Source organism: Euprymna scolopes, chromosome 39, assembly GCF_053919585.1.
Source record: "Euprymna scolopes isolate OS-2025 chromosome 39, ASM5391958v1, whole genome shotgun sequence".
In the NCBI taxonomy this organism is placed as follows: Eukaryota; Metazoa; Mollusca; class Cephalopoda; order Sepiida; family Sepiolidae; genus Euprymna; species Euprymna scolopes.
Genome location: NC_136520.1, coordinates 64,896,685 through 64,968,773, shown reverse-complemented (window position 1 = coordinate 64,968,773; position 72,089 = coordinate 64,896,685).

Below are 72,089 nucleotides of genomic sequence, written 5' to 3'. Positions count from 1 at the left end.
TTTTAATAAAATATATTTTTTTTTTTCAAGTCGGTTTCTATTTAACTCATAGTTGGGACCCTCACAGGTACTACCACCCCGGGTCAGAGTGGACCTGATGGTGAAGCACCTTATGTACTCGATACTTCGTTGTTTTTTTTTTTGTTTTTTTTTTTGTTCACGCACCGGTCACATCTACCAGATCTGACTTGGAAAGACAAACATGTCGTTGAACGGTTGAAATTCACCACCATATACAACGACAAATTAATTGTAACAATTGGCAACGATTTCCCCTCTTTCTTCATTTGTGACAATGGGCATCGGATCTGCTTTCTAGCTAAATAGAATATTCTCATTTTCGAGTCTGACGTAAACAAGTTCTTGTCGAGCCGTCCTCTTAAATAATCAAATTCTATTCAATTTCAACCCTTACCTATCCCTACGCCGCTGTCCCACTGATTATCTCACACTAATTAACTCATATCCTCGAGTGGCTTTTATGCCTTAATAATTAGGTTAATGCAATGTAAAACAAAAAAAACTAGTAGTCTACAGTAAATATTCTTTAATAAAGATAGTGCTTTGTTATCTATTATATAAATCTCACCTGTCTGTTTAAATGTATGTATGTATGTATGTAAGGATTAAATACAAGACCTTCCAAAGGACGAATGAACCCTTTTTCGGGGTCAACGGTCAACAAGAACAATGTGTGTTTGTGTGTATGTATGTGTGTGTTGGGGTGGAAATGGGGCTCCCGTAAGCCGTGGTGAAGGCAACCTTTCTAGGAGAAGCAAATCTCTGATTTAAAAAACCTTAAAGCGGGAGACCAGTACCCGCATTAAGCTGGTCTGCAGTTTAATTTGTTGCTGGCTATCTTGCTCTTGCTTGTTGCTGGATCTCAACATTTTGAACCGAGAGAGAGAGAGAGAGACTTAGCTGTCGTACAAAGTTAAGACTTTGTAACATCATCTGTGTATAGATACTCCCTAAGGCATTTGTCTGATTGTGCTGATGAAAAAGTTGTGACGCGTGGAGGCTTGAAATGTTGGAAGCATGTAATAATTGATTTCAATGACCGTCTTCAGTGTCATGTCTGCTTGAGCGTGTGAATTCGTCGGTAGGACTAAAAAAGAAAAAAATGTCATTTTTGGGCTCATGGACTTTAAGTGCTTGAGGGAATGGCACTCGTCTGACAAGATGTTGCAATCATCATGTATGTATGTATTACGTTTGCCTAAAACTTTCGACAGAGATGACGGATTTTCACAAGATCGGTAGCGTTTTGAAGCTCAACAATTCCGACGACAAATATACGAAAAATTGGCTAAGAACATTAATTCCTTCACCTTAAACTGGGCACGTTTCTACAGGAAATGGTCGTTTTTCGAAAGTCATCCCCTTCTTTTCGATTTTTTGGATTAATTTAAACCTTCGTCACTTCCAGTTTGGCGATGGACGCAACAGCAAAGACGCCACGTTTTTTTCACGTTATTTTCTTCCTCCTATGGGTTCGAGCCTGCCTGCCTACTAACACTTTTTTTTTCTTTTTTTTTTTTTTTTTGCTCAACACATACCTCTAAACACCCGAGTAACGCCGGGTACCCAGGCTAGTTTGATATATAAAAGAAGGTTGATATGCCGCAAAACCGCAAAGAATCTTCGAACATAAAGTAAACCAAGAGCAGTTTTAAAGAAAGGTTAAAATAATAAATAAGTTGTAATCAATTATCTTGAAAATTGAAATCTAATTTTCGCTGGTTTCGCTCAGAAAAAAAAACATGTCAAGTTTAGTTAAAATGGCACTGATTTGCAGTTAAAGCGGATATATAATTAAAAAAGAACAAAGTAAATTGATAAATTAAATAATTAAAAAAAGAACAAATAAAAAAAACAAATATGGTGAAAGAAAACTGAATAAATTCAACTCGTTAATTGAATGTGTAGATTAGTTTACTAAGTCAATCAATTCGTGTTCTGTTCGCAAACAAGAACAATTAGTTAGAATGCGTGTTGAGAATTAAAATGTTATGTACTAGCAGGACCCGTGGAAATTCCATGAATAAGAAATATATAAGATGCCTTCAATAAGTTTCCAGACATTTTTCGTATAAGTAGTTTTATTGATAGTACACACATGAAATGCTAGTCCCCTTCAAAGTCATTGTTGTATTTTCTATTTATAAAGGACTGAGTGTTTAATTATCTTACCAGAGTTAATGTCGTTGTGTGTGTGACATGCATTTTCACGTACCTCTGCTTCTTGGTGCATCTGGAACATCTCGTCTGGGAGGGAAACTGGTACCTGTTTTGGGGGACGAAGATTTATTTCACTCCAAAACAAGAAATTGGTTCTATAGTTTTTTATTCACCTTCCAGATCGATCGCAGAAGATTGGATAGTGAATTTGGACTGTGTTGTTTCTTCTTCTAGGTCTTATTTTTACCACGTCAGCGTTCGTTCCCACCCCCCAGCGAAAGAGAGGAGACAACGGCGAAGCCGTCCGCTCTCTTCCAAGTCCCAAATAAATCTCCTCGATTCAGCTAACCTGATCACATGACTCACACGCAATCCAATCAGCTTATCTTGACTTCCGGTCAACGTGTCTACACTCTTCTACCCTCTCTCTCTCCTCTCTCTCTCTCTCTCTCTCTCTCCATTCTCTAACATTATCTCCTCCGGCTGCTATGCTCTTGTTGTACCGTTCCAACACCTTCTAGGTAGCCCTATAGAAGTCCTCTTATGTAAGCGTGTCAATGACCCTCATCGCTGCTTCCTTTATTTCTTCAATTCTGTTAAACAGCATCCCCTAAAGTTTTCCTTGAGCTTAGGAAATAGCCAAATTACACAAGGAGCAATGTCTGGACGAAGGTGAGGTCTTGATGCCAATCTTAGTCAAAGTCTGTGACAAGGATGGAGTTGTGAACTGCTGCATTGTCCTGGTGGAAACGCTACTTACCCGATTTTAAGAGCCTCTCCCGACGCAATCTATTTCTGAATCCTTTTAAAACCTTAATATAGTATTATTCCCTGTTGACTGTCTGTCCAGTAGAAAGCAAGTACATGTAGATTATGTTCGTGCTGTCAAAAATTGAAATCATCATGAGTTTCTAACAGATATTCCAACCGAGAGATATTTTTAAGATTCTTTAAGTGCAATTGCTTGTATCTCTCTTTCGCTTAGTTCAGCGGTCCTGGATATGACCTTAAACTATATCCGATGTTGATGCCCCAGTTTGTGGGCTTTGGGGAGTATGGAGCCACCCCTTAATTGGCATTGCTCCCAGGTCATTTACTGCCGAATCCAATGATTTTGAAAAAAAAAAAAATTTTTAATAGAATATATATTTTTTTTTTCAAGTCGGTTTCTATTTAACTCATAGTTGGGACCCTAACAGATACTACAATTCCGGGTCAGAGGGGACCTGATGGTGAAACGCCTTATGTATTCGATACTTCGTTTTTTTTTTTTTTTTTTTTTTTTTTTTTGTTTTTTCGCTGGTGGAGCCAGCATGCTTTTCCTGGTCTCTGGGTCATAGAATTAGATCCAGCTTTTATTGCAGATCATCAGAGCATCAAGAACTGCGAGATCTGAATTGATCAGTCAATCATCTCCCTGCTGTCATGACAACGTTATTCTTTTTGATCTTCTTTAAGCACCCTTGGTACAAACATCGTGTAAACCTCCCGCATTTTCAGTTACTCTCGAATAATTTTGTGTACAGTTTCCACACTGAAATCCAACAGTTCACTTATAGCCTCTACAAACATATGACCGTCCTTATCCATGAAATTTTTTATTCGGCCAATCAACTCACGTGTCCTGACTTTTTTACTCCTCCCACGCCTCTCAGCATCCCTCACATACCCCCTGTTTATTTCGAATGTTATCTTTTTTTTACATAACATTTCGCTGACTTTATTCTTAGGCAAAAAAAAATGTTGAATGTCGAAATTACTAAGAGCTCCTTTCTCACAATTACAGCAATGATTATATATTAATATAATGAGATTCAAAACGAGACTGCATGAAAATGAGATCACCTTTATATTATTGTCCTGGTTTAGATGCTTGGCCCTTTTTAAAGCAAAATTTCGCGCATTTGGCAAATTTTGAAGCAATTTAGCTTTCAAAAATTGTATTTGACGTTTTCAAAACGTAACGTACGGACTAATTCATGGAAAGAAAAGCAGATTATATTCCATGATACAACGTCTCTTCAAAATATATAGACATGTAAAAGTTTACTGTGCTTACAGATTAGGCTGTCTGAAGACACTCTTTACCTAAACTTAAAATTCACCAAACAGTAATGTTTGTTTATTCCACCTTTTTTTTCAATATATAATAATGTCTAGACACAGAAACAACAAAAAAACAAAAACACAAAATCGATTTTCCTCTACAAAACAAGCCCATATTGTAGCCAATGAAGTCCCGCAGATGATATGCACAAGCCTGACCTTGACGTTTGTACTTTGACAGTGAAAAGTTTGGTTATGATAGAAGCTTTTAGGAATTCGAATTGTTTTTTCCCCCAAATGTGATAAAATAAAAGAGATGTTTCCTACAAAAAAAAAAAATAATAATAATAATAGTAATAAAATGAATTCCAATTAAGGAATAATATATATATATATATATATGTTTTCTACATTTCTTTAATTGCCTTCTTCATAAAAATATTTTTAAATTGTAAAGGGGTTTAATGGCCATCCTGCACAATAATATGATACAGTCAATTTGAAAACTGTAAACAGACAGTCAATTTGAAAACCGTAAACAGACCGTCATGTTTTCTTTTTTTTTTTTAATCTTTTGGAGAGAAAATGGCTTTAATGATTTTTAACTGATAAAGAGTGACTATGAAGGGGATAATTCATTTCCCATTAATTAATCTTTGTGATGATGATGATGGTTTTATACGCTGTTTATTTAAGTCGTCTTACTCTCCGCTGTTTTTCTCTATTATTTTATTTGTCCCATAAGGATATGTACGCTTTTTTTCTCCCTGCCATACCCGAGTTTTCAATATACCGACGCATTGTAAAATGTAGTGTAAGAACATATACTGCACTTTGATCCTACCAAAAACGGCAGGTGTCATATATAAATATTAATGAATTCCATGAAACGTCCAATAGACACTTAATGGACGAAAAACTAATTGTTTACACAAAATTAGGCATGAAGATCCCTTAGGCTGGCAGATGTAATATATAAAATTTTTAAATAAGTAACATTTAAAAATAAGTAATTTTTTAAAATTCTAATTAATTAATATAATTAATTTTACTAATATAAAAAAATAAGTAAAAATTTGACATAAGTAAAAATTTATCTGACATTTAGCGTGTTCCCTGGTTAAGCAATCTATACATTAAAAAAGCCAAATGCAATTTTTGAATGCCAAACTGCTTCAAAACAAGCCAAATTCACAAAATTTCTCTTAAAAAAAAATCAATCAGACAACCCTGAATAAGAATATGAGAGTCGCCTCCCTTTGACGTAGCTTCGTTTTTGAATATGTTAATAATAATAATAATAATAATAATAATAATAATAATAATAATAATAATAATAATAATAATAATGATAAACGAGAAGGACCAGTGGAAACTACACAAGGGACTCATTCATATGTAATATATTGATGTTGAAATTCTGTAGATGGACAGTGTAAATGGAAACGCTCTGATGTTATTGTAGCTTTTTTGTTCAAAAAAGTATTTATCCAAGCTAGCACAAATGACCGGCAAAGTCCGGTCGTAAAGTACACTTAAATATGATATATAAAATTCTTGCGATTACATATATATTATTATAAAGTTAATTTTCTATCGATTTTTGTATGTTATAAAGTTGCGATTTAAAAAATTAAAAAAAATAATATCCATATGACTTGGTTGCATTAGTTTGAATCGAAACCGAAATAAAAACTTATGATATATATATATATATATATATATATATATATATATATATATATATATATATATGTATATATATATATATGTATGTATATATGTGTATATATATATATATATATATATATATATATATGTATAAATAAATATTTATGATAGTAAGGGACCCGAACCTTGGATTAACCACTAAGGAGGCTGTCCTATCAGCAGGCGCAAAGTACTGGGACTGCTGTATTGCCATTTGGTGAATGGATCTATGTACTTGCAATAACCCTTATCCCTGAGTAGCTTCCGGGCCTTGATAAGTGGTGATCACTGTGTAAAAAAAATGTATATATATGTATGTATGTATATATATATTTATATATATATATGTGTGTGTATATATATATATATATATATATATATATATATATATTATTACCGATTTTTCTGCTTTGTTACACATGTTTCTGTTACCGAATCATATCAACGATCAGCAACTTCGTCAAATTTTAACAGAAGTTATTATTATATTTTGGAAAAACGATATTAGAAGAAGAAGGAAGGGGGGGGGGAGAATCTCAATTTTGATTTCATCACATTTAAGTTTTAAGATTTTATAATTAAATAAACATCGAAAAGGAGTAAAGTGCAGTTTAATAACTTCAGCCTGACAGGGATCGGAATATAGGAAGCGGGGGAGAGAGAGAGATAGAGAGAGAGAGAGAGATGGAGAGGGAGAGAGAGGGGGAGGAAAAAAGAAAGTATGGAGGAGTCTAAAGCGCGTAAAACTTTGGAGGTGGGGATAGGGAAAAGAAAGAGATAAGGGCTGAATGGAGAAAATGAAGTACAAGCGAACAATCACTAGTGGACTGTCGGACTGTCGCGGTGTCATATGAAATTTGACATGTTAAAGATTTATGCGGATGGGGGGGGGCGTTGTTTGCAGTAACTAAGATGCGTCCTTTTAGAGTAAGCTAAGTTACATCCAATTTAAGTGATTTACCTATTCAAATACATTTGCTATAAAAAGTCTCTAAGAAATAAAGTTAATTAAGTTAAGAATTGCACTGCATGAATTGAACAGGTAGAAAATCGTAAAAATATGCATGTAGGGAGATATAAATAATAATAATAATAATAATAATAATAATAATAATAATAATAATAATAATGATAATGATAATAATAATGATAATAATAATAATAATGATAATAATAATAATAATAATAATGATAATAATAATAATAATGATAATAATAATGATAATAATAATAATAATAAATAAAAATAATTATAATGATAATAATAATAATAATAATAATAATAATAATAATAATAATAATAATAATAATAAACTCTAACTGACCGACAGCGATCTGACATTTAATTTAACACAAGAAAGCTTAACACATGCTGGACAAACTGTTTAAAAGAAATCAACGAACTGTGAGTTTAAGTCTTTTTTTTTTAAGTTAAATGTTACTTAGAATTTATAACAGGAAGCAGTTTTTGATGCGATATTAGCGTAGAATTTTGCCCCGTCTTAGAACGAGGGAATTAAATACTAACTCCTACTGCGGCGGGGGAAATTGTCTACCCCCGCTTCTCCTTTTTTCTATCCAACATCTCTTGCGGCCAAGCAGTACGATCTAAGGTAGACCTATCATCAAAAGCCTTCTTTCAGAGCATTACTACCGACTTTTACTAAATAAAATACTTGGTTGAAAATGTTTTTATGTTCATGTCTTTTATGTATGTGTGATAGTGCACAATTCCTCCTGTAGCTATGGGATCTATACACTATCCCTACGTCAGAACCACAGGTAAAACAATTCTGGGCTCGGTGTTGCCACAAACACCAAAATATGAAAAATGTCAATTACAAATAATCCAAACCATAGAACCCAGAAGAAAGATCTGGGTGTCATGATTGGCAGGTACTTCTTCGAAACCCAGCATGGGGGACCCGGTCGTCATCCTGCGAATGTTGGCCAACTTTCTAATTTCAGAAACTCAAATAACATGGACGCTGAACAGGTAAATATAACCTCTAATTTCAGGGAACAAAATGATATCGAACAAACACATCACAGCCATGATAACCATCAAAATAGAAAAAAACGAAGAAAGAAATGGATAACAAAAGAGAATAGATTTGTAATGGAAGGCTATTATAGAAGTAATCCTAAATATAGATATGGAGGTTATCGAAAACGAATGAAAGAACTATGGGGCCTGAACAGTGACTACCAAGCGACAGAACAAAGGATTGCAGACCAGACAAGACTGATACCCAAAACTAGAACTAACGGAAATACAGCGAAAAATAAACGATGAAATTGAACAAGAAGCACCCCCAACGGAACTGCCCGTAGAGAACCCCCACAAATAACAGCCTTACAAGTAAAAACACCATGGCCGAGGACCTAGGAAGACCTAAATCTACAAACGTGGAAACCGAGAACAATGAAACAGAACTAAGAATGAAACAAATGAAACAAATAAAATAATAAAATTCATGAACGAGGAAAAAACAAAGCTCCCATCGTTATGGAACCAAGAGCAGAAGAAATTAAAAACAGAAACAGAGAAGGTTAACCAGCTCTTTCCACGCATCCCAACAAATACAATCACAGACTTAAACAACCTAATTAACGCAGGCGCCCAAATCGTAAGTATGGATTTCAAATCAGAAAAACAACCGGAGACAAGTGGACCGACAAAACATGGATGGGAAATTAGACTAGAAACTCAAATACACAAACAAAAAAATAAATCAAAATGATCAACAGGAAGAAATCAATGTGGAGAAATGTAACTGGCAGGGAGAGGCTAAACAAGAAATATGAAGAACTGGACCACAAAATCAAAGCAAAAGACGCGAGATTGAGACGATATAGATATAAATCTGAACAATGCAAACAAAACAGAACATTTGAAACTAATGAAAGCCAATTCTATCAAAATGTGAACGAAGGAAAAACAAAAACAGAACAACCAAATCTGACAGAAACAAAACTCTACTGGAGTAAAATATGGGAAGAGCGACGAGATCACAATAGAAATGCCGAATAGCTGAAAGGCATGAAAGAAGAGTTACAACAAATAGAAGACGGAACAGTTAATGAAATCACCAAGGAAACCCTAAAGAAAACCATAGGTAAAATGGACAACTGAAGAGCACCAGGGCACGACGGGATGCACGCATAATGGTTCAAAAATTCACAACCTTACACGAAAGCCTAGCCCAAAACCTGAGAAGATGTACACAGGAAGCAAGCGCACCAGACTGGATGACAAAAGGTAGATAAACACAACTACAGAAGGACACGGAGAAAGGAATCGTCCCTAGCAACTTAGGTCTATCAGGTGCTTGCCCACTATGTGGAAGATACTGACAGCACAACTGAGGGAGCAAATCTACCACCCCCTGAATAATCGTTGACTCATCCACGAGGAGTAGAAAGTACGCCAAAAAGGAGAAAGAGAACACATTACCTTTTATATAAAGATCAAAAGATCATAAAGGAGGTAAAAGGGAAGAGAAAGAATTGAGCCATGGCCTGGATCGACTACAAAAAAGCGTATGACAGGATCCCCCAAGCATGGATAATTGAATGCATAAAAATGTATAAAATACCAATGCAATGAAAACATGGACACTGGAATTGACAGCTGATGGACAACACATAACAGAAATTAACATACAAAGAGGCATCTTCCAAGGAGACTCACTATCACCATTACGGTTCATCATAGCCATGATGTCCTTGAACAGTATTCTGAGAAAGTGCCAAGCTGAATACAAGTTCCCCAATACAAAGGAAAAAATGAACCACCTGATGTACATGGACGAACTGAAACTTTTTGCAAGGTCCGAAAAGGAGCTAGAGACACTAATTAACACTACCAGGATCTTCAGCCAAAATATCCAAATGGAATTTGAAATGGAAAAGTGCGCACAACTAGTTATAAGAAAGGGAAAACTGGAAACGACAGAAGGCATGCAACTACCCAACCAAACAGAAATGACGGCACTAGGGGAACAAGACGGCTATAAATACTTGTGAATTCTGGAAGCGGACACCTTCACAGCAACAGAAATGAAAGACAAAATTGGAAAGGAATAACTCAGGAGAACAAGAAAACTCATAGAAACGAAATTATATAGCAGAAACCTTATAAAAGGTATAGATACATGAACAATATCACTAGTAAGGTACTCTGGACCGTTTATAGGGTGGACAAAAGAAGAACTGAGACAGCTCGATCAGAAAACTAGGAGACTCATGACCATGCATAATGCACTACACCCAAAGGACGATATTGACAGACTCTACCTGAAAAGGAAAGGCGGGGACAGAGGACTGATCCGTATAGAAGACTGTGTGAAGGGCAGAACAAAAAAAAAAGAACTGGAAAAATACATAATGCAAAACACTGAAAGGATAATTATGGCAACGAGAGACACTGAAAAAAAAAACAACAAAACAGAAAACAGAGAGACAAACGACGAAACAAGAAAAGAGAAGTGGGAAGAGAAACAACTACACGAAATATTCATAAGAATGACAAAAGATGAGAATAATGAAAACACCTGAACATGGATGCGAAAAGGACATTTAAACCGAGAAACTGAATCTCTAATAACTGCAGCACAAATTAACTCGATAAGAACCGACCATATCAAAGCAAAGATCGATAAAACACAAGAAAACAGCAAATGCAGACTCTGTGGACAAAGAGACGAAACAATAAACCATATAGTAAGTGAATGGCCGAAAAGGAACACAAAAACAGGCATGACCAAGTGGGGAGGTCAGTGCACTGGGAATTGTGCAAATGGCTCCATTCTGAACGTACAGACAAATAGTACACAAATAAACCCGTAACAGCGCTCGAAAACAAGAACCACAAAATCCTATGCAAGAAGACCAGATGTAATAATAATTAACACGAAATAAAAATCCTGTCTAATCGTAGACTTTGCTGTCCCAGCCGACCACAGGATAAGTATGAAAGAAAAGGAGAAACGAAGCAAATACACAGAGCTAGCCAGAGAGTTAAAAGGGATTTGGATGATGAAGAAAATCAAAATAGTACCGATAATAGTCGGAGCACTAGGAACAATTCCGAAAAACTTAAAAAAAAAAAAAATGGCAGAAATTGGAATTACAGGAATAGCTACAAAAATACAACGACTAACGATAATGAAAACGGCTGAAATATTAAGGAAACCCTTTGAATGTGGAGAATAATACAAGAAGACAATATAACGAATAAGCGTTACAGGGAATGAAGAACACCAAAGCTGCATATCTACAAGTTCTACACCCCCACCATGCATCACCTCCTATTGTCTCGTCACCGTTCCCCCCAATAGAAAAGTGATACCAAAGAGCCAAGCAGGGTCAAGGAGGATGGAAATACCAAGGAGAGAGCGCAGACCAGGCCTCGACTGGACAAGTGCGAAGAGAACTGGGACCTTGGGAACTCTTAGTTCCAGTATAGACCAATGGTCACTGCCAGCGAGAAATCAATGGTAAGAGGCTGTTGCGATGACGCAAATTCATTTGCAAATGCTATCGAAGGAGGTGGAGAGACCTGGACGTCTGGAGAGACTTGTTGTCATTCAGCTTCCAGAGAACACCACAGAGATCTTTTGTTGACTTGTGTGAAAGCTCCATGTGAGCCAATAATAATAATAATAATAATAATAATAATAATAATAATGATGATGATGATGATGATGATGATGATGATGATGACGACGACAACAACAACAACAGTAACAACATGCGGTCGCAGCCAAGACTGAACTCACTACATGAGTTTGTAGTGTAATTCAAATCTTGCCCGTAGCTGAATACTTGATACTCCGCTAGGGCTATCAAGGGTATTTTTTTTTATCGTGCGCCATCACTAGATGGGTGTCTACCGCGGCTTAAGAAAGACCCATCTACCCTCGAGAAAATCGCACTCAAGATGAGAACAGTAGTCCGATGAATCCAAATAATACGAATAACCAAACCTCATCTACAAAAATCCAGAAACATCCAATTATTTATAATTCCGTGGAATTTCCACAGGTCCTGCTAGTATTTATTATCTTACATAAAGAACCGCCTTTACCAACATGATCGTGAATTATATATATATATATATATATATATATATATATATATATATATATATATATATATATATGTATATATATATATATATTCTCGTCTAGTTAATTTAATCTCAGCGCAGGCTTTTAAACGACTAACTCACGCAGCTGTTTATGTTTGAAAGGGGCGTTGTAACAGACGGTATAATATTACACATTAATTCTGAACATATTTTTTTTTACTTATTTTTACTTTGGTTCGTGGGTAGGACAAATTTATTAACTTATAAAGCGAATGTCAACGCGTGTAAATAAATTTACGATCATTTTTGTTGTTGTTGTTGTTTTTGTTGTTGTTGTTGTTGTTTATGATATGTTTTTTTTTTCATTTGATAAATTTAAATTACTTAATTTCATCAAAATAATTTATATTAATTTATTTTTTGGCACATTCACTAAATCACAGCGCGAATAGCTGGTGAGAAATAAAAACATGAGTAGGCATTAAAAACGTTTTTTTTTCTTTGTTATTTTCATATGAGGAATCGTTTCGAGTTAAAATCTATTGAGAAATACACATTTTGTATTAAGAAAAAAACACTTTAAATATCTATACATTATGTAATGGATAGGGCTGTAACAACAGCAATTTATTTTCATTCTTTTGACTCTTAAGTATATATCCGACACATTAAGACACAGTCAATCAACTGAGAACCAAATTAGTCTTTTTTTCTTCTTTTTTTTTTTTACATTTTCACCCCAAACAAGGCATATTGCCACTTTATTGTAGGGGGCTACTATCAGGGACATAGGCATCAGGGGTACTGTGTCGGTTCACGTTACACTTGAACCTCTGCATGTCAGTACAGTTGGGGAAGCAGGGACCCGGAAGGGAATTCCAAAGTCTAGCTGTCCTGGGGAAGAAACTATTGGAGTAGAAGGCTCTCTTACATCTAGGTATCTCTACTGTGTAGGGGTGGGATTTAGCTGCTTTTCGGGTTTGTCGGGGGTGTTTACGTCGAGGGGTCTATATAAAAACAGAAGATATTAACGGATATATACTCAAGAGTCAAAACAATAAAAAAATATATGCTGCTATCTAGTATGGCTGTCTCGTTTGGGTTGGATACCTGTAGCTAATGTTTACATATTTAAAACGTATATTTCCCAATACAATATGTGTATTTCTGAATAGATTTTAACTCGAAATGTGTTTTTAATAATAAATTTGTCGTCCTAAAGAAAACACCAGTACAGATTTATTTTAAAACTTTTATTGAAAAAAATCAATTTAGGTAAATTTATAATAAAGTAGAATTGGCATTTACTCTGTGTAGCCGCCTTCAGCCTCAATCACTGCCTCGATACGGATCCGAAACTGGGGTCATGCTTTTTTTTCTCAAGCGCTGGCGGGATCTTGGCGATGCTAGGCGGATGGCGGCAATCAGGCTAGCTTTGGCGTTGTAAGTGGCCATGTTGATGATGTTTTCGACATATGAATAAACGAAGTAGCCCAGCGGATTCAAATCAGTGGAGAAGGTGGGCAGTGATATAAGGGCCCAACATCGTAGCATTCCTTCTAAAGCCAAGCCTTGGTCTTTTTTGGACATGTAGGCCGGCGCCGGGCCCTGCTGCCACACCCAGAGTCTACCAGCGGCCACCTGATTGCACCAGGGGATCACCACACTCTTCAGCACATTCAGGTACACTTTGGTGTTGACTTTCAAGCTGACTTCGAAGATGTGAGGTGATATGATGTGGCTCTCACTTGAAACCACACTAAAGACCATAACCGTGGCCGGAAACTTCGTTGACTTATTCCTTCAAGCGTTGGACCGTCTGGATTTGCATTTTAAGGGTTCTGGCAATAATCGTGTTGTCATAATTTGGACCGGTAGAGAGCATGAGTCGTACAGTGGAGCATCTCCGATCTCACTCGATGAAGATTACGTCACTTTGAAGGATAATTTGCTTTCTGGTTAGAAACAAGCAACCTCCTTGCGCCTAGTACGTTTTAATTTTCAAGAAAGCTGCTTAATTAAAATCAAGGATGCATTTCTCTTGAATTTACTTCTACTGCCTATCTTATATTTCTTTTAATCTGTTTGTCTGTCTGACTATCTGTTCCACTTTCTCTCGAAAAGTGCTGTACTGAAATTTTGTATTGACCTTTGTTACGATGAACTGCAGCTAACATTATGGTATCTGTTCGATTCACATTAAAAGATTAAAAAGGGATTAATAGAATTAAAAAGGATTAGACACCACAATACCACATTTACTCTAAAAGTTTTTTTTCCAGAAACTACTCAGCCGATCCGATGAAATTTTATATGAGGCTTTGTTATGATGAAGTGCACTAAACTAAGTATTATGGTATCTGTTCGATGCACCCTTACGGATTAAGGAGGATTAATTACCACAATAAAACATTTACTGTAGAAGTTTTCTCTGAAACTATTGGGCGATCTGACCAAAATTTTGTATTGATCTTTGTTATAGTAACGTGCAACGAACTAACTATTATATTATTTATTTGATGCATACTTATAGATTAATAAGGGTTATTCACCAAAATACCATATTTACTCCAGTTTTATGGGAAATTACTGGACTGATCAGTGTAAATTTGTGACCCTTTTGGCTGTGATCATAGCGTAGTATCTGTGTTAACTGTGGCGGGCATGGCCAAGGAATAAAACATTATTATTATTATTATTATTATTATTATTATTATTATTATTATTATTATTATTAATTTATTTGAGCGACGGCGAGGCTCTGGATCAATTATCATAATTCGAAAAATAAACAATTATATCGGAAAAATTGATTGACAATTAAATAATAAACAACTACAAAAAATGTGATTTAAAAAAAAATAAAGGAAAACATAATTTTGGTTTGCATAAACAAATAATCAGATTTATGTTACGTCAGCGGTTGGGATCTTAGATACGTGATGAGATGTAGATTTGGGGAGATTCTAGTCAGCCGTTAGCTGAGCATCAGAGAGAACGGACGACCCAAGGGGGAGTTTGTCTCTCCATGACGCAGGGAGCGGCGTTTGTTTTTTTTTTTTTTTTCATGCAGCCAAGATGTAAAGACGTTTTAATCTTCGAAGATGTCAGCTGAAATCATGAAAATAAATGTTCGTAAATAATTCAGGTGTGTGTTGTGTTTATTTACATCTGTTAAAAAGAACTGTTTGTCTACAACTGTTTCGATACGTCCACGTCAATCTTTTCCTGTTAGAACTGTTGCATAAATGTTAAAATATACACACTAGACAATCAACTAAATGATACAACGTATATACATACACGCATTTACACGTAACAATATACAGATAAAATGTAAACCCCACTATTCAACATGTGCGTCGTTATGGAACATATTCATATACACAACGTAACCCCAGACCGAAATTTTGTATGGACGTTTGTTACGAGGATATGCAGCGAATTAAGTATTATGGTAATCTTTCGATGCATAGTTATGGATTAATACGGATTAGTCATAACACTACAGCATTTACACTAGAAGTTTTGGTTAAACCTACTGGGCTGATCTGTCTGAAATTTTGTACGAACCTATTTTTACTTATCTTCTACAACTTTATATTTAGTAAGCCGAAAAAATATTTGCTGACAGCTAATGTACTCAATTGATATGGCCTTTAGTGTAATACGAGCCGATACTGTTACACAGGAAAAATTGTTGTTAAATAATCAAGGTACGTTTGTGATACTATCGACGCCTCCCCACAGTGTTCAGGAGCAGAAGAGAAAGAAAACATGAAATATGAGCCCCCCCCCCAAAAAAAAAGAAAATACGTTTATCAGCGAAACAATCGATCAGCAGTTGTTCACAAAGAAACGCAAAAGAAAGCTGATGTAGGAATTTTTTAATCAAGGTTTCGCTGTGTGCCGAAACAAAAAGATCACTCTATATATTTTAGTGTTGCTTTTAGACGTGGCGGTGGGTCTTACGGTTGGAGGCAATTTGCAGACAGTCTTGAGTTTGCGACGATTGACGTCAGTTAGAGTTGAAGACATCTGTGAGTTGTATTCAGTCGAAGGCAGTTTGTGGCTCAGAGGAATAAATTGGTCAACTGACTGTTGAACGCAGACTCGGCCGTAGATGTAGATGCGGAGCATGTAGAGGGTCGATGATATCACATACACACACACACACACACACACACACACACACACACACACACACCAAGAGTTCAACTAACATTTGTAGAATCTGTCGGAGTGTGTGGTTTTTGTGATTGTATTTTACTTTGTTTTTATACTTGTGAACCGGTGCGCACCTCTTGGGAGCCGCAACTGTGCGAGACGACGAGACAGCCAGAAGAGAAGAGAGGACAACACGCTCTCTAATACATATTTAACGGTTTAAGTTCCGATGGGAAGGTTGGCCTCTAAACAGCAAATTGGGTTAAATCATGGTCAGCTTATGCACTTGGAGATCAGTCCAAAATGCTGTATGCTAGAAACGGGTGTAATGTCACATAGTCAAAAGAGATAATAAGATAAGTAACCGATACTGATGAAGCTTGAAAGTGACAGGATGTGAAAATATATATCTTAAGAAACGATTATAACGAAGTAACTCAAGCCCCAGAAACCCGCCGTCTTTCTTTTTTTACTTAGTAGTCACCACTTACTAAGGCCCGAAGGCCACTAGAGGATGAGGATTAATGAATTTCAAGTGATCGTATAGTAATCGTTAATAGTGTAAATTGGGTAGAATTTTATTATTTATAAGGACAATTCAACATGAACTTGTTTACATTGGATTTGAAGGCTATCATGTTGTATTCAACCGGTAAGCAGGCTAGTGGAACCGTGTTCCACAGGCGGGAAGTTTTAGGAAAATTTTGCGTTCAAATTTAGGCACAGAGAGACAGTGGGTGGGAAATCGTATATAATGGTTGTCAAGTGTTTTTCGTGAAAGTTTGGCGAGAGGGGACCATGGATTAGAGTTCAGTCGAACACTTGCCATAGTGGTAGAGCAGAGAAGAGCTCGCAACGTTTCTTCTGTGGGAAAGAGGTTGCAAAAAAGAGAAACGGGCATCACTTACAAGGTTCCCGCCTATCCGGCAGCAATAAAAGAAGGCAACGTCAACAGCCTAAAATAATCCTTTTCCAGATTCGGGGCGGTCTTCTTTTTTACTTTCATTTCAGAGTGAAAATTTACCTATATGAAGAAAATCGTGGTATTGAATAATCGGATTCCAGGGCGACGGCGGGTGGCCAGGAAAAGTGAAGCGGGAAATGGCAATGCGATTATTGATTGTGTTTTAAAGTATGGAGAAAGAATTCTGTTAAATTAGATTTTGAGTCGTAATAAAATAGATTTATAATGTTAAGCTTTTAAACTATAATAAAGTTACATAAACAAACGTTAATATAGAGTAAACAAATACGTAAAATAGCGGTAGGATTCACCAATATCTTCACTTGGAATCAAAGGAGAAACCTTTATTTAAGATACAGTTATAACAGGTTGGCAAGCGGACGGATAGCCGTCCGCCAGAGAGAGGAGTTATAGAATCGGCTATCAGTCGAAGAAGCATTGCGATTCACTGACTAAAGAAAATGTAAGACTCTAGAGAAGTAGTGTTGCAAACTCCGAAGGAAAATAGTAATAAAGTCTATATATGAAAATAAAACTTTATCGTTATTAATTCCTTCGGTAGATGTATTCGCTGCAGCATGGAGGCCATGAAAAAGAGAAGAAATGGAAGAAGGTACGTGCCCTTTTTCTGATATACCTCCAACTGTCTTGTTACGTTATTGTCTCCATTATTGAACTATTTGTTTGAATATTTACGCGTTACAAATTAAACAACAAGCACAACGTATATGCACTCGTAATTAACGCTTATGTGCGCGTTACATATACATATAAAGAAACACGTAATCAGGCGCGTCACATATACACACAACTTTATGCAACATGAAGTGTATCAGTCGCGAAAGAATGCTGTATTTGAACGCGGGAGACATGGGTTCGTTTTTTCTTGTACTATTCATAGGTAGTTTATTTGCATACGATAGCAAACATATATTTTATTTAATTGTACTGGGGAAATAATGTAACGTTATTTCACCAGGAAATTTCATGCGGCAAAACACGTGGAAAGGATATATATAAACTGGCTCATTATATTGTGCCCCGTTAACGTATTAACCAATCTCTCATTAGTACGAGAGTCATTGCAAAAGTAAAGCCTTTTATAGTTTTAACTCAAAATGTTTAAGAGCTAAGAAGATGGAAGTGGCACATTAAAACAATGTTACACAATTTATTTTTCTACATAGTCAACCCATTCACACTTTACTTTTGCCAGTGATGAACTATGGCTGTGCATGAGCATCCGGAGTGCGCTTTGTAATACGAAGGTTGTTCGCAAATAAAAACCTTTTATTTTTTAACTAAAAATGTAGAAGAGCTAAAAAGACAGGAGCAGGATCATTAACACGAGCGCGTATTTGTACACTGGAATTTATTTTTACTACATAGTCACCACCATTATCAATGCGTTTTCGATTGGAAGTCAATGACATATCTCTACTTTTGACGCACCTCCATGACAGGACTGCTGTTTTAGAGTGCCACACTGTCAATATATTCAATAAAGAGATGAAACTTTCAGATTATGAATTAACATACCAATGCCACTTGCAATGTTCTTTGATCATTTCGGGCGGAAAAAATAGGAGGCCTAACGTTTGAAATGTCCATCGTAAACTAAAACTATACGTTTCAATTCAAAGCTTATAAGCCAAATACATATAAAATATATTGACGCATGAAACACAGGTCAGTTGAGAGATTGCATATCTCCGTTTGACAGCGTAAACATTGATCAAAGTATTCGACTGACTAAGTATTCCATATTGTATAAAATATTCCTAAAGTTATTCCATGGAAACTTTAATAACTTATAAACGATTAATCTTATGAGACTAAACTCTCCCATACTGTCATTGTCATGTTGTCCCATAAAAAAGCGACATTTTGACCCAGTTTAGTGACAATTGGTTAAGCGATGTCGACACTAGCCTTTAAACAAACAAACAATAATAGTTATTAACTCGGCTTCCACCTCTTCCTTCTTCTTCTTCTTCTTCTTCTTCTTCTTTTCCTCTAAATAATAATAATAATAATAATAATAATAATAATAATAATAATAATAATAATAATAATAATAATAATAATAATAAACTCCAAGAATGGCATCAGCCCTAGCTGGTATGATAAAAATAGTCATGAAGAGTCAAGGAGGATAGGACGGCCAAAAAGGGGAAACCATTGCCCAGACCTCAAGTGTATGTGGTTAAAGAACACTGGGACCTGGATGGGGGCTAGTTGCAACCCAAAATCCAACGAAGACAATTGGGCGTTTCCTGTGATTACACTGATAAGCGGTTGTTGCGATAACGTAAAGTACTTTGGAAGCGTTATCGAAAGAGGTGAGGAATACTGGAAATCTGGGGAAACGTTGTCACCAAGACTCCAGGGAACACCAAGTGTTATTATAAGTGAGTAATCTCTGATAATCGTCCGTGTGAGAATTAACGAAGTCGACAAACGTGGAAACCGAGAACAATGAAACAGAACAGAGAGTAAAGCAAATAAAATAAATAAAATAATACAGCTGATGAACGAGGAAAAAACAAAGCTCCCATCGTTAAGGAACCAAGAGCAGAAGAAATTAAAAACAGAAACAGAGAAGGTTAACAAGCTCTCCACCACATATCCCAACAAATACAATCACAGACTTAAACAACCTAATTTACGCAAGCGACAAAATGGTGAGTATGAATCTCAAATCAGAAAAAAAAACCCGGAGACAAGCGGACCGACAAAACCTGGATGGGAAATAAGACTAGAAACCCAAATACAGAAACATAAAAAAGAAACCAAAGTGATCAACAGGGAGAAAGAAATGTGGAGAAAAGGGAATATTGGAAATGTAACTGACAGGGAGAGACTAAACAAGAAACATGAAGAACTGGACCAAATAATAAAAGCAAAAGAAGCGAAATTGAGACGATATAGACATAAATCTGAACAATGCAAAAAAAAAACAGAACATTTGAAACTAATGAAAGCCAATTCTACCAAAATGTGAACGAAGGAAAAACAAAAACAAAACAACCAAATCTGACAGAAACAAAACTCTACTGGAGTAAAATATGGGAAAAGCGACGAGATCACAATAGAGATGCCGATTAACTGAAAGACATGAAATAAGAGTTACAATAAATAGAAGAAGGAACAGTGAATGAAATCAGCAAGTAACCCCTAAAGAAAACCATAGGAAAAATGGACAACTGGAGAGCACCAGCGCACGACGGGATGCATGCATACTGTTAAAAAAAATTCACAACCTTACATGAAAGGCTAGCCCAAAACCTGAGAAGATGTATACAGGAAGCACGCGTGCGAGACTGGATGACAAAAGGTAGAACCCCACTGCTACAGAAGGACACGGAGAAAGGAACCTCCCCTAGCAACTATAGGCCAATCACGTGCTTACCCACTATGTGGAAGATACTGACAGCACAACTGAGGGAACAAATCTACCACTCCCTGAATAATCGTGGACTCATCCCCGAGGAGCAGAAATGACGCCAAAAAGGAGAAAAAGGAACACATGACCTGTTATATATAGATCAAAAGATCCTAAAGGAGGTAAAAAGGAGGAGAAAGAATTGAGCCATGGCCTGGATCGACTACATAAAAGCATATGACAGGATCCCCCAAGCATGGATAATAGAATGCATAAAAATGTATAAAATACCAAGCAGGATCACCAACGTAATAGAAAATGCAATGAAAACATGGAGACTGGAATTTACAGGTGATGGACAACACATAACAGAAATTAACATACAAAGAGCCATCTTGCAAGGAGACTCACTATCACCATTACTGTTCATCATAGTCATGATGCCCTTGAACAGTATTCTGAGAAAGTGCCAAGCCGGATACAAGTTCTCCAATACAGAGAAAAAAATGAACCATCTGATGTACATGGACGATCTGAAACTTTTTGCAAGGACCGAAAAGGAGCTAGAGACACTAATAAACACTACTAGGATCTTCAGCTAAGATATCCAAATATAATTTGGAATGAAAAAGTGCGCACTACTAGTTATAAGAAAGGGGAAACTGGAAACGATAGAAGGCATGGAACTACCCAACCAAAAAGAAATGACGGCACTAAGGAAACAAGACGACAATAAATACTTGGGAATTCTGGAAGCGGACACCATCAGATCAACAGAAATGAAAGAAAAAATTGGAAAGGAATACCTCAGGAGAACAAGAAAATTCCTGAGAACGAAATTATATAACAGAAACCTAATAAAAGGTATAAATACATGGGCAGTATCACTAGTAAGATACTCTGGACCGTTTATAGGCTGGACAAAATAAGAACTGAGACAACTCGGCCAGAAAACTAGGAAACTCATGACCATGCATAATGCACTACACCCAAAGGACGATATTGACAGACTCTACGTGAAAAGGAAAGACAGCGGGAGAGGACTGATCTGTATAGAAGACTGTGTGAAGGACACGAAAAAAGAACTAGAAAAATACATAATGCAAAACACTGAAAGGGTAATTATGGCAGCGAGAGACATTGAAAAAAACCAACAAAACAGAAAACAGAGAGACAGAAGACAAAACGAGAAAATAGAAATGGGAAGCGACCAACTCCACGGAAGATTCATAAGAATGACAAAAGATGAGAATAACGAAAACACCTGGATATAGATGCGAAAAGGACATATAAACCGAGTGGGCAAAGAGACGAAACGATAAACCATATAGTAAGTGAATGCAGAAAACTGGGCCAAAAGGAATACAAAAACAGGCATGACCAAGTGGGGAGGGCAGTGCTCTGGGAATTGTGTAAGCGACTGCATTTTAAGCGTACAGACAAAGTGTACAAACATAAACCAGCAACAACACTCGAAAACGAGAACCACAAAATCCTATGGGACATGGGCATACAGACGGACAAACCAATCCAAGCAAGAAGACCAGATGTCGTAATAATTTACAAGAAAGAAAAATCCTGTCAAATCGTAGACTTTGCTGTCCCAGCTGACCACAGGGTTAGTATGAAAGAAAAAGAGAAACGAAGCAAATACACAAAGCTAGCCAGAGAGTTAAAAGGGATTTGGATGATGAAAATAATCAAAATAATACCGATAATAGTAGGAGCACTAGGAACAATTCCGAAAAACTTTGAAAAAAGAATGCCAGAAATTGCAATCAGAGGAATAACTGCAATAGTACAACGACTAACGATAATGAAAACGGCTGAAACATTAAGGAAAACCCTTGAATGCGGAGAATAATACAAGACAATATAACGAATAAGCGTTACAGGGAATGACGAACACCTAAGCTGCATATCTACAAGTTCTGCATCCCCATCATGCATCCCCATTGTTTCAACACCACTCCTCACAATAAAAAGTCATACCAAAGAGCCGAGAAAGGACAAGGACTGAAAGACCGATGAGAGAGCGCCAGCCAGACCTCGGTTGGACAAGCGCAAAGAGAACTGGGACCTTGGGGAGGCAGAGTGCCACTCAAATTACAGTATAACCCAATGGCCACTGCCAGCGAGAAATCAATGGTAAGAGGCTGTTGCGATGACGCAAATTCATTTGCAAATGCTATCGAAGGAGGTGGAGAGAGCTGAACGTCTCGGGAGACTTGTTGTCACTCAGCTGCCAGAGAACACCACAGGTTTCCAATCAGATCGTTAGTTGACTTGTGTGAAAGCTCCATGTGAGCCAATAATGATAATAATGATAGCAACAGTAAACCAGCCCAAAAGGAATACAAGAACAGGCACGCCCAAGTGGGGAGGGGAGTACACTTGGAGTTGTGCAAACAACTGTCTCTCGAACGCACAGACAAATGGTAAAAGCATAAGCCAGCAAAAATAATTGAAAACGAGAATCACAAAACAAAAAAGGGACATGGACGTACAAACGGATAAACCTATTCAAGCATCCAAGCAAGAAGACCGAGTGTCGGAATAATAAACAAGAAAGGAAATAGTAGACTGTGCTGTCTCAGCTAACCACAGGATAAATATCAAAGAAAAGGAGAGACGGACCAAATACACAGAGCTAGCCAGAGAGCTAAAAGGGATGATGAAAAAAAATCAAAATAGTACTTATAATAACAGGAGCAGTAGGAACAATTTCGAAAATCTTTGAGAAGAGAATGGGAGAAACTGGAATCAGAGAAACGGCTGGAAGGATACAACGAATAACAATAATGAAAACGTCTGATATATTAAGGAATTTTTTTTTAAATTCGGAGACTAACACACATGAGCTACAGGCTACACAATAAGCCGAATATATAGAAACTGCTACAGATTGAAAATACAGGAGGGTCGCTAGAAAAGCGGGAAATTTGTCAAACAACGATTTATTTTTACAAACAATACTTTATACAAATTTTTTCAAATAAAAATGTTCGATTATTCTCATAGATACTCAAAATGTCGTCCGCAGCGTCTAAAACTAGAAATCCAAGCTCGACAGCAAAACAACCAATAAAAAAATAACGACCACGCATTTTATTCATGATCTAAGTTGACCTCCAAATTTCCCGCTTTTCTAGCGACCACAGTGTATAAGGTAACACCACATTGATTCATGAAAACTAAGACTATATAATTGTAAGTTAACCCCGCTGCGCCCTTGTCTTCCGGCCCCTCCTTTTGTGAGTGTATGTATGTAACCATGAACGGGGGCCACACCAAATTAGTGAGGGTCAAGGAAGATGAAGACCGAAGAGAGAAAGAACTAGTGAGACTTCCGCTGGATGACTGCAAAGAAGACTTGGACCTTGGAAAACCTTCTTTTTTTACATAGGGGTCACCACTTATCAAGGCCCAGAAGCCATTCGAGGATAAGAATTATTGAGTGTACAGTAGTCAATGGGATAATATAATAGTATTCGTTAGTAGTGGAAATTTGGTAAATTGGATTACTTGAGTGGATGGCTCATCAAGAATTTGTTTACGTTGGACTTGAAGACAATCAAATTGTAGTCAGATGGAAAACAGGCAAACGGAAGAGAGTTCCACAAGCGTGCGGTTCTAAGAAAGAATCTTTGTTTATGGAATCGACGTTTTGGTTTAGGCAGAGGTGGGGGAAATTGTTGACAGTGGTTTCAGCTGGACGAGTGTTTTTCGTGAAAGTTTGGCACAGGGAGGGGCATAGATTGGAGCTCAGTTTATCGCCATTCAAATTTCAGTGAAGACCAATTGTCGCTGCTAACGAGAAATCAGTGGTAAGCGACTGTTGCGATAACGCAAATTCATCTGCAAAGGTTATCGAAAGTGGTAGAGAGTACTGGAAATCTGAAGAGACTTTCTGTCACTCAGACTCTAGAGAACACCAGAAGGTGTTCTCAAAGAGAAATCTTTGATGATGGCCTATGTTACTACTCCTAGTGAGTAAATACTACTACTACTACTACTACTACTACTACTACTACTACTAATAATAATAATAATAATAATATGAAGAAGAAGATTTAAAGAAGAAGAAGAAGAAGAAGAAGAAGGAGGATGAGGAGGAGGAGGAGGAGGAGAAAAAAGAAAAGGAGAGTGATTAAGATTATAAGATAAATGCACATATTTAAAATGAAACGGGTCCACGAAAATAACACTCATTTTGGGGCCGGGCACCCATTTCCTGGTCTTAACACATATATTAGAAAGAGTACTACGAAATAATGAATTGCCTGTGTGTCTTCTCTATTTTCTTTCTCGATTGTTGCCGATAACCCCTCCCCCCCAAAAAAAAACATGGGCTGGGCCACCTATACTAGGTGGCCCCGAACGAAACGGCAACATGGAAGACAGGTCACTTATCTTCTAAAAACAACACGGCGGCCTCTCTTGTGAAGAAATCAGTCGCAAATGAGGCTTGAATCACATGACATCCATTTGTCAGAACAAAAATAAAACAAAAAGAAAAACGGAAAGTGAGACGTTATCAAACAAACGCTGTATTGCAATTACTGCAACGTTATTTTATACAGCAATAAGTATGCGTGTATGTTTATATCGTAGTATGTATAGAATTCACTTCTAAACTTATCAACCAATCATTATAAAGATTGGGACACAGCTTCAAGTGCACGTAGTTAGGGCTATATTTAGTTAGAATTAATTTTATGCAAATGAGATGGAAATTAAGATGTCTCCAGATTTTTGCGAAATTTAAAAAAAAATAAGTATTACGCATCAATCTATGTAATATTCTGTCTGTTTCTATCCTAGTTAGTCCATAGGTCACGCTTTGAAAAAGGCCAAATAAAATTTTTGAAGGCCAAACTGCTTTCAAAAGGGCTAATTCTGCGAAATTTGGCTTAAAATTTATATCATATTCTGCTTGTTTCTTCATTAGTTAGTCCGTACGTCACACTTTGAAAAAGACCAAATACAATCTTTGAAAGCCAAACTGCTTCAAAAAAAAAAGGCCAAATTCGCGAAATCTGGCTTTAAAAATCGGTATGATATTCTGCTTGTTCTTTCTTAGTCTGAACGGTACGTTTAAAAAAAAGCCAAATACGCACATTCTTTGAAAACCTACCTGCTTAAATAAAAGGCCAAATTATGTGAAATATGTTTTTAAAAATGTATATAATATTTTGCTTTTTCTTTCTTTACTTAGTCTGAACGTCACGCTTTGAAAAAGGTCAAATACAGTTTTGAAGACGAAACTGCTCTAAAAATGCCAAATTCACGATATTTGGCTTTAAAAGAGCGAATCTGGCAACCTTAGACAAGAATATGACAGTGACCTTTCTTATATGCATATGTATATTTTCGAATGTCATTATTATAACATATGATCATTGTTGTAATCGTGTAAGAACTTGTGGTAATTTCAACGTGCAGCTGTTCTTCGCTGAACAAAGAATTCAACGAAATGTTACGTGAAAAAGGGAACATTAGAAACAAACAGGACAAATAAAGAACATTGTCTACCAAGAGGTTCTAGACAATTGATTCTCAACCGGGGTCCATGTGGCCTCCCATGGTACATGTAACGTTAATATCGGTTCAGTCTTCCTTCAAGATAAACTGTTGATATATGTTCTTTGGTTTTCTTTACATTACTGAAAAATAAAATAAGCTGTAAGGGTTCACCAAGATACATTAAAAAGAAAAGAAAGTCATGATTAAAAAAATGTTGAGAACCATTGTTTTAGACTGGAGGAATGAATTAAAGATTGTGTTTTACAAAGTGATTTTATTTTTTGCATTGAACTATGTAGCACAATATTATTTCTCTTATTTATTAGTATTAATTACTTTATCTCCTTTGGATCAGTACTATGTTTAAAATGCAATGGACACTAATTAATTTTATAATAGAGAACAGTTATCGGTAACAATCGAGAGAGAAAATATTTACTGGTTTTATTTGTGTCTTCAGAATTACGGAATCCCGAGAGGTTTCAATGCAAGGTTTAGGGCGGATGTTTCATTTGCATGGAGTGAGAACAGAAAAATCGCCTTTAGTAGACCATAAAAAAAAAAAAATCAATCCCATTAATTCTGACCTGGTTGTTCGATTCCTACCCTTTCCCCCATCGGTCTGGCGATGACCAGTGATGTGTACGTGAATAGAAACAGATCGAAAAACTGCACCATTTCTCTCGGGAGAAAAAAAAAGGGGCCATTTGTTCCTGGACATGTATCACATTCACATTGGACAGCTTTTTTACACGTTTGATTTTTTTTTCTTCCCGATTAAATATTTGATGTCATTCAAAATCGGTTCTCATCATTCCATGTGTACACTGTTTGACTTAATCAAATAAACGAGCAGTATAGCCATGCATTCACATCATATTCGACGTCCGTTCCAAAAGTAATCACCTCTATTTATTGTTCCGCCCGAATGGATCAGAGACTATTTCACATTGTATTGCTATGATCACTGAAATTATACATTCATGATCTGAAAGTCCCCCCTCTCTCTCTCTGTTGCAGATATTGACGGCGTGAGACTACAAGATACTTATACAGCGTAATCACGTTGACACACCGGTTCCCGTCAAATCAATGAAGTTAAGCAACGTTGAGCCTGGTCATTACTAAAATGGGTGACCAATTTGGAAATTCTAGGCGCTGTATGTAGGAAGACGTCGACACCTCCCTGCAAGTAATAAATGTCTGTAATAAATGGCGATATTTACAACTAAAAAATAAAAAATAGGTTTAAGGCTCCTAAAATTCGTACTAGAATTGTCCGCAAGGATCCGTGGCGCAGTGGTTAGAGTACTGGGAAAAATCAATTGTAAAAGTGATATTCTCCTGAAGGTTGAAGGTTCAATCCTATACATTTGCGAATTACTTAGGACCTCTATCCAGTCATGGCTGACGGAACAAGAGCACGCTACCCCCGTTAAGTAAATAAAAGGTTCCGCTCGAAATTCCGTCCAAATTCTTACCATTGCGCTCTGTGGCTGCCGCTAAGCGGGCAGTGAATTACTGTTTCTACATTTTCCAAATACCTAAGCTCAATTTGTTTACACAAAGAGCATCGCTTCATGCGCTAATTTGTATATCACTTCCCAAATGCTCAACCTAAGACAGGGAGCATTATATATATATATATATAACTTGAGTTCCTTCAGCCATAATCGAAACCGAAACCAAAACTTATGAAGGATGCTTGATAAAATTATTTATAAAAAAAAATAAATGACAAGTGCCAACAGCTATAATCGAAACCGAAACCTAAACTTATGAATAATTCTTGGTAAAATTATTTATGGCAATAAATAGAAGTACATAGCAATTAAATGACCCGGATGTAAACGTGACACAGAAAATAACATACACGCTATCGTATTAATATATAGATTATCTCTAATTGTGCATCGAACGGATACCATAATACTTAAGTCGCTGTATCTTAGCAGAAAGAAAAGGCCAAGACAAAATTTCACTCAGAGCGCCCAGTAGTTTCCGAAAATAACATTTTGAATAAATGTGTCGTCGTGATGACTAATCACTATTAATCTCTACTAATCTCTTACTATACATCTAACGAATACCATAATGCTGAGTTCGCTGTACCTTATCATAGTAAATGTCCATACACAGTTTTAGCGCAATTGACCGAGTAGTTTCCTAGAAAACTTCTAGAGTAAATGTGGCATTGTGGTAAATAATCCCTATAAATCCCTAACTGTGTATCAAAAGGATACCATAATACTTTGTTCGCTGCACTTTATAAGAATAACTACCCATAAAAAATTTCAGCAGGATTGGCTAAGTAGTTTCCTAAAAAAAGGGGGACAAACAATCAGACAGACAGACAGACAGACAGACAAAGAGAAATATAAAGCAGAATATTTGTGTCTCGTTCAGTTTGCAGATCATTCAATCTGTCACACACTTGAGTTTTAAATGGCATTGTCATTGTTATACGCACAAATTAGATGGACGCAACTTAAAGCATATCTGTTTTTTTTTTGTTTTTGTTTTTTTTTTGTAATAATCTTTCTGGAATATTTCAGAAACGATTTCATTTCCCCAAAGTGAACTCAACGTGTGAGCCGGACACCCGCTCTTTGTGCATGACCTTTTGATGCAGAAGTAATTCGCCGTTTTCAATATTGTTGTATGCCGTTACCGTTGATGACTGCAGGTCACGATCGATTTAAGACAGACAAAAGGAGGTCGGGTCATCTGACGAACGAGACCATCTCTATAAATACCCCCAGTACAATGAACAATTAAAAAAAAAGAAGTCCCACTGGGGTAGTCAGCCTAAACAATGGTCCCGGTTTATATTCATATTTTTTTTTAATCTAAAAAAGACTTAAACCAAGTTAAAACTGTACAGGTTTATTTGAATAAGGCTTTTTAAAACCTATCGGTTATTATCAATACGTTTTTAGTATCGATATACTTGCTTGTTGGAAGATGACTGTGATTCAGTGGTTAATGTCATGGAATGACAATATGGATGTCCCAAGTTCGAATCCAGTTCTTTCCACATAAAATCACTTTCATTTAAGATGTTGACAACCATAAACTTTTTCAGCTTTTATTTATTTTTTTTTTTTTTTAAATTCAATTTTCACCCCGAACAAGGCACAGTGCCACTTCGAAGTAGGGAGCTACTATCGGGGACACAAGTTGCTGGGGGTATTATGAAGGGAAATGAGTAGCAAGATGTCTGTTTACATTACATCTGAACTTCTGCATGTAAGTACAATTGGGAAAGCAGAATCCCGGAAAGGAGTTCCAAAGTCTAGCAGTTCTGGGGAACAAACTATTGGAGTAGAAGGCTTTCTTACACCTAAGGATCTCTACTGTAAAAGGGTGGGATTTAATTGCTTGTCGGGTTTTTCGGGCGTAGACACGTCGAGGGGGACAAGGGCTTGTAGTTCGTCAGAGCATTCAGCATTAATATACTTCTAGAACAGGCAGAGGGATGCAACATTTCGTCGATGGGACAGAGGCTGAAGCTTAGATGACAGTTCAGGACCTATCAGGTTGGCGACTCTCTTTTGAACCCTGTCAAGGAATGAGAGACAAGTAGCAGATGCACCAGCCCAAATGTGACAACAGTACTCCATATATGGGCGAATGGTGGCTTTATAGTGGTACAGAATACTTTCGGGCGTAAGTAGCTGTTTAGTATGGTAGAGAGAGCCTACCTTCTTTGCAGCAGCCTTGGCAATGCTCCCAATATATCTATTCCAGTTCATGTTCCCTGTAAACGTTAAGCCAAGGAATTTAAAGGAGGTACTTTCGGGTAATGTGTTTTTGGCCATTGCTATTGATGGTAGTGACGGTTTCTTGTAAATATTGAAGGAAACAAGCTTAGTCTTGGCAGCATCGAATGTGACCATCCATTTTTGTCCCCATTCCACTACAGATTGGAGGTCATCCTCTAGTGTTTCTGCCATTTCCTTAGATACATGTTCATTTGTTTTCCTCTCGTGCCTGTTATAAAGTGATGTCATCAGCAAATATACCCATCTCAGAAACAATTTATTCAGGGAGGTCATTTATGAATATCAGGAATAACAAAGGTCCGAAGATAGACCCTTGAGGTATTCCCGCATTGATAGTTATGTTTAGCAATTTTTTTTTTTAATTACATTTTTACCCCAAACAAGGCAAATTGCCACTTTGGTGTAGGGGGCTACTATCAGGGGCAACAACTACTGGGGTACTATGTAGGGATTTGGGAAGCAAGATATCGGTTCACATTACACTTGAACTTCTGCATGTCAGTACTGTTGGGGAAGCAGGGACCTGGAATGGAATTCCAAAGTCTAGCGGTTCTGGGGAAGAAACTATTGGAGTAGAAAGATCTTTTACATCTAGGGATCTCTACTGTGTGGGGGTGGGATTTTGCAGCCTGTCGGGTTTGTCGAGACGAGCAATAGATTATATAAATAGAAATAAAGTGAAGTATCTGTTCTGATATCATATGTCCGCTTTTCTGTCCTCGATCGATGGGGAAGAAATCCTTTTAGACTGAGGAAATTTTAATTTTTTTTTTCTTATCTGTTTTTTTTTAGGAGCTGAATTTTACCCACATTAAATACTGACCTTGTGTCTTAATTTGTCCTCGTGGGGGAGGGAGCAAGTAAATCGGAAGCTTAAACTGGCCCCTCCCGTAAGTACCTTATGTCTTCCTAGAAATAATTCTGACTAGAAAAATATCGGGGAAACCAATGTCAACAATAGAATCCATGGAACAATTGGATAATGATGGATGATGATTTTCTTGTTAATCTTTATCCTCGAGTAGTGATTGGCCTTGATAAGTGATGATCCAAAATAAAATCTTTCTTTCTTCCTTTCTTTCTTTTTTAATTTTCCCTATAAAATCTTTTTGTCGTTTTTCTTATTTTCTTTTTTTTTCCATAAAATTTTTTTATCCTTTTTTTCTTACTTTTTCCCATAAAATCTTTTTTTTTTTTTCTTATTTTTCACCCCCCCCCATAAAATTTTTTTATCCTTTTTTTCTTACTTTTTCCCATAAAATCTTATTTCTTCTTTTTTCTTATTTTTCCCCCCAGAAAATGTTCTTTCTTTCTTTCTTCTTATTTTTCCCCGTATAATCTTCTTTCGTTCTGTTTTCTTATTTTCTTTTTTACCATAAAATTTTCTTTCTTTCTTTTTCTTTTTTCCTATCAAATTTTCTTTCTTTTTTTTCTTATTTTCTTTATTCCCATAAAATCTTCTTTTTTCTTTTTTTTTCTTTTTCCTATAAAATCTTTTTTCTTTTTTTTCTCTTATTTTCTTGTTTTTCAATAACATCTTTTTTTCTTTCTTTTTTCTTTATTTCCAAGAAATCTTCTTTCTTTTTTTTTCTTATTTTCTTTTTCCCCATAAAATCTTTCTTTCTTCCTTTCTTTCTACATCTCATCTTTGTTTGCACACTTGGTCTTTTACGTCAAGTGGTTATATGTCACTCACATGATCTACTTCTCTAACCTACTCTCTCTCTCTCTCTCTCTCTCTCTCTCAATTTTTTAGTATTTTCCTAACCGTGATGTCACTTCGAATTCCGCGCTCTGTTACAGTTCATTGGTTAACACATGTGTCGGAAAGAGAAATTACAATAGTGAAAGATGTACTTCGACGTAACTAAGATAAGATACGCCCCTCTAATCTGATGTTTAACGCTTGGGAGCTACTTTAAAACAGACGCGTGAGTCTTTCTCTCTACCTCTCTCTCTCACACGTACGAATACGAAAGTAGTCCTGCACTCTAATTTTTTTTTTACATAGGCATAACCACTTATCAAGGCCAAAAGACCACTCCAAGATAAGGGTTAAGAGTGTACAGTAGTCAACTGGACAATATAGTAATCGTTAGTAATGAAAATTCGGTAAATTTTTTAACACGTGGAACGGCTCATCTAGAACTTGTTTACGTTGAACTTGAAGACAACCATATTGTAGTCAGCTGGAAAGCAGGAAAACGGAAGACAATTCCACAGGCGTGCAGTTCTAAGAAAGAAGTTTTTTTCATGGAATCTACGTTTAGGTTTAGGCACAGATAAAGAGTGGGGGAAATTATTGATAGTGTTTTCAGCTAGACGAGTGTTTCTCGTGAAAGTTTGGTGAGGGAGGACCCTAGATTGAAGCTCAGTCGAGCACTTGACATGAAAATAACGATAAAGCAGAGGCAAACTCGCAACATCTCTTCTGTGAGATAGAGGTCGTCTGTTCTTCTTTTTGTAATAAACCTTTTTTTATATAAACATCGGCAAAAGAGTGATTGTATCTGCATTCACAACGACGAGAAGATAAGAGTATATAATGGTTTTCACGTCTCCGCCAGAGAAAATACGCTACGAATAATACATCTTGTGATATTTACTTAAGAATCTTACTATAAAGTTGATACCTTAGTAGGGTTAAATGTTGCATCACGAGGTTCATGTTTAAATGCAAAAGTATAAATGACACCTTAAAGATCCGAGGTGATCCCAGAACGGAAGTTATTGAAACCATGTGACTTCCGGGCGGAAATTTTTTTTTCTATCTCGAAGCTGACAAAACTTTAAGCAAAAAAGACATGCTCGGAGTGATTGTATCCGTACTAACCTGAGTTCACGACGACGACGATGAGAAGGGTATATAATGGTTAACACAAAACTCAATTAGCGAAAATACGAATATCTTGTGATATAAACTTAAGCATTCACTGTAAATTGATACCTTAATAGACAGACAACGGAGTGATATTAAAAACTTAGACAGACAAAGGAATGATATTAAAAACTTAGACTGCAATTACTATTCATAATGTAGGCGTGAAAGAAACTAGAATGTTGTTTGAAAGTTAAACTGAAAATACAATTTCTAATATACACGTCAAATGTTAGATAACGAGGTCTATATTTAAATGGAAATGATTGAATGACACCCTAAAGATCAGAGGTGACCCCAGAACGGAAGTTACCGAAACCATGTAAGTCATGCGTCTATCTATTTGTCAGTCTCTCTTTTCATCTCACCCACGCGCACGAAAGTAACCTGTCTCTCTGCTGTTCCTTTTTTTTATTTTATTTTTTTTCTCTTTGTAATAAACCTTTATTAAAGGCTGAATACTCTGAGTGATTGCGTTCACACACAAGCAAAGACCTGGGTTTACGAGGACGGCCACGACACGAGTGTATAATGGCGAGGAGATAACAAGAGGAACTTGGACGCAAGTAAACTAAGGTGCGATCATTAATTTTGATGCGTAAATCTCTCCCCCTCTCTCTCTTTCCCCCTCTCTCTCTCTCTCTCTCTCTCTCTCTCCCACACACGTGTGTCTTCTCTGTCTATTAGGTTCCTTGTAATAAACGTTATTCTATAAATATCAGTCTTGGAGTGAGTACATTCTCACGCAAACTGGAACCTGAATTCCCGACGATGACACGAGAGAATACGAACTTAAACACCTACTTGTTAACGAGAACACGACACAAATAATGCGTCTATCGTTATTTTCATAACAAGTGTTCGACTGAGCTCCAATCTATCATGTCCCTCATCACAAAAAAACACTCCACTAGCCAAAATCACTATCAATAATTTCCCCCACTCTCTATCAATGCCTTAATAACATGGATTCCACGAACAAAATTTACTTCCTTGAACTGCCCGCCTGTGGGACTCTGTTCCCTTGGTTTCTTTTTCAGCTGACTACAATATTGTTGTCTTCAAGTCTAACGTAAACAAGTTCTTTAGCAACCGTCCACGTAAATAATCTAATTATACCAAATTTCCACCACAAACTATTACTATGGTACCGTCCCAATGACTACCGTACAAACATTAATTCTTATCCTCGAGTGGCCTCCGGGCCTTGATATGTGATGACCACTTTGTAGAAAAAAAAATTGCTGAATTATTTGTTGAAGGCCCGGCTCACCTCGACCATAATTCAGTTCTTTATGACCTTAATCTTCTTTTAACATCAACCATCTGGGTTCACAACGACGACGACGACGATACGGGTGCAGAATATTTTATACACGCGTCGGTAAATGAAAATACAACACTTAGAAAAATACTTGGACGTAATTAAAATAAAATGCACCTCTTTACTCTGATATTTAGCGATTGCAAAGGTGTTGTAGGGCCGAGCGGTTTATAAACTGGGTCTATATAACCGATGTCTCTTTAACGTTGTGATATGTACAGCGTCTAGCGGGTAAAATGTTCTTCTATTTCTGTATGTATGTGTGTGGGTGTTTCATATATAAGAAAACAGTTCACTAAGATTCAGACTGTGTAACGCACAGGCAAAGCACATACCCTCATTGTGTCTTTGTCTCTTCTCGTTATTTAAGTTCATCTCCTTTCGAAGGAAACCAAACAACAATAAATTATATATTTGATAGTACTTTACTCTTGACTTCCCATCGGAGCTGCAAGTTCTTTTAATTTTCTGCATTATGCTAAAGTCGCGTTTTTCCCGGCTCCCAAAACGCGGAGACGATATCTTTTGTGTTAACTTGTCCGAATTTTCCCGTCTGACTGCAAACTCTAACTAAACTGCACATGTCTCTAAATCTATCTCATTGCGTCATTAAGTCATGTAACATTAAGATCACGTGATGCCATCACTAAAATCATCTCCATTGTTTATGTATTATTATTTATCGGACTACTGTTCTCATCTTGAGTGTGATTTTCACAACGTTTCGGTCGATGTGACCTCCGACTTTCTTCAGGTGTATCTTGTCGAACTCGGGAATGTTTACATTTACGAATTACTTAGGACCTCTATCCAATCATGGCTGACGAAACAAGAGCACGCTACCCCTGTGAAGTAAATAAAGGGTTCCGCTCGACATTCTGTCCAAATTCCCGAGTTCGACAGAAACATTCCCGAGTTCGACAAGACATTTCTACCATAATATTTTTATACTAAAATTATCTTTCGTCTTGGTCCCCCGCTCGCCTAACTTTCACAAGAAACACTCGTCTAGCTGAAAACACTATCAATAATTCCCCCCACTCTGTGCCTAAACCTAAACGTAGATTCCATGAACAAAACTTCTTTCTTAGAACTGCACGCCAGTGGAATTGTCTTCCGTTTTCCTGCTTTCCGACTGACTACAGTATGGTTGTGTTCAAGTCTTACGTAAATAAGTTCTTGATGAGCCGTTCCATGTAAGTTATCAAATTTACCGAATTTTCATTACTAACGATTACTATATTGTCCAATTTCTACTGTACACTCTTTAACCCTTATCCTTGAGTGGCCTCTTGGCCTTGATAATGTGGGGATGCCTGTGTAAAAAAAAAATACTTTCTAGACATGAATACGATCATAATGATAATTGTTCAGATTACTTAGCATCCTCCGGCAGCGCTCTATGTAACAAATGCTGACCGACAGACAGACGGACAGATATGTGAAGAGAAAGTTTTTCAAAAAATATGGCGGTTTCTAAGGAATCCGTGATTTACTTGGATAATCGGTTTTGATTCCGGATGGTCGCTACGGAAAGATTTAGGTCAAACCAGATTTGGAACGCTTCCGTTTGATTTAATCTCCCTTAATCCACTCATCGAACCCCCTCCCCCACTTCTCTAACGCAGCAGTGCCATCTCCTCCAGTCAGCCTTGTGTCTGTATTGAACTAACTGCACCTGAGCAGGAAAAATATAGCGGCTTGTAAATCTGAAACAATGCTATGAGGTTTAAGTTGACAAAACCGCCTCGAATCGGTAAGACGTGGATCTAAGAGTGCTACAACGAAACTTCTAAACCGTATGAGTTATGCCGGTTTTTATAGCCGTTCACCTCAAGAATCGGACGTGGCACAATGGCGGTACAACAAAGACTGTTGGATGTTCATTACTGAGACTTGGTGGACAAGTAATATTAAGTCTGTGGAAAACAATACTACGGAAGTTCTTGTCAACAAACCCTTTTCCAGACCCCTTCTTAAGTTCATTCCTGCACTGACAAGGTTTCACAATTTTAATCAGATTTAGAGAAATAGTCTTCCGTCATTGAGTTACTATTTGGTTAAAAATTTTTCAAAATCTCTCTTCTCTTGCAAAAAATTTTAGATCAGAAAGAAAATAAGGCGTTTTCGGGGGCAACCCAGCATATCTCTCTCTCTCTCTCTCTCTCTCTCTCTCTCTCGCTCTCTGTACCAGAGGGGTTTGCAAATTGCATTGGTATAAGAACTGAACTTATTCAATCAAGCCTTAAATTCCATGCTTCTGCTGCAGATACTGACGGTGTGAGACTCTAAGAAAGCAACCTAAGTTATGGGCGTGCGTCAGAAGCAAATACATGTCATTGAATTTATGGCAACAGTGCATAAAAAATGGTGATGACTATGTAGAAAAATAAATTCTGAAGTACAATGGGCCACTCATTTTAATTATACCACTGCCGTCTTCGTAGCTCTTCAACTTTCTGAATTAAAAATTAGGAGACTTTAATTTTGGAAATCACTTACGTATTATAAAACGCGCCCCGGACGCCCATGCACAGCCATTGTTCATTGCTTACAAAAGTGCATTGAGAATAGTGTTGACTATGCAGAAACCTATACTTTGGAGTAAAAAAGGTCGCTCGTTTTAATGGAACCACTCTCGTCGTTGTAGTTCTTCAACTTTTTAAGATAGAAAAATAGGAGTCTTTACTTTCGGTATGATGCTCTTACATTGGTGTCGTCTTAAAAAAAATCCAATGTTATTTCGCAAAGGGGCAAATATGTACCGTGAATTTTTAGATGCCTGTCTTCAATTGCAAGCCTTAAGTCTTGTCTTCCATTCTCTATAGCTGGCAGCTTCGTACTTGAGGATTATGAAAAACACACGGATACGCTGAACATTGGTAATATTAATTTATTTATCCTAAAAAAACTAATTAACGTCCTTGGTTGGACGGTTAGCTTCTCAATAGAATTGGAACTTCCTATTAAAATTTCATGGTTCCCGGTCGCTCGGGGGGGGGCAGGGGCCTTACCAAACACAAAGTAATTAAGGAAAAGCGTAACGATCTGAAATATGCACTCCTGCGCACAACACGTGACACTGCTCGACCAATCAGAACCCCCCTGCACTTCTCAGCAGCATTAACTATTTAAAATTCGAAGCATAAAATGTATCATGTGAACGGAAACTAAAAAGTATGGCAGAAAAAAATTAAGGATAGGAAATAAATTAGTACCCTCAGGGTTCTGAATTTTGGCAGGAAAATAGATTCATCTAAGCTCCAATCTATGAGCGACCCCTCCCCCGCCAGACACTCGTCTAGCTGAAACCACTATCAATAATTTCCCACACTTTTTATCTGTGCCTAAACCTAAACGTAAATTACGTAAACAAAACTTCTTTCCTAGAACTGCACACCTGTGGAAATCTTTTCCATTCTTCCATTGCGTAGCTGACTACAATATGGTCGTCTTCAAGTCTAACGTAAACAAGTTCTTGACGTGCCGTCCCCTTAAGTAATCCATTTCACCAAATTTAAACTTCTAACGATTAATACGATATTGTCCCATTGACTACTCTACACTCTTTAACCATTATCCTCGAGTGGCGTCTGGACCTTGATAACTGGTGATACCTATGTAAGAAAAAAAGAATCCGAAATCGGGTTTGCAACGTATATCTATATTTATAAAGGTAAGAATGCGTGTGAGGACATTTCTCAACAGATGCAGTCGACAGTCCTTTGATCTACAGACTTGGAATTTGGTATATAAGGTATTCAGACATGTGGAGAACATTTTAATCGGTTTTCATGTGAAAAAAAGGCTGATAAGGGGTCAAAATTAAAATTGGCATCATCGCATTTTCCAAGGATCTTAGCAAACTGGTCTAATGATTATCGTACTTGACTTACCGTCTTTATGTTTAGGTTGCGATCTCGTGTATTTTTTAACTTATAACAAGTGAACTGTTTCGAAAAATAAACATAATACAAGCATACAAATGTCTTGTTTTCTTTCTGTCTTTCTGTTTTTCTTCTTGTTTTCTAACTTCATTTTTTAAAGGAACTTAACTACATTATTTCTGCTTATAATGAATAATATTTCTTCATAAATTAAAATACTAGCGAGGCCTGTGAAAATTCCTCAGCGGACCTTTTCATATGTAATATATTGATCTTGACATTCTGTGAATGTTCAGCGTTAATGGAGAGGCCCAGATATTATTGTAGCTCTTTTGTTAAAACTGCAAAAGTATTTATCTAAGCTAGCAGGGATGCCCGGCGTAACCCGATCGAAAATACGCTTAAATATAATAGTTTAATTTATGTAGATTTCATATATTTTAGTATAGAGTCCATTTTCTATCGATTCTTATATATTATAATGTTTTTATTTCAAAAATAAAAAAATATATATCAAGATGACTTAGGTGAATCAGCTTGAATTGAAATTGAAACCAAAACTTATGATATATATATATATATATATATATATATATATATATATATATATATATATTAGTCCTCGCGCGAAATAGCAGGACACAAAATATTTTAAATAATAATAATAATAATAATAATAATAATAATAATAATAAAATGACAATAACAAGGACTTTCGTTCTCAAGGACTACTATTGACCGTAACCAGTTATACAGTCCTTTTGAAATTTTCATCTCTATTTTTCTCGTTATCTACTGAATATTTCTAATGAAACCCATATGAAATATGTTCCTTATTAAATTGTAAAGATTTTCTATTCTGAAAGAAGTTTTAAAAAATTTAACAAAAACTTTAAAATAAAAACGTTTAACAAAAACTTTAAAATAACTTTTTTAGATTAAAAAAAATTAATCTAGAAAAATTAATTTTAAGTATTTGTTAAAAAAAAAATCAGATTTTCTCATTAGTCAGACATGTATGACAAAGAGGCAGTTGCAAAAAAGAGTTGTGGTGTGAGTTGCGGTGTGAGGAGAAATACAAACTGAAACAGAGAGAATATTCAGACCTGTAATAATACAAAGAGTGGGCTGCAAAAATGGGTTTAGGTCTGAGGAGAAATACAAACTGAAATAGAGAGTAGGAGAGTTTTTATAAATACATGTGAAACCACATTTATTTTTTTAAATCCAAATTAATAAATTAAATAAAATATAATCTTAAAAAGATACGAGTTAGAAAAGCATTTCATCCAAGGCATGAGTATTGTTAAAGAAAATATTTTTACTATAGGCTTTAAAAATAAAGGTACAAGATTCAATTTGAAATTTATTTATGTTCAAAGTGCACTTTTATACATTTTACAAAGTAAGGTATTAAATTTCTATACCTTACTTTGAAGATAAATAAATTTCAAATTGAATCTTCTACCTTTATTTTGCCTACCAGTCTCTTCTGTCAGGTTTTGGTCTACAAACATGAAATTTAATATATAGGGTGTTCGACCTCATGCAAAACTTTATATCTGGGTTTTAGCCGGGGTAAAAAAGGCGAAAAATGTAAAAATTGAAAAAAAAATGTTATTTGTCAGGTGAAGGTCGAACGATGATCTTACAAAAATACTTGCAAAACGTAATAGCTATTGGTTCATGTTTTAATTTTTAGCCTTGCTGAAAACATGTCTTCGTTGCTCAGGCATTAAGGTCATATGAAAAAGTAAACTGTAAACTAAACGTTTTGGTTTCGATTCTCAGTGGTTGCGCACGAATCATTTTATTTTTTAATTTTTTTAAATTATTACTATATGTTGGGTCCAATATAGTATAATAATAAAACGGCATTAATCAAAATATCATACTTAAGCGTATTTTACAACCCGGCCATTCACAAGTGTGTGTGTGTATATATATATATATATATATATATATATATATATATATATATATATATATATATATATATGAAACGAAGGAATGAATTGTTTACAGCTTCATCTAATTAAGCCGATGATGAAGGTTCTCATGCTGGCTTTTCTTTTTACTATTAGGTCCCATTTTACTGGGGACAGACTTCTCTTTGGGCTACTGCACTGCCCGAAAAAAAAACAATTTTAATTTTTTCAGCTGTTTTAAAGGCTTTCCAATCGGATTATATGCATCTTCACGCTGGACTTATTTTTGAATCCATTCTCTCTAAAGAAATACTTTGCATTTTAGATAAACTTCAGAAGATTTTCATGCAATACAAATTTATATATATATATATATATATATATATATATATATATATATATATATATATATATATATATGTGTGTGTGTATATATATATATATATATATATCCAACATTTTTTCACTTTTTTATTTAGCAATTTATAACTACAATAAATTGCGGTTTCACTTAATGCTTTAACTAACAAATTCTAGCATTGTTACAAATATCATTTGCTGATTTCTTTATGTCCTCTGATGAGAAGAATAACAAGAATAACATTGTTTGAACCTCCGCGGAATAATGACTTTGTAAATTGTTTTTTAGAGTATTTAGTCGAACAATGATTTTGATTGTAAATTCAACTTACAGTTTTAATTTTCTTTCTCTTGTATATATATATATATATATATATATATATATATATATATATATATATATATATATATATATATATATACTAGCAAAAGTACCCGTCGTTGACTGGGTTCAAAAACAGCCTACAGAAAATGAAAGTATGTATGATAGGTTATGAAAAGAAAGGGTTGTAAAGAGATAGTTTCGAATTCGGGGGTATGAAAACCAAAGCAAAATATGATGAAAGTAAAAATAAAATAGATAAACCCCATGATTTATTATACCATACCTGTTCACACTGAAACGCTTATCACAATATTCTGTGGATCTACATTAAAAAAAACCTTGTTAAACTTTGTGACATATTTCCATTCTATGGAGGTCAGGCGCGAACGACCACCCCTATAATTTTATTATCCCATATTTCTTCAAACTGAAACATAATTATCAAAGTATACTTACGCAGATAGATATGAAAAGTCTTTATTTAAGTTTGTGCCTATTTCCATTCCATGGAGGCCCGGCACGAACGCAGACCCCACAATTTTATTATACCATTCCTATTTAAGTTAAAATATACTTATCAAAGTATTCTTATGTACATCTGTATCAAAAAAACTTGTAAACATTTTTTTTTTAATTTTTTAATTTTTTATTTCCATACTTTGTGGACCAGGCGTGAACGCAGACCCCACAATTTTAATGAATCACCGTTCTGTCAGATCAAACATACGCATTTCTGTGTTTCGATATATCTTCTATCATTATATGTAATCAGTTTTTTTAAATAGTCAACCATATAGGAGCCTATTCGTGACCACACACACACACACACACACACACACGCACACACATACACACACAAACACACACACAGACATTCAACTTTATATATATATATATATATATATATATATATATATATATATATATATATATATACTAGCATTTCAGCCCGGCGTTGCCCGGATGTTTGGAGGTGTATGCTGAGCAAAAAAAAAAAAAAAGAGTAAATTCTTTTTTAATTTGACCCCTATTATGACCCCTTAAAATTTATAGTTTCGGGCTCAAATCACTTTATTAAATTAGATCCAGGTTCAAGGAACCTATATCTAAAATTTCAAGTGTCTAGACCCAAAATTGTCGGAGGAGTTTAGTAGAGTTCTTAAAAGTCAAATCGTTGAAATTTGACCCCTTAACAGCCAAATTTCTGGCTGACACCCGTCACATCGATTTTCCCAAATCTCAGTACCCAGTATTTTAAATTTCGAGTCTATAGACTAAAAGTTGACAGAGTTATTGCGTAGGGAAATGTACACAGACAGACAGACAGACAGACAGACACGTTCACTTTTATAGATATATAGATATACTAGCATTTCAGCCCGGCGTTGGAGGTGTATATTTTGATTAATGCAGTATGCTTATGTATAGAATCAACTCTCTATTGATTATTATATATTACGAGGAATAATTTGCCAGGGGGACTAATTTGCAAAAAAATTGTATAAAAATAATAAAATAATAATAATAAATTAATTCATCAAATTCCGTCTGTCTTTGTTTACAATATCACGTCAGTTGATATTTCGGTTTGACGAAAAATTTTAAAATATTCAAGCCAACAAATGATTTGCGGCGATTTTAAATAGTACCTCTCCTTTAATCGTAAATTGAACTCATTAATAAGAAAAAATAAAATTGTGAGGTACACCCGGGTTTCAATAGGGGGACATTCGATCCGTAGTCGAAGGCCGTATTACTAAACTATACCTCCACGTGACAATAAATCTGTTTTTTATTTAAATAAATGATTTGTTAAGATTTTATTATTTCCCTTATCCGGTGTAACGTAAAAGATTCCACATTGTAAATTTTTTTTTTCATCTATAAGGGAGAAAGACTATTTTAATATCGGATTTTTGTCGATTTACGATATTTATCGGCTGAATTTCTGTACAAAATATGTCTAAGAAAACTATCAAACAGATAAATTCCCTTTGTATGAAATTTGCAAAAAACATGTTTCGCAGTTTCGGAATGTCCTGAACTGTCATCTAAGCTCTAACCTCTGTCCCATCGACGAAATGCAGCATCCCCTGCCTGTTCTACAAGTACTTTAACGATGAATGCTCCAACGAACTGCAAGCACTTGTACCCCCTCGACGTAAGTACCCCCGGGAAACCTGACAAGCAGCAAATCCCACCCCTTCATAGTTGAGATCCCTAGATGTAAAAGAGCCTTCTACTCCAGTAGTTTCTTCCCCAGAACCGCTAGACTTTGGAATTCCCTTCCGGGTTCCTGCTTCCCCAACTGTACTGACATGCAGAAGTTTAAGTGTAACGTGAACCGACATCTTGCTGCCCAACTTCCCACATAGTACCCTTGTAGCTTATGTCCCTGATAAAAGCCCCCTACATCAAAGTGGCAGTGTGCCTTGTTTGGGGTGAAAATGTAATTAAAAAAAAAAAAACATACGCACAAAGTTACTTTTATATAATAGTAGAAATATAGGAAAATATTTCCTATGGATGTGGTTCTGTACCTTTTCGAGAAAATCTTTATCTACATGGACTACAAAACCGGCTTCCAAACTTACTAGGTGACGCCCTTTTTTTTTTTTTTTGCAACTTTTTTTTCCACAGCAGAAACATTGCAAGTCTATCTTTGCTCTATCGTTATTTTCACGGCAAGTGCTCGACTGAACTCCAACCATGGTCCTCCTCTTGTCAAACTTTCATAAAAACACACGACTAAGTATAACCCTTGTTTATACAAGGTAGTCACCACTTATCAAAGCCCGTAAGCCACTCGGGGATAAGGGTTATTGCGTGTACACTAATCAATGGAGATTTGATAAAGTGTCTTACTTAAGGGGGTGGTTTATCAGGAATTTGTTGATGTTGGACTTGAAGACATCCAAGTTATAGTCAGGTGGGAAACAGGCAAACGGAACAGAGTTCCACAGGCGTGCACTTCTAAGAAAGAAGCTTTGTTCATGGATTCTACGTTTTGATTTAGACACACATAAAGAATGGGGAAAATTATTGACAGTGGTTTCAGCTTGACGGGTGTTTTTCGTTAAAGATTGTCGAGGGGGGAACCAAAGCTTGGAGTTCAAACGAGCACTTGCCATGGAAATAACGATAAAACAAAGACAGGCTCGCAACGTCTCTTCTGTGAAAGAGAGGTTGCAGGGAAGAGAAAAGGGCATCCCCTAGTAGGCCACGAAGTCTATTTTGTACTCTGTCAAGGCAGGATAGGCTGTTTTTAGCAGCTCCTGCCCAGATGTGGCAGCAGTACTCCATCCTTGGACGTACTTGGCTTTTGTATGGATAGAGAATTGCATCAGCAGTGAGATATCTTCTGGAGCGGTAGAAGGAACCCACCATCTTTCCAGCGACTTCAGCAAATGACTTGATGTACATGTTCCATTTCAGTTCAGGAGTAAAGGTCAAGCCCAGAAGCTAATCAAAGCATGGAGCCTCCTCTAGACGAGAGCCATCCATTTCAATTGATGTCAGATGGTGATTAATATACGAATTCCTTCATTCCCTATCTGTGCCTAAATCTTAACCCAGATTCTATGAACAAAGCTTCTTTCTCAGAATTGCCCACCTGTGAAACACTGTTTCACTAGCCTGCTTCCCAGTTGAATACAACATGGTAGTCTTCCAAATCCACTGTAAACAATGCTGAGCCGTCTACTGAAATAATCCAAATTCTACCCAATTTACACGATTAACGATTACTACACTACCACCTTGCATTCATTAACCCTTATGCTTGAGTGGCCTTCGGGGCTTTATATCCCAAGTAAAAATAAAGTACTTGAAAGAAAAATATTTGTTTATTAAAAGAAATCTGCGTTGTATTTACATGATTTTAATTGAAACGGAGAAAAAAATATTCACTAATTCATTCCACGAGAAACCACGCGTTCCTCCTGATCTTTACATATGAAAACATAATCGTTGACTTTTAATTTTCTGGTGGCATCATGCCACAAGGAAAACAAAAGAAAAAATATGATTCTAATCCTGACGAAGGCTTCCTGTTCGCCGAAAATTGATTTTTAAACTAAATGTTTGTTTATATTTTAAAATGTGTGTTGAAGTTGACATTTTAAACGTACGCATTTCAATATATCTTTAATTGTTATATATTGTTAGTAAACCAATTAATATAAAGATATTATATTACACAGAAATATGCGAGCATGAAACGTAATGTGGTTAAAATTTAAGCACGGAAAAGTAAAAGGACTAGTTGTTAAAACTGGAAAAGAAAAAGACAAGATATTCTATTAAAAACATAATAAATATCATAACTTAAAATACTGCAGCAATAAGATTTCTTTTAAATATTCAATTTAACATTACATAATCAATTCTTTATTAATACTGCAATATTTTAAGTTATAAATTTATTATATTTTTACTCGAATATCTTGTGTCTTTCTTTTCCAGTTTTAACAACTAGTCCTTTACTTTTCCATGTTTAAGCTTAACGATATTACTTTTAATGCTCGCATTTTCTATATAATCTATGATTTTTCTTAGCTTTGAAATAAAATTTTCTCTCTCTGTTTCAGTTGTTATCTGTGAATTATTAGCGACAGTGCAGCTGAGCGACAGATCGAGACAGCGGTGAATTATTAGCGGCAGTTTTTCTTTACATCTTGTTACGTCATCATATCTGCCGTTCCCAACCGATTTGAGATAGAACAGATTTGGTTGCTATGGTAACCAACAGCCAACAAAAAAAAAAACGTCTCTCCGTTCCTTACAGATTCTGAGAATTTTTGAATAGTCATTTTATTATAACTTTTGCTTTACTGAACGAAAATTTAAATTATTTTCTATCAAACTATAACTGAGAAGTTGACCTATGAACTATGAAAATTGTTTGTAATTTGGTCGCAAAATGATTAACTAATTTATACAAACATCTTCAGCAAAAACCCATTTTTACATTCCGGCCCAATTTATTCTCTAAAGTATAAATAACTTCCAACGTGAACAATTTTAACAATGTCAATGGATAGATAGATAGATAGATAGATAGATAAATAGACAGATAGATAGATCGATAATTTAACTTTTAACCATGCTATTATCTAACAGAGAGGTGAAACTTTAAATCTGTTCTAAACGAATAAAAGTAAGACTTAACAATAGATTCAAACACGGTAGTGTCTGAATAATAAATAAATAACAATATAATTATATATATACATATTTTATTATGTTTTCACCCCAAACAAGGCACATTGACACTTTGGTGTAGGGGGCAACTATCAGGGGTAACAGCTACTGTTCTACTATGTAGGGTGTTGGGCAGCAGGAGGTCGGTTTACGCTACACTTGAACTTCTGCATGTCAATGCAGTCGGGGAAGCAGGGACCTGGAATGGAAATCCAAATTCTGGCGGTTCTGGGGAAGAAATTATTGGAGTAGAAAGATCTTTTACATCTAGGAATCTCTAGTGTGTGGGGGTGGGTGCCTGTCGGGTTTGTCCAGGGTGTTTACGTCGTGGGGGCACAAGTTCTTGCAGTTCGTCAGAGCATTCACCATTAAAATACTTGTAGAACAGCTAGAGGGATGCAACATTTCGTCGATGAGACAGAGGCTGAAGCTTAGATGACAGTTCAGGACCTATCAGGTTGGCGACTCTCTTTTGAACCTTGTCTAGGAGCGAGAGACTAGTAGCAGATGCACCAGCCCAAATATGACAACAATGCTCCATACATGGGCGAATCGTGGTCTATAGAGGTACAGGATACTTTCGGGTGTTAGTAGTTTTCTAGCACTATAAAATCTAATAAACAATATAAAAATAAACATATAAAAATCTAATAAACCGAAAACGGATATGATACATTATATAATAGATTCATCCGAACCTTGTAAAATACACTATTTTTTTTTTAAATATAATAATAACTCAAATAAATAGGTTAACAAAATTAATCTGCAGCCGAAAAAAAAAAAAAAAAACTAGATCTGATAACCGAAACTGTTTTGTTCAGTATTTTTAAGTGGGTAGGGTTTGATAAGCACTGGGAATGCCGATGAAGAAGCCTAGGCATTTTTTTTTTTTTTTTTTTGCTAGGCCAGAGTGGCCCTCTTTTTAGGAGCGCAGGCTGGACATCTCCACTTTCTGACCTTGTGTCACATCTTGCTGAGGTGGGCAGCAAGTAAATACCTACCTTGACATGTACCAATGTGACCCGTATAAAAATTCACACCAGCTACCTTAATTATTACTTGCTAACGTAGAATCCCCAACAGATAACGGTTGTTAATGCGTAGCCAAGAATTTTTTTTATGTTGGTTCCGTCATACTAAAGCATCCAGCCAGGCTCGTCGCCCCTCCCCCAATCAACAGCGATTAGACCATTCCTGTAATGACCTGGTCCCTTTCGATAGTGGTGGTTGTCTGCAGTTCTAGCGAGGGTACACTTTCCCAGTCTTTGCCTTCTCTCTTTGAGAAAGGGTTAATTTATTGCTAATCGCATGAGGCGTCCTAATCAAGGACTGCCGACGGGCCTGACCGGACAGTTTTTGTGTCTCTCTTCGTAGAAGGGTGTGCTAACTTCTCGATACCACTTTCCGGGCCTGGTGTGAAGGTCTTTCAGTATCCGCATCCGTGTCCTCCAGTATCCGCATCCGTGACTGGATTCATATACATAAGTATAAAGCGTGACAGTTGTATACACAGATAGACTTCGTCGCAAACTGAGGTACCTACTGCAGAGTTCATCGAACATAGGATTTAAAACAGAAAAACTTTTCGCAATTAACCGTCGATTTATCGAAATCTTTTAATGGCGTCTATTTAATATCGTTTTTTGTTGTCGTTGTTGTTGTTGTTTTTTTTAATTAGTTTTATGTTTTTATTCTTTCCGGAAATGAAATGTTTAACAAAGCAAAAGATTTTATAACGATCTAGAGAACTTCCGTTATTATAATGGAGGTTTGACTTCCGGTTCAAAATTACGGCATCTGGTTGGTGTAGCCGGAAAAAAAGGGCGAGTGAGAGGTTAATTGGTTCGAAGTAGAATCAGACTAGGTGGGAAGTGGGAGGGCGAGGGAGATGATGTGGGGGGGGGGAAGAAAATATATACGGAAAGTGCGGAATGTTTCGAAAATTACAGAGGATAAAAAAGTAAAGAAATTAAAAAAAAAAATAAAACCGTACAAGTTAAAGGGCGAAAATAAAACGAATGTATAGGAGAATTCGAAAGAGGAGGAGTAGGAGAAAGAAGAAGAAAAAGAAGAAAAAGGAAAAGGAGAAGAAGAAAAGGGAAAACGAAAGAGAAAATAAGTAAGAAGAGAAATGAGCAACAGAAATATTTTTTATTGCTATATGTACAGCAATAACAGACTGAATTTTGAAGAGTCTACGACAATTTAAAATGCCTGTAAAAAAAGTCTGGAAACTTATTTAAGGCGCCTCGTTGTTATTTATTTAGTTTTGTTTTATACAGAGGAGTCAACGCTTATTAAGGTCCGACAGATAAGGGTTAATGAATGTCCGGTGGTCGTTAAGATAACTTCGATAGTGGTGAAAATTCGGAAGGATTTGATCATTTAAGAAGACGGCTCCAGAAGAACGTGTTTAAATTAGACTTGAAATCAACAGTCTTGTATTGTATATTTGTTTATATTGGAGGAGATGATATATTAAAACGTGTCATGTGTTATCTAGTGGATGTAAGATTGTATATTGGTTTATATTGGAGGAGATGATATATTAAAACGTGTCATGTGTTATCTAGTGGATGTAAGATTGTATATTGGTTTATATTCGAGGAGATGATATATTAAAACGTGTCATGTGTTATCTAGTGGATGCAATTGTTCTTTTAACGGACAGATAATAAACGTATAAATCATATGTATGTTGTTTAGCCAGGAGGACATGATATTGACGTGTAAACTGAGTCATGTTATATGAGACTTATCACACGGGATATTTTTACAGTTCATATGTAAGAAGAAGAATATATGCTTCATACCTTTTTTCTTGAAGAGTTCTTCTGTATCTTCCCGCTGCTTCCTGACGAACCATGAAGCGATCAACACCATCCAATTGAGACATCTGTTCTTATTTGTGAAACCATTAAAACAACTCTTTATGTTTTCATAATATAAATTTATTACAGTTGTCTCAAATGGTTTTCACAGGATCTGCAGTTCGTCTACATTTTCTGTTCTTACAGCCCGCTCCTAGCTGTCTGTCCACCCCTATCTAGACGTCTGTCTGCTCTGGTGGTCAATCCTCAACTCTCTGAATCTCTCCAAAACTAACTACATCATGTGTTCTCCTACGTCACCTAATTACGTGCCTCAGACCAACCTAATCCGCAACTAGTTATTTGTTTATTCAAAACCCCAAAATAATGTTTGCATATATTTTCTATTTTCACATTCCTTTTGCGATTCACACGTCACTCATTTTTCCCCAATTTAATTGTTTATTCTTCTAATCATAACTGATCCAGCGACCATCCATCGCTCAAATCAATTAATAAGAATACAATAACAATAATAATAATGTTTTGACCATTAACCCCGCTTTCCCGAGTTAACAGATACTACGCTATGATCATAGCCTAAAGGGTCATAATATTACAGTTGTAGCCAGCTGGGATTCAGTCCTGCAGGATTATTTTCCGCAGGCGGGTTCTTCTAGGAAAGAGACTTCGCTCATGGAATTTTCGTTTTGCTTTCGGCACAGATAGACAACAGGAGAAATTGTTGGCAGTGGTTGTAGCTAGACGAGTGTTTATAGATAGAATGTATATTGTGAATGTTTCGCAGAGGATGATAAGCGAATGATCCTCAGTTTCGTTTTATTTTGGGGGAATAATGATAATTAGTTCAAACAGGAAAATTTTAGAAAAAAAAAGATTTTTTTTTTAATTTAATCTAAGAAATAATATTTCAGTATGAAATTTATGGCAACCATCTCAGCTCTAGACAGAAAGTGGTGCTATTTTGGGTGCCGTTTCTAGACAATATATCATTAACAAATGTTAGCGAGGCAAGAAGGCGTAGGGGAGTATTGCTAATTATGCCTGGGTACCTGTAAACACCTGCGTAGAACATTCGTTATTTATGGGGGCATTAAATTACCAGCACTGCATTGACTGGATGTGCTAGAGAGGGGAGAGACAGAGGATAGAAGAGATGCGGAGAAGATGGGGGAAGTAACGGCAAATGAGAAAAAAATAAGTAACAAAATAGCAAGGCGAAATTAAGCATAAACTACAAGGCCACCCGGCGTTTCCCGATTGTAAGATACGCTTAAATGTGATATTTTAATGTATGCAGAGTTCGTATTTCCTATTACAGAGTCAATTTTCCATTGACAATTATATTGAACCCAATATATAGTAGTGCTCCCACAGCGTCAGCTGATTGTAAAATACGCTTAAATTTATGCAAGCAGATTTTGTATTTAGTATTGTAGTCCATTGATTGTTTATTCTATTGCACCCAATTAAAAAATTAAATCAATGTTGGATTTTTTTTGATCTCATAAATCCACGTTTATTTATTATCTGATCTTCCATTGTCGGGTCCATACGGAATGGTATATATTGATTAACTGGCCTGGATTCCCGGCGTTGCCCGGTTGTTTGGGTGTGTGTTGAGAAAAAAAAGTGGAAGTAGGCAGGCAGGCTCGAACCCGTACCGCGAAGGAGGAAAAGTGAAAAAAAAAAAAAAAAAGATAATGAATTCAGTGAGTGTGTTAATTAACTTTTGCTCGGGTGGAGGATATTGGAACAAGGACGAAATAAAAAAATAAATTAAAAGATAGAGAGGTAGGATCGAACTCGAAAACGTAAGGTAGTTAGTTTTCCTCACTAACCATTAGACCAAAGAAGTTAGTGAATTTAATTGGTAATTAACTTAAGAATCATAGGAGTCGCCACGCATGCGCAGAAATGAACGTTGGTTTTATATCTGGTCGGCGGCCAGGTAAGGTTCCCGCTTTTTGCCATGGTATTTATTTGCTTCCCCACGAAAGCAAATTAGACACAAGGTTGTTTTTAATGTGGGACAACCCCAGCTTCCCACAAAAAGGGGGCACTCTAGCAGTATCCAAATAAATAGTAATTGCCTCAGTATGAAGGGTTTCCCCTACATTGATCTAGGACCAATTAATTAACTTAATCCAAGCCCGAAGGCCAGGAAATACTTGACCACTTTTTCGAACAGTTTTACTTTATACGAAAAAGCCAAACAAACATCCGAGACGACGCCATAGTGGCATGCGAGATATTACGATCCGGAAAATAGGTGAAAATTCCACGGAATCTAACCGATGCGAGAACCCTGTTGCAAAATCCTTTCACAGACATAGATAAACGCTCGTGCCCATTTTGCGTTTTATATATTAGAGTAGCCTGGGTGGTCGGCATTGCCCGGGTGTTTGAAGGTGTGTGTTGAGAAAAAATGAATAAACAAATAAATAAATAAAAAGTGGTAGTAGGCAAGCAGGCTCGAACCCCTATCGCGAAGGAGAAACAGAATGTGTAAAACAAAACCGTTATGTCTTTGCCGTTGCGTCCATCGCCAAAGCGGCAGTGGTGAAGGTTTAAATAAAGGCTAGTTAATCGAAAAAAAGGGGTTGACTTTCGAAAATATCGGCGGAAAAAGCGCCACTCCTGGTAGAAAAGTGCCTAGTTGAGGGTGAAGCTTATAACGATATCGATCTTCTGAAAATCCATCGCCTCTGTCGAAAATTTAGGTAGACATACAAACATACACACATACATACATATCTACAAACATACATACATTCAAACATACATACATACATACATGCATGCAAACATACATATATACAAACATACATACATTCAAACATATATACATACATACATGCATATATACAAACATACATACAAACATATATACATACATGCAAACATACATATATACAAACATACATACATTCAAACATACATACATACATACAAACATACATATATACAAACATACATACATACAAAAATACATACAAACATACATGTACACATACATACATACAAGCATACATACAAACATACATACATCTGTATATATACATACATACAAATATACATACAAGCATACGTACGTACATACATGCAAACATACATACATACATGTTAACATACAAACATACATACATATATGCAAACACACATGCATACATGCAAACATACATACATACATGCAAACATACAAACACACATACATACATGCAAACACACATACATGCATGCAAACATACATACATACATGCAAACATACATACATGCATACATACACACATGCAAACATACATACATACGTACATGCAAACACACATACATACATGCAAACATACATACATACATGCATACAAGCATATATGCATGCATACAAGCATACATACATACATACAAACATACATACATACATACAAGCATACATGCAGACACATACATACACACACATACATACATACAAGCATACATACAAATAGATCTTACTTGAAAACAAAAAAAGTGAAGCAGAGGGAATATGGTGAAGAAAAAGGTGATTACACATGAATGGATATTCTGCTTTGACTTACTTGTTGTTTCATCAAATACTTCTGCATGCAAAATCCGATCCCGCATTTTTCTAATTCCTACCCTCTGATGAGAAGGAAAGTATTTCTTCGAAACTCCGCGGATTAAGGACTATCCATTTATCTGGTGTTTCCTTTTCAGATTAAATATGTTTTTAACTCATTTCAAAGTGTTTTTAACATATTTTATTAACTATTTGCTTATATATATATATATATATATATATATATATATATATATATATATATATATTATATATATATATATATATATATATATATATATATATATATATATATTATAAATAAGATAAGTCACAAATTAGAAATGAAGTTAATTATCCTGTTAGATATTACATTGAAGTAATACTTTCAGGGCGATCCTAGCCAAAAAGGTAAAGCTCAATATATAAAAAATAGAGGAATGTCTGGATATATCGGATTACTCGATCACCTCTGATTTTCCCCTGGGATCACTACTGGTCCGAACTTGCAGTAATATCCAGGAAACTATTGAACTCACTCTGATATTTGACTGCCCAGGTTGTGTGATATCCTTTTTTATGACCTTTAAGCGTCATTTCAATAACTTTTAAATAGCATTTTCAATATATGTACTGAAAAGCAAAATATTTTGTTATCCATAGCTGAACATTTTGCTAATTGCATTTCATTTCCTCTGATGATATTTGAAAATCCATGAATTAAGAAAATAAATATAATCTTTCTTCATATATTCCTTGTTTCAAACAATAAATTCTTAACTTAAAAATATTTGTATATATTTTAATCTACAGAATTTAACTTTTATCATTATATATATATATATATATATATATATATATATATATATATATATATATATATATATATATATATATATACTAGTAGGGAAGCCAACACTTCCCGGGATAGAATGATGATCAACAATGTCATATTTTATTGTAACTGAAATCGATGAAATCACTCATTTTCAATCAAATCGATTGATTGCCTGACCTAGTCTGGAACCCGTCGCAGTACCCCGAGCGGAAATCTCACATGCCTTCCTGCAGTGATTTAGTCTACACTACATTGGATTCAACATTGCACTGTACAGAGTAGGTTCTCTGTTTATTTGATAAAATTATTTTTAATATATAATGGCCTGAATTAAAGTTTAAAATGCAAAAGTCAAGTATCATGCTTCAGTTGTGCTCTAAACAGAAACACCCATTTCGAACGCGCCCTTGTCATATCAAAAAACCTACTGTTGATTTTATATGCCTAGCATTACTGCTTGCGTGACGATAATGCTTAAAATAAAAACGTCAAGCATCATTGTGAAATTGTGTTTTAAACAGAAACATTTATTTCAAAAGCGCCCCTGTCATATCAAAGAACGTGCTGTTGATTTTATATGTTTTTTATTTATTTCAGCTTGTGTGGTAATAACACTTCTCAAATGCATTTGTAATGTTAGGCTGTGTAAGATGTTAATTTTAGTAAAAAAAAACGCTTGTTTCTTTCTTTCTTCGGATTATTTCAATTATCGATTAATGATACTTATCGAAGATGTGCTGATACAAAACCTATCAAAGAACACTGCCAGGCATATAAAGTGTCCGTGTGAACTATTCGTTTCAAACGCAACATTGTCATATCTTTCCTTCGAACACGGTTCGGCATTTGCATACGTGCGTCCGCAATCTGTTATACGAAAAATATACTCATTCTAAGGTAAGATTACTTTAATGTTTAATGAATAAATATTTTTTTTATATTACTTGTACTGTCTGGACTATTGTTCTCATCTTGAGTGTTATTTGTGCAACGTTTCGGTCGGTTTGGCCTTCGACCGTCCTCAGGCATGTTGTTTGTTGTTTGGAAAAGAAAAGAGATGAAGTTACTGGCTTCGTATATGTTTTCGTATTATTTTATGGGTATAGTTTTGTATATGCGAAAAAACTGAGTTGACAAAGGATAGGGAACTCTAATAAAGATCGACAGAAGATTATCTCCCGTTCATTGCCGAAATTTAAAAGGTGTACAATTTCGTTCCCTCCCATAATTAGAGGCTCCCAAATGCTACTAATATCTAGGCTAAGTCTGCTTAGTATTTTTTTAGCTTTAGTCGCCTGACGCTCCATCTTACGTCCCTGTCAATTATTTTGACCTCGTTCTACAAAGGGAAGTGTGCTCCTTTTTCTTTTCTTTTTCAAACAGCAACGAAAATTCTTGAGGCCGGTCGAAGGCGAATCCGACCAAAAGTAATATAAACAATCAACCCTCATCTTCAAATCTGAGAACATTTTTCAATTTTTCTTCCTTTTCTCGTGTTTTTTTCTCATAAAAGATCTCATTTTGCAAGTCAAATTTGCTAATCAACTTAAGAAAACAAATACCATTTGTAATCTTAAAAAAAAATAAAATAGACATCTGTTAATCTATTATATAAACGGCAAACGTCTGTATGTATGTGCGTTTGTTTGTATGTTCATTTTCTTTAAAAAATTTATTTCTAGTTTGTTATTTGAAAGATTTACCATTACTATATTCTACGCTGCTTTTCTCCTTATTTTTTTCTTCATCCATTGGTCCACTATTCCATCTGCAATTTGTTTTATTCCTTCATCTTCAGACTTCCGCAGTTGCTTTATCGTTTTAGCAGCATTATTTTTTCCATGACATCAATTGTAACAGCCAACCTGTGATAAATTCGTAGAATCTCCATGAGTAGTATTTAAAGAAATAGAAGAAACACTAGAGGAATACCTCCAATCTGTAGTGGAATGGGGACAAAAATTGTACATTCAATGCTGCCAAAACTGAGCTTGTGTCCTTCAATAATTACAAAAAACCTTCTCTGCCACCAATAGCAATGGCCAAGAACACATTACCCGAAAGTACATCCTTTAATCTCCTTGGCCTAACGTTTAGAGGAAACAAACTGGAATAGATACATCGAGAGCATTGCCCGGGCTGTTGCGAGGAAGGTGGGCTCTCTCTACTGAGCTAGAAAACTACTTACGCCTTAAAGTATCCTATACCTCTATAAGGCCACCATTCGCCCATAGATGAAGTACTGTTGTCACATTTGGGCTGGTGCATCTGCTACTTGTCTCTCACTCCTGCCTAGGTTCAAAAGAGAGTTGTCAACCTGATAGGTCCTGAACTGTCATCTAGGCTTCAGCTTCTGTTCCATCGACGAAATGTTGCATCCCCCTGCCTGTTCTACAAGTACATTAATGGTGAATGCTCTGACGAACTACAAGCACTTGGTCCCCCCTCGATGTGAATACCTCCGACAAACCTGACAAGCAGCTAAATCCCACCCTTTCACAGTAGAGATCAGTATGTGTAAGAAGGTCGTCTATTCCAATAGTTTCTTCCCCAGAATTGCTAGCCTTTGGAACTTCCTTCTGTGATTCTGCTTTCTCAACTGTACTGACATGCAGAAGTTCAACTTTAATTTGAACAGACATCTTGTTACTCATATCCCTTCATAATGCCCCTGCAACTTATGTCCCCGATAGTAGCTCCCTAATTTAAAGCAGAACTGCGCCTTGTTTGGGGTGAAAATCGAAAAAAAAAATTCCGATTAACAGGCATCATAAAACCGATAGTTCATGATATCCCAGCCTCCATTCGTTAGAATCTTTTCTAAAACGTCTTTTCCATCGGTTGATTTTAAGATATTTACATGAATACATTTGCTAACAATTTTATTTGCATCTCTCATCAACAGTAACCGCCTCCTCTTCACATTTAATACCTTCATTGCGACAAAGAAGAAGGGCCATACGCTTCAACATTTTACAAGTTCACTATAGGGGCCATTACAGCAATCCCTAGAACTATATTAAATGCTTGTTCACGAGTTTAGAAAAATCACCAGAAAAACTAGATTTAACTAGAAATCTTTTCCTGATCAAAGAATCAGGATTTGCAAAAAAAAAAATTTATTTTTACATATAAATCTTACCCTCAAAGATGTCTACTATTTTTTCCACAGATAATAAACGACATGCAGCACTATATTTTTTTTTGTCAAGCATTTTATTCTTTATTTATGATTTTATTGTCTTTTCTTTCAAATCAAGATATTTAGCAATTTTTAGTCGCATCCAAGCGACTCTATAAGTCACTCCGTCAGTCCGTCGTTCTGTCGGTCAGTCGGTCTGTCAATAGTCGGTCTGTCGGTCTGTCCGTAACACTTTTGTGCTTAGCCTTTTTGGTGAAGATCAAAGGTATGTTGTTAATACATGCTGTTCTTTGCTTTTTAACCGTTTCTTGGCCTTCGGGCCAAGATACAGCGATAGGCAGTGTTGTTCTGGCGACACATTCTCGTGGCCGGCGAGCTTGTTGGGTAGCGTTCTGTCCGCACCCCCACTTTGTCTGTCTTTCTCTGCTCTCCCCCCTCCCCCACGGGGGGGGATCCGAGCTGATAATTTACGACCTTCCCGCGAGGGAGGGTCGGAAACACTTTCTCTCTTCCCTCCACTAACTTCCCACTCCCTCTCTCAGTTCTATCTCCCCTCTTGCCGCCTTTGGCGCCAAAGTCGGCTCCCACTTTGGACGCCGACTCCACGTCACTCATTTTGGTGAATTATACAGGGAAGAGAGAGCTTTTTTCAAAAATGGACACCCCCAGCCCGGGGACCACCAATACCGATACCCCCAGCCAGGGGGCTACCACAAGAAAAACTGCTCCCCAAGAGGACGACTCCCCAACAGGGGAAGCAAAAAGCAACGGGGCATACCGCCCGGATACTAAACCGAAGGACGCCCCCCAGAAGGGAGAAAACTCACCAGCAGCTCCCCAAGAGGGCGACTCCCCACAAAGGGGAGAAAAAACAATGTTGGACGGGGCATCCCGTTCCGACAACAAAAATCAAGAGGCAGTAGCCCCAAAGGACGATAAGGGAGACAGTGCTCCCCAAGAGGGCGACTCCCCACAAAGGGGAGAAAAAACAATGTTGGACAGGGCATCCCGCTCTGACAACAAAAATCAAGAGGCAGTAGCCCCAAAGGACGATAAGAGAGACAGTGCTCCCCAGGAGGGCTACTGCCCCAAAAGGGGAGCAAATCAAGAAAACGAGGGGGCATACAGCCTAAACCTCCCCAAAACAAAAGGGGCAAAAGCTCCCAAGGACAATAAAGAGGACAATGCTCCCCAGGAGGCCGACTCCCCAAAAAGGGAAGTATTTCCTGGAAGAAGTATAGAGCAGGGAGAGTCGGTCCCAAAGGAAAGCGGAAAGGGAAAGGCCCCACAAAATAGCAACCCTTCCGCCAAGGAACAGCAAAAACAGTCCAACCTCACCAAAGATCCAACACCAACAAGAGGGTCGGCATGGGGGAAGACTGTAGAGAAGCAACTGTCCCCTCAAGAGTATAGAGACTTGTACTTGACCAAGTACAGACAATACATAGAGGGGGCAGAAATTAAACCAGTGCCAGGCGCTTGGGAGGCAATCGAAGACAGAGTGCTCTCCCTCATCATCTCGGATATGCCGGAAAACCGCCTCCTAGGGATGAAAAAGGAAGACATGGCAGGGCTCCTACACAAGCTAAACATCCCGGTATTATACCTGTACCAGAGGAGCTACGCCATGTGGGACATCCTCCTACCCACCAAGGAAGATGCGGAGAGACTCTCCCTCCAAGAAATAAAGCATGGGAGAGTCAAAGTAACACCTGAATACCAGGGCAAGAGAAGGACTCGGGTGCAGGTATTTAATGTGCCAACCCAAATACCTGCGGAAGTATTAGGATGCCTCTTCAGCCAGTACGGTGAGGTAGAACAGGTGACCCCAGTACGGTCAAAAACTGGGACTCACCTGGGCTGCTACACAATAGCAATGAGGCTGAAGAGGGAAGGTTTTCAAGCAATACCACCGCTGCTGACATACAAAGACGCCAGCATAACGGTAGTGGTGGAGGGCCGTCGTCCACACTGTTGGTTCTGCCAAAAGCAGGGCCACATGGCTAGGAGTTGCCTCCAAAGGGTAACCCCTAATCCAATAACCCAAAAGGCGGTCACAACCCCTGAGACAACGCCCGCACCAAAACAGGCGGCAACAACCCCTGCAACTGCAGCACCAACCCCAGCTCCAAGGAAAACCCAAACCACCCAGGAGGCCAAGGGGGAAGAATGGAGCACGGTAGTGAGACAAAAGCGGAAACACATAATCCCTTCTGCCACCGTCCCACCACCAGCCCAAAAATCGAGGCAGGAGCCTCTGCAAATGCAGCAACAACAACAGCCACCGCAGCCAATGCCGCGGAAACAACTGCAGCAACAACTACTGCAGCAGCAAAATCAGCAAGTGCAGCAGAAGCAGCAGCAGCAACGACACCAGCGAGAGCAGCAACAACAAAAACAGCTGCAGCAGCAAATAGAGGAGCAGACACAACCAACGGTCCCCACACCAATCGAGACGGGGATCAAGCGGAGAAAAGACTGCTCCTCTGAGGATGAATCCGCAAGTGAGAGGGAGAGGAACTCAACCTCACCTCTCCCCGGTTCATTCGAAAGAATGAAAAAGAAAAACAAAAGAAGAAAAGAGGAAGAAAAGGTGGCCCCCACTCCCTGTGAACATACACCACCCCTAACAACAAAATCCACTTCCACCCCCAAACCACACACTGCAACAACACCAGACACCGCACCAACACGAGACACCGCACCAACACGAGACACCGCACCAACACGAGACACCACACCAACTCCAGACACCGCACCAACACCAACACCAACACCAACACGAGACACCGCACCAACACCAAACACCGCACCAACACCAGACACCACACCAACACCAACACCAACACCAGGCACCACACAAACACCCGTCCCCACACCAAGGCAAACTGAGCCACTACCCCAAAAAGAAAATGAAAAGAATGAACCGAGGGAGAGGAGAGACTCCTCTGCCTCTTGCAGACCAAAGGTCCTTGCCCCTGAGGAACTATGTAATGTAGACCCTCTATCTGTGGCCACAGACATTTCCCATCGGCAGAGGAAAAACTTAAAACCTCTGCTCGATTACAAACAGATAGAGGGGAAAGATGTAAATATCCCCTCAAATTTCCCGGACGCCCCACTCCTAATAACCTTTGTCAGAACTCCAGAGGCCTGCAAGACCAACTTGTGGACAAGGCTGCAGGCCGCTGAAGGGGCGTTTCCAGGAATTGAACTGGTGAAAAAAAATGACCCTTCTCTTGATGAACTGTCAAAACAATGCAAGGGAAGGGTCCCCGTGTTGGTCCATCCGTCACTCTATAGGGCCCTTAAATTGACTTACCCTTTGGATGTCGGCGGCATTGTGAGAGAAGGTCAGGACATGAAAAACCTGACCACCTTGAGCATTGCACACAACGTCGGTGTCCTTTCCCCGGCTGACTTCGGAGCTGAGTGTAACACACCTTAAGGTAGGTACCATGGCTTTGAATTTGGCTAGTCTGAATGCGAGGGGCTTGAGATCATCGGGCCGGGCGGCTCGCCTCCGGCACGACCTCTTGTCCCTGGGAGTGGATGTTGCTGCGATTCAGGAGACGCATTTCGTTTCCTCTGTGGACTGTCAGGTGCTGGCCCGAGACTTTGAGGTTTTCTCAGCATATGGCAGCCCGCGGGGGAAGGGAGTTTCCGTGTTGGTTAAACGTACCCTGTCGGCGACGGTCGACGTTGTCCATAGAGATGCGGTGGGTAGGCTGGTTGTGGCCGATGTTGCCGTAAAAGATTCTGTGTTTCGGGTGATTGCGGTTCATGCGCCCAGCACCGCTCGTGAGAGGGTCTCATTCTTCAGTCAGCTTGACGCGTTTGTAGATTGTCGGAAGCGGGTAGTGCTAATGGGGGATTGGAATTCCATCTTAGACCCCGACATAGATAAGGTAGGAGGCGGAGCTAGAGGATCGGAGAGGTGCGAGTCCAGCCTGGCTGATCTGATGGCTAGATGCGGTCTGGTCGACAGGTTTCGGTTCGAGCATCCAGGGCGGGAGATGTGGACGTGGACCAATAGTGTTTCCTCCTATCCAAATACTTATTTGGACAGGATGTTAGTTAGGAGAGGCGAAGTAGACTTCTTATCTTGTCCCACGTTCACTTGGCTAGGCCAGACGGACCATAAATTAGTTATGGCCCGGCTGAAGCTAGGAAATAGGCCTAAGTTAGCGGGGTACTGGAAGTTAAACACCTCCCTTCTGGAGATACAAGACTTCCAAGATCAGTTAAGAGAATTGATTAAGAAGGCACTAGTGGGGGCGGTTACTGGGAGTAAGTGGTGGTTAGGTCTCAAAGCCAAGATCAGAAGCTTCTCCGTCAAGTATGCCCAGCGCCTCGCACTAGATAAGGCCAAGACGAAGAAGAAGCTAGAGCAGAAACTAGTCCAGGCTACGGGGGAGGGTGATAGGGTTAGTCAGGAACTAGCTAAGCAGGACCTTCTACGCGAGACTAGCGAGCGTTACGAAGGCCAAGTAGTTAGAGCTAGGCTTAGAAAGATAGGCAACGAAGCAGTCAATTCTGATGCAGATGTGCGCCGTGAGGTTTCTAGGCGTGGCTCGGACAAATACATTGCAAAAATCAAACATCCGAATGGACGCACCCTGGAATCGACTCGGGAGATCTGCGAGGGGTTTCGAGAACATTTCGAGGAGCGTTTTACGCAGCAGCCCGATCTTCCGGTCCTTGAGTTTAGCGACTATTTGGCCGACTCTCCCCGCCTCGAGGCGGCTAGAGCGGCTGGTTGCGAGGGCCGGGTGACGGAGCAGGAGGTCTTTACTGCGCTGAAGCAGGTCAGCTGTGACAGATCGCCAGGACTTGATGGTCTGCCATACGAACTGTACTTGAGGCTGTCGCCCATGTTTCTGCCTCTTCTGACGGATATGTTCAACCATTGGTTTGCTCAGGGATCCATCCCAGGGCAGGTGACCAAGGGAGTGATCACATTGCTGAAGAAAGGTGACGGGCATGGAGGGGAAGAGTTAGACGACTACAGGCCCATAACTCTGCTAAACACAGAGTTGAAGATTTTGGCCAAGGTCCTGTCGAATCGGCTGCAGGTTGTTATCGACGAGTTGGTTGAACCGGAACAGAATTACGCTGTGAAGGGGAGATCGATTCAGAACAACTTGCACCTGATCCGCATGATCCTAGAGGGGGGAATAGATGACGACACGGAAGCCGCGCTGATAAACTTAGATCAGTCCAAAGCTTTCGATAGGGTCGACCATCGTTTCCTGGCATCTGTCTTAGAGGCCGCCGGTTTTAAACCGGACTTTTGCAAGTGGATCTCCATAATGTATCGACAGCCCATGGCTGTCGTGCAAGTGAACGGAAAGCGCTCGAAACCCTTTGTTATCTCTCGGTCAGTTCGTCAGGGTTGTCCGCTGTCGCCCCTGCTTTATGTCCTGGCTTTGGAGCCTCTTCTCCGCAAGCTGAGACATGGGGAGGCAAATTCGGCCCTGCGCGGAATGGCTCTGCCTGGCGGCTCAGCTGCCAAGGTATCCGCGTTCGCCGATGATGTCACGATCTTCGTGTCGGGCTTTAGAGACATTGAGGTCGTGTCGGAGGCACTCACACAGTACGAAAGAATTACAGGGGCCAAGATAAACCGCAACAAGTCGGTAGGACTGCGGTTGGGCGCATGGAGTGGCAACGCAAACCTCCCTGCGCCCTTCAGCTGGACAGATGGCCCGGTCCGGATCCTCGGCGTGTGGTTCGGACCGGGTCTCCAGCTTGACAAGAATTGGTTGGAGGTACGGTCAAAGGTGGAGGCTGCAGTCAATTCGTGGCTTCCTAGGAAACTTTCCTTAAAGGGTAGAGCTGAGGCGTGCGCCACTTACGTCTTTCCTCTCATCCTTTACCGACTGGCCGTACTTCCCCTGCCTGCACAACACCTAAAAGCTCTTGTCGAACTCTTGTCCTCACTCCTTTGGGACAGAGGAAGACACTGGGTGAGCAGACAGGTCTGTATTCAACGTCCGTGTGAGGGAGGCTTGGGAATGCCGGACTTGAAGTGTCATCGAGATGCTGAGAGGCTGGCCTTCCTGAGCCACTATATGCAGGAGGACCAACCGTGGCACCCCGTGGTTACTGCCGCCTTCCCCGACCTCGTTCTCGACCCTTCCATCGAGAGCCGTCGCAGGCCGCGGGGAGAATCTGCCTACATGAAAGAGTGCCGAGCCGCGCTAAAACGACTACCAAGGTCCAGTGACCTTGTGACTGCTACCCGTAGGGAACTCCACAGGGATCTAGTGAAGGGGGCCGCTGACGACCCGCTATGCGCGCGTTTGGGGTGGCAGCAGAGTGAGATCCGCTCCGCGTGGAGCTGGGCGCCAGGTTCGAGTCATCTGAACAATTCGGAGTTCTCTCTGACCTGGCGATTGGCCCGAAATGCACTTCCACTCAACAACATACAATGCAGTTCTGGGTTTTTGGAGTCGCCTGATTGTCCCCGTTGTGGGACAACGGCCGTGGAAACTACGGATCACGCTTTCTTCGATTGCCGCGAACTCCGCCAGTACTGGTCGTATGTCAGTGGGGTGACGGCTCGCATCGATCCTGAGCATCCTCGCCCAATTACTGTATCCAATGTTGTGGACAACGTGAGGCCGCCGTGGGACCGGGAAAGACAAATGGTCTACGTTACGATCCTGGCCGTGGCGAGAATGGTGATTTGGACGTCGCGTCTGCAAGGTTGCCGGGGGGTGTTGTCTTTTTCTGATCAAGATCTGATCGCTTTCTTTAAACACCAACTACGGGTGAAGATCAGATGTGATAGAAGAAGGCTGCATCGCGCGGCATTTGACAGAAGATGGATACATGTGGCAAGTCTGTGTGTACGAAGAGGAGCCAAATTTGAATACGTGTTCCCCGCCTAGGTGTGGAACGCGCAGTTCGGTAAAGTAAAATTAAACAAGTAGTCTCTCAGCTAGCTGAGTGTGTGTTCTATCCCTCCCCGATTAGGAAGCCTCCAAGATCCCCATCCCCTCTTACCTGCAATTTTTGTTCTCACCCCTTCCTCTAAATTTTACCCATCTTGGAGAAAAAGAAATACAAACTAACCTCCATCCCTTACCCAAAAAATTTTCTTTTCTCCATTCACCCCCATCTAGAGGGCATCCCCACCTAGAGACTGACCCGCAGAAGCGAGGTTCCTTTTACAAACCTAGTGGAACGGGCAGTCTATCAATTAGACGGGGTTGGGAGGGTCCTACTAATCACTTTTTGTTTTTTCTTCCCCCGCCCTCGACACAAATGAATTATTGTTACCATTTTATTGTTATTTTTTTTGTTTTTACACGTCAATAAAAAATGTTTTAAAAAAATTGGGAGTTACTAGGACGCCCCCCAATATGAAAGGGTGAATGCGGTATTATGGTGAAAGAAGATACTAGCTGGGAGAAACTTTTGACTTTGTTTAGTTCTGGAGTGACAAGGATGACCAACGACCCCCAAAATTCCCCCCTTTTGAGTTGGCCATGTGCCTAAGTTTTTTGTTCAACGTTAATTTTGAATGTATTTTTTGACATGAATAAAAGATTTAATATCTCAAAGTGTAGTATCTGTTCCGGCAGATGCTGCACTTAAGATAATTTGTACCAGTCAATGGAGGGGAAACCCTCTATACTGGGACAATCATTATTTTTGGTAACCAGAGTGCCCCCTTTTGCGTACTTTTAGGGGAGCTGGTTTTTACCTCACATTAAAAACGGCCTTGTGCCTAATTTGCTCAGTGGGGGAGCAAATAAATACCATCTGTTCCGGCAGATACTACAAGCAAAGACCAGGTGTGGGGGCAACCCCACATGCCTGACCATTAACCAGCTCCCATTTCCCACCTCTCGGGAGCTGGTCCCCCTTTTTCCCTTCCCCTCCCTTCACTCCTCACATTAAAAATCGGCCTTGTGCCTAATTTGCTCGGTGGGGGAGCAAATAAATACCATCTGTTCCGGCAGATACTGCACTTAAGATAATTTGTACCAGTCAATGGAGGGGAAACCCTCTATACTGGGACAATTATTATTTTTGGTAACCAGAGTGACCCCTTTTAGGGGAGCTGGTTTTTACCTCACATTAAAAACGGCCTTGTGCCTAATTTGCTCAGTGGGGGAGCAAATAAATACCATCTGTTCCGGCAGATGCTGCAAGCTATGACTAGCAAAGACCAGCTGTGGGGGCAACCCCACATGCCTGACCATTAACCAGCTCCCATTTCCCACCTCTCGGGAGCTGGTCCCCTTTTTCCCTTCCCCCTCCCTTCACTCCTCACATTAAAAATTGGCCTTGTGCCTAATTTGCTCGGTGGGGGAGCAAATAAATACCATCTGTTCCGGCAGATACTGCAAGCAAAGACCATATGTGGGGGCGACCCCACATATAAGACCTTGGTCAATGTAGGGGCAACCCTTCATACCAATTGTCACTATCCAGCTCCCCTACTCCCCGGGGAGTTGGTCTCCATTTCCCCTTCACTCCTCACATTAAAAATCGGCCTTGTGCCTAATTTGCTCGGTGGGGGAGCAAATAAATACCATCTGTTCCGGCAGATGCTGCACTTAAGATAATTTGTACCAGTCAATGGAGGGGAAACCCTCTATACTGGGACAATTATTATTTTTGGTAACCAGAGTGACCCCTTTTAGGGGAGCTGGTTTTTACCTCACATTAAAAACGGCCTTGTGCCTAATTTGCTCAGTGGGGGAGCAAATAAATACCATCTGTTCCGGCAGATGCTGCACTTGAGATAGTTTGTACCAGTCAATGGAGGGGAAACCGTCTATACTGGGACAATTATTATTTTTGGTAACCAGAGTGACCCCTTTTAGGGGAGCTGGTTTTTACCTCACATTAAAAACGGCCTTGTGCCTAATTTGCTCAGTGGGGGAGCAAATAAATACCATCTGTTCCGGCAGATACTGCACTTAAGATAATTTGTACCAGTCAATGGAGGGGAAACCCTCTATACTGGGACAATTATTATTTTTGGTAACCAGAGTGACCCCTTTTAGGGGAGCTGGTTTTTACCTCACATTAAAAACGGCCTTGTGCCTAATTTGCTCAGTGGGGGAGCAAATAAATACCATCTGTTCCGGCAGATACTACACTTAAGATAATTTGTACCAGTCAATGGAGGGGAAATCCTCTATACTGGGACAATTATTATTTTTGGTAACCAGAGTGACCCCTTTTAGGGGAGCTGGTTTTTACCTCACATTAAAAACGGCCTTGTGCCTAATTTGCTCAGTGGGGGAGCAAATAAATACCATCTGTTCCGGCAGATGCTGCACTTAAGATAATTTGTACCAGTCAATGGAGGGGAACCCTCTATACTGGGAACCGCCTGGGTAATACCTAGGAGGTCCACCCTCCCAGGCCTTTCCACCGGGCTTTCCGGTGGGGCAAGTTTATTGCTTGCTGCCTGAGGCGCCCCGACCGGGGAATGCCGACGGGGTTACTCAGGCAATTTTTAAAATTGCAGGAGTGCCCCTCCTTTAGGGGAGCCTGCGGGGTTCCCACTTTCCGGCCTTGTGCCACATAATGCTGATGTGGGCAGCATTTAAATAAAAACCCTCTATACTGGGACAATTATTATTTTTGGTAACCAGAGTGCTTTTAGGGGAGCTGGTTTTTACCTCACATAAAAAACGGCCTTGTGCCTAATTTGCTCAGTGGGGGAGCAAATAAATACCATCTGTTCCGGCAGATGCTGCACTTAAGATAATTTGTACCAGTCAATGGAGGGGAAACCCTCTATACCATCTGTTCCGGCAGATACTGCAAGCTATGACTATGACTAGCAAAGACCAGATTTGGGGGCAACCCCACATGCCTGACCTTTAACCAGCTCCCATTTCCCACCTCTCGGGAGCTGGTCCCCCTTTTTCCCTTCCCCTCCCTTCACTCCTCACATTAAAAATCGGCCTTGTGCCTAATTTGCTCGGTGGGGGAGCAAATAAATACCATCTGTTCCGGCAGATACTGCACTTAAGATAATTTGTACCAGTCAATGGAGGGGAAACCCTCTATACTGGGACAATTATTATTTTTGGTAACCAGAGTGACCCCTTTTAGGGGAGCTGGTTTTTACCTCACATTAAAAACGGCCTTGTGCCTAATTTGCTCAGTGGGGGAGCAAATAAATACCATCTGTTCCGGCAGATGCTGCAAGCTATGACTAGCTATGACTAGCAAAGACCAGCTGTGGGGGCAACTCCACATGCCTGACCATTAACCAGCTCCCATTTCCCACCTCTCGGGAGCTGGTCCCCTTTTTCCCTTCCCCCTCCCTTCACTCCTCACATTAAAAATTGGCCTTGTGCCTAATTTGCTCGGTGGGGGAGCAAATAAATACCATCTGTTCCGACAGATACTGCACTTAAGATAATTTGTACCAGTCAATGGAGGGGAAACCCTCTATACTGGGACAATTATTATTTTTGGTAACCAGAGTGCCCCCTTTTTGCCTACTTTTAGGGGAGCTGGTTTTTACCTCACATTAAAAACGGCCTTGTGCCTAATTTGCTCAGTGGGGGAGCAAATAAATACCATCTGTCCGGCAGATGCTGCACTTAAGATAATTTGTACCAGTCAATGGAGGGGAAACCCTCTATACTGGGACAATTATTATTTTTGGTAACCAGAGTGCCCCCTTTTTGCCTACTTTTAGGGGAGCTGGTTTTTACCTCACATTAAAAACGGCCTTGTGCCTAATTTGCTCAGTGGGGGAGCAAATAAACACCATCTGTCCGGCAGATGCTGCACTTAAGATAATTTGTACCAGTCAATGGAGGGGAAACCCTCTATACTGGGACAATTATTATTTTTGGTAACCAGAGTGCCCCCTTTTTGCCTACTTTTAGGGGAGCTGGTTTTTACCTCACATTAAAAACGGCCTTGTGCCTAATTTGCTCAGTGGGGGAGCAAATAAATACCATCTGTCCGGCAGATGCTGCACTTAAGATAATTTGTACCAGTCAATGGAGGGGAAACCCTCTATACTGGGACAATTATTATTTTTGGTAACCAGAGTGCCCCCTTTTTGCCTACTTTTAGGGGAGCTGGTTTTTACCTCACATTAAAAACGGCCTTGTGCCTAATTTGCTCAGTGGGGGAGCAAATAAATACCATCTGTCCGGCAGATACTGCAAGCTATGACTAGCTATGACTAGCTATGACTAGCAAAGTCCAGATGTGGGGGCAACCCCACATGCCTGACCTTTAACCAGCTCCCATTTCCCACCTCTCGGGAGCTGGTCCCCTTTTCCCTTCCCCCTCCCTTCACTCCTCACATTAAAAATTGGCCTTGTGCCTAATTTGCTCGGTGGGGGAGCAAATAAATACCATCTGTCCGGCAGATACTGCAAGCAAAGACCATATGTGGGGGCGACCCCACATATAAGACCTTGGTCAATGTAGGGGCAACCCTTCATACCAATTGTCACTATCTAGCTCCCTTACTCCCCGGGGAGTTGGTCCCCATTTCCCCTTAACTCCTCACATTAAAAATCGGCCTTGTGCCTAATTTGCTCGGTGGGGGAGCAAATAAATACCATCTATTCCGACAGATACTGCAAGCAAAGACCATATGTGGGGGCGACCCCACATATAAGACTGTGGTCAATGAAGGGGCAACCCTTCATACCAATTGTCACTATCCAGCTCCCCTACTCCCCGGGGACCGGGGAGTTGGTCCCCATTTCCCCTTCACTCCTCACTTTAAAAATCGGCCTTGTGCCTAATTTGCTCAGTAGGGGAGCAAATAAATACCTCAAAGTGTAGTATCTGTTCTTACTACATGCTGTACTTATGTTTGTAACTTTGTGATACAAAGTGGGGGATCACTTTTTTGTATTAATTTAATGTAAAATGATCACCCACTTTACAACCAGTCAGTCTCAAAACCATTCAAGTCATTCTCCAGATCATTCAAGTTGTTTTGAAGGATTCCAGTTATTATTTTAAGCATTCAAGTCATTCTTAAATTCATTCAATTCATTCTTAAGGTCATTCAATTCATTCTTAAGGTCATTCAAGTCATTCTTAATGTCATTCAATTCATTCTTAAGGTCATTCAATTCATTCTTAAGGTCATCAAAGTCATTCTTAAGTTCATTCAATTCATTCTTAAGGTCATTCAATTCATTCTTAAGTTCATCAAAGTCATTCTTAAGGTCATTCAATTCATTCTTAAGTTCATTAAAGTCATTCTAAGTCATTTGCTTTTTATTTAAGTCATTTCAGCCCATTTTCGATTATTTTAGTTTATTTTTAAGAATTTCATGTCAATCCCACATTCACGCATTCATTCATTACACGAAGGCACGCGACTAATGGCTATCGTCCTTGTTATATAATAAACTAAGAATAGCAAACAAACGTTTTCTTAATGCTTTTCTATGATTTTTTTTTGTTTGTTTGCTACGATTTCATTCGGCACATTCCGGCGGTTTACGTAATCTTTCATGAAAATTCCGATTATATCACGCTCCTTGCTCTCCATCATTACAAACAAAGAACCATAACGCACAACAGATGAAGCATACGACCGTGAAATTTCCATAGGTCCCACTAGTCATTAGTATAACGTAATAAAGCAGCGTGGCGGGCATATTTTAACTGGGAAATGGCATATACGGTTACCAAAGCAGGATTTCATCCCTGGGCGGCAATTTTATTCTCTCGTTTCCCTTTCAAGTTCGCCATCTTTGTTTAATAGCATTTTCCAGGGAGCCGGGAGTGGATGAAACTGCTTGACCCCCAAGTTCAGCGTTATCATCTCGTTTTCGCACGAACGACGCTCGGTAATCACGCAAGGCGCCAAGATTAATGATCGAACCAAGTTATTAAAACCTGCGACTTTATCAATCAATCAGTGTATCGATTGCCGATCCCAGCAATGGCGTCCGCATATTTAGGCTGGCCTATCGACTCGGTCAAAAGAGATGAAAGGACGTCGACAGAAAGTCTCATTTTAAACCGGGCAATGCTGAACCACTTTAGCGCATAATGCTGCACGTTCCCCTCTTAGCAAACTTCGATCATATCTAGTCTGGTCTGATATAAAATGTCTTTATATTAGGTTCTAATAATCATATTTAACCATAACAACTAATATATTGGTTGTATTTATTGCGTAACATATCAATCTATTTGTTTATTTAATGCGAAAACGCAGTATCCCTATCTCTACCTCTTCACCTTCACCTGGCCCGTAGCGGTTGCTGTTGGAGCGCTACAGATGACTTGTCAACGAGTTCTTCCCATCCTTCCTTGTCCTCCGCACGTTTGACCGCCGCGCTCAGCTTCAATTCTGTCCATTCTCTGACGTTGCCTTCCCATCTCTTCTTCTTTCTTCTTCTGCTTTCCTCCTCCGTATGTTCCCTGGAGCACTATCTTGGCAAGCCTCTCTCCTCTTGTTACAGAGCCAAACCATTTTAGTGTGCAGCCCCTGATTGTGGTTCGAAGATCTTCCTAAGGACCAATGGCTTGTCTTATTCTGTTTTTGATTTCCCCTTTGTAAAGGATGACAAGTAGTCTTCTGCAGCATCTCATTTCACATAATCTGAATCTTCTTCTCTAATTCTGTTGTAAGTATCCATGATTCACAAGCACACACACAAAAAAAAAACTAAGTGAACAAGGGAACGCATGAGTCTTATCTTTGAGCTGAGCATGATTGCCTTGCCCTTCCAAATCTCTACTAATCTATAAAAATAAATTTATCTGTGCCTGTGTCTGTGAGTTCGTTCCTTATAGACTCGAAAACGGCTGGGCTGATTTTTATGAAATTTCACACGGGCACTTTATATGCCTGGCAGTGTTCTTTGATAGGTTTTGTATCAGCACATCTTCGATAAGTATCATTAATCGATAATTGAAATAATCCGAAGAAAGAAAGAAACAAGCGTTTTTTTTACCAAAATTAACATCTTACACAGCCTAACATTACAAATGCACTTGAGAAGTGTTCTTACCACACAAGCTGAAAATAAAGAAAAATCATATAAAATCAACAGCACGTTCTTTGATATGACAGGGGCGCGTTTGAAATAAATATTTCTGTTTAAAACACAATTTCACAATGATGCTTGACGTTTTTATTTTAAGCTTAAATTCCAACCATTATCATCACACAAGCAGTAATACTGGGCATATAAAATCAACAGTATGTTCTTTGATATGACAAGGGCGCGTTCGAAATGGATGTTTCTGTTTAGAGCGCAACTGAAGCATGATACTTGACTTTTACATTTTAAACTTTAATGCAAGCCATTATATATAAAAATAATTTTATAAAATCAACAGTAGGTTCTCTACAGTGCAATGTATTGCTGACTACATAACTACGGGGAGTCATGTGAAGCTTCCTCCTCCTCCTCCTGCATCACGATGGATCCTCAACTAGAGCAAGAAGTCAATCGATGTGATCAAAAACTGGTGATTTCATCAATTTTGATAACAATAAACATATAGGAATGTGAAATATTCGTGGATCATCACTCAATCCTGGACAACGTTGGGTCTCCCTGCTAGTTATAAGGTAAACGTGTTTCAATGTAGACTAAAATATATTGTGACTTAGTCACTGCGAGAGGCATGTGGAGTTTTTTCTAGGTGCATCGCGATGCATCCCCAATTAGAGCAGCAGGTAATCAATCGATTTGATTGAAAAATGGGCGATTTCATCGATTTTGATGACGATGAAAATATTGTAATGTGAAACATTCGTTGATCATCATTCTATCCCGGGTAACGTCTGGTCACCCTGCTAGGCACAAAAGTCTAATTAATATTATTATTCATTGGACTACTGTTTTCATCTTGAGTGTGATGTTCACAGCGTTTCGGTCGATGTAACCTCCGATCTTCTTCAGGTGTATCTTGTCGAACTCGGGAATGTTTCTGTCGAACTCGGGAATTTGGACGGAATTTCGAGCGGAACCCTTAACGGGGGTAGCGTGTTCCGTCAGCCATGACCGGATCAAAAAATTCAGAAACGTCACAGAAGTCTTACGTTACATGGATTGGAGATCAACTTTCGATCAGCGTGGATGAATTATTTATGTTACACTCGTTACAGATAAGTTTTAGGCACATATAGAGAAGTCTCTTCCTGCAACATAGCGCGGATGGCTATATGCAAATACCAAACCCTGAGCGAAATGACGTTACGGTAAAAAAAAAAAGGAAGACTGGAGACACCAAGTTTGAGAAGACGATCACGTGAGAGACGTCACAGCCGTAACGAGAAGTCACGCGTTGAACTAGACTGAGGAAATAAAGGCAATAAATGTCGTTGTTACGAAAAATTATTTGTCTTGGCCGCTTTTTCGACGTAGACTGCTACAACGTGTTGGTTCCGTGAGTAAATATATATAACGTTACTTTCTCTGCGGCGCCTTTCCCACAGACAGCTCTATCGTTATTAATAACAAGTGCTCGTCTGAGCTTCAATCTATTGCCTTCCCTTGCCAAACTTTCACAAAAAAACACCGCTCTGGCTACAAACACTATTAACAATTGCCCCGCGCTCTATTTGTACCTAAATCTAAATGCAGATTCTATGAACACAGCTTATTTAAAATATCAGCGTGTGGAACTCTGTTTCGCTGGCCTTCTTTCCGGCTAACTACAATATCGGCATCTTCAAGTCCGAAGTAAACAAATTCATATTGAGTTGTTTCCTTAAATAATAAAATTACATCTGATTTCCATTACAAAGTATCAAAATGCTGTTGTCCCGGTGAACAATGTACACTTATTAACCATTATACTCGAGTAGTCTTCGGGCCTTGATAAGTGGTTAAAAAGTAAGGGAAACTGTTGACAGTTGTTGTAGCTAGACGAATTATGCTGCGAATGTTCTAGAGGAGAGGAGACCATAGATTGAAGTTCAGTCGGGCACCTGCCGCCATTAAAATAACGAGGCTTAACATTGCT